Here is a 72,089-nt window from a genome sequence, read left to right on the forward strand (position 1 = left end):
TATGAGGGCTTATTGTCAAGAATATAGAGATGATGGGAAATAAGTTCCAACACTTAAACAAACTGTTTATAAAGCTCTTCTCTGACTGAATATTGTTCCCAACTTTAGAGAGTAAAGATAGGTGTCAAAAATGCAACTACTGAATTCCTAGGCTCCCTTACACCTTAAAAAGAGGCAACAAGCTTGACTATGGTGAAATCTTGGCTGTATTTCTTCTTCCAGAAACAACAGTCTTGTGTTTGCATATCTTTATGATTTTCACAGCATTTTCCCACACGTTATCTTGTTGGAATTTCACAACTCTATGAAGTAAGAAAGGCAGGTAGTTTTCTTTATTCTGTAGATTATGAAACTGCTTCTCCCTTGGGCCACATAGCAAGTAAATGGTTAAGCCAAAACTAAAATGTCCTTACTCTGTACTCTTTCCTATGATTCACACTGGTCCTTTGAATAGTAATTGAGTTACATGATAGTATGATAGTATAGTTATGCTGGGCAAGGATTGCATGTGATTCCACAGAAAGCAAGAACCTAAGGTGGCAGAGAGCTGCCCTTGGCACATCTCTGACTCCTCTTCATGGTCACATCTTTTTCTAAGTTCCTTGAGTTTTATGACTAGGTCTTCGGTTTCTGCTGTATCTCTTACCTTCTTGTGCCAAACAAACTGTTCTCTAAAAACAGCAGATGCTCAAGACCAGAAGTCCAACTGGAAGCAAAATAATTTTGATTTTGTTACCTAGGCAAAGACAAGGGAACTGTTCTGTTTAGAGTTTGAGTTACTTGCATCTAACAGCTTCTAACATCATTCTGGGTCAAGTAAATGCCTTGACAAGTGTAGAAATTTCTTTGAAGAACTCGACTTCACCAAAACCCCTCATTATCGACATGGAATCAGGTATAGCCACGCAAACAAATCTCAATTTTAAAATGCCCATGTTTGTTGCAACCTCAAAACCCTTGTGTTACCCATTCATTATCAATAGCAATGTTTGCATCTGGATGGTGGCAGGAGTTTGGGCCCATCCTCGTCACACCAATCTAATTCTGTGGCCACACTGTAGTCAGCCATTTTACATGCGAGCGCCAAGTAATCTTCAAACTCACTTGCTCTCATGTGCTAGCTAAAGAGATCCTGATGTTTGCCAGTGGTGTATTAGTACTATTCCTGCGTTTTAGGTTCATTATGCTCTCCTATTTCCATAGTGCTGTGACTGTTCTGAAGATCTACTCTGTAGAGGGCAGACTCGAGGCCTTTTCTACCTGTGGCTCCCGCTTGACTGTGGTCATCATTTACTATGGGACAACAATCTGCATGTACATGCATCCATACTCCCACTCTTCTCAAGATGAGGATAAGATCATTTCAGTGTTACATGGAGCAGTAACACCCATGCTGAACCCACTTATTTACACTCCAAGGAACAAGGATATAAAACATGCCCTAATGAAGGTGGTCAAAGGAAGCATACAGGTCTGATGAGCTTAGGTGTCTTGCTCAGCATTCTTTTCAATGAATCACCAATCCTTTCATGTCTTACAATTTTCCACAAAGTAGAGTTGAATCAAAGATGAACCTATCTCAGACCCCGTCAAATAGGGGTCTGTTGTTTTCAAAAGACTTTCTCCATGACAGCTTCATCTTTAAGGATACTCCAGGCATGGATCTTGAAAATAGTTCTCCAGTATACTATTTATTTAGGAATTTATTCCTCACTGATTGTAATAATAACCAAGGAGAAGCAGGTGCTAGATCTTGGGACAGAACTTACAGATAATAAAATGATTTGCAAATACACACACACACACAACACACACACAGACACACACAAACATTTTATACTCCTAGGCCTTTAATTCATTACCCTTTGAGGTATTCATACTCTACATAGTCCTAAAAGAGAAACAGAGATGAATGTCAGAGGAATAGACAGTCCAGCCTCTCTGATGCCACATAAAAAGGAATTGGTCACTTATACATAAACAGTATACCTCAACATACCTAGCTCCTGCTTATAAACTATCCCTTCTCCAAGAAGTTTAATGGGAATAGCACTGAATACATAAATTACTTTGGGCAGTATGGCCATTTTCATGACATTGATTCTTCCTATCCATGAGCATGGAATGTTTTTTCCATTTGTTTGTGTCCACGCTGATTTCCTTGAACAGTGGTTTGTAGTTCTCCTTGAAGAGGTCCTTCACATCTCTGATTAGCTGTATTTCTAGGTATTTTATTCTCTTTGTAGCAATTGTGAATGAAAGTTCATTCATGATTTGGCTCTCTGCTTGTCTGTTGTTGGTGTATAGGAAAGCTTGTGATTTTTGTACATTGATTTTGTATCCTGAGACTTTGCTGAAGTTGCTTATCTGCTTTAAAAGTTTTTGGGCTGAGACTGTGGGGTTTTCTGTGTATAGGATCATGCCAAATGCCCATCAGTGATAGACTGGATAAAGAAAATATAGTGTATATATACACTACAGAATACTATGCAACCATAACCATAAATGAGAATATGTCCTTTGCAGGGACGTGGATGGAGGTGGAAGCCATTATCCTCAGCAAAGTAACACAGGAACAGAAAACCAACACCACATGTTCTTGCTTATAAGTGGGAGCTGAACAATGAGAATACATGGACACAGGGAGGGGAATAACACACACTGGGGCCTGTTGGTGGGGGTGGCGGCAAGGGAAGAGAGGGCATCAGGAAAAATAGCTAATTAATGCTAGTTTTACTACCTAGTTGGTAGGTCACAGACAAGCTCTGAAGCAGCTAAATAGCCACAGTGTTTGCCTAATGAAAGAAGAAAGATATGGCAGGAAAGTTTACTCTCCACATCTTCCCCAATTTACCATTTATTCTTGCTATGTCTGCTGCAACAAGTTTCTAATTTCACATCCTAGAGCCAGATCAGAATGACTTTGGGTTATCGCTTTGTTTTGCCTACCTTAGCACCTCCCTATCTGCTTACAGAAATAAAGGTCCAGAAAGTAAAGGGAGAGCCTTTTGTCTTCCAGGAGCTTATACTCTGAAAAGGACCAGATGAGTCTTGAAAAACTAAGACTAGGAGAATAAGAGATTTAGTAAGTCTTACATGTGCATATGCCACCTAATCAAGGCAGCTTCTATGCTACTGCCAAATTAGCTTTCTCCAATGCCCTTCCCTCCTAGGCAGTTGGCCTTGCCTACCCACTGCTGGCTGAATTAAATAGGTAGGGGTGTGGCACTGGTTCCTAAGAAGGTAGAGCTATAATACATACAGTATATATTTCTATGTCAAAAGCAACAAGGACACCAAGTTGGTGAGTCAAAGCAACATCCACAAGGAAAAGTGGAATTTCAAACATATGGGAGAATACATATACATACAAAGACATGGCAAGTCCAGAGTACTAGAGACAGGGATTGATGTAAGGGTCTCCAAAGCAAAGTGGATCAGGTCACAGGAACAGAGGCTATGGAGTTAAGAAGTGTGAAGTGGGTTGACTTAAAAGGGCAGGTTGTTGTAGACTCCTGGATTTCAAACTTTATAAATCACTTAGGGAATCTTGATAAAATGCAGAATGTGATTAAAGAGGCTGGGTGGGGAAGCTGAGATTCTGCATTCCTAACATGTTCCCAGATGATTCCAGTGCTGCTAACATGTGGACCATGCTTTCGAATATCAAGAGTATGGGGAGTCCCATCTAGAAAACACTAATATGATAAGGTAAGCATGAAGACTTTATTCAACTAATAGTTTACCGGTGATAGGGGAGAGAAAGGCTTATGGACATAAAATCACATACAAGTACACATTTAGATATTTTATTTTATAAGTCAAATGCCTTTCTATAACACTGAGAATAAAGTTTTTCACAGAGGACACATTTCCACTGTGGACATTATTCAAGACCCTACAGTGTACATGACAATGACTCAGTGTTGCTTGTCTTTTTTTTTTTTTTTTTTTTTTTTTTTTTTTTTTTTTTTTTTTTTGAGACGGAGTTTCACTCTTGTTACCCAGGCTGGAGTGCAATGGTGCGATCTCGGCTCACCGCAACCTCCGCCTCCTGGGTTCAGGCAATTCTCCTGCCTCAACCTCCCAAGTAGCTGGGATTACAGGCATGCACCACCATGCCCAGCTAATGTTTTGTATTCTTAGTAGAGACAGGGTTTCACCATGTTGACCAGGATGGTCTCGATCTCTTGACCTCGTGATCCACCCACCTCGGCCTCCCAAAGTGCTGGGATTACAGGCTTGAGCCAATGCGCCCGGCGTGTTGCTTGTCTTAATCTTTAATGATGTTGTTTACTAAATGACATCTATACTGGGACTTCCCCAGAGGATAGTGAGGCATTTGCTACATGGACAGGGACTTGAAAGCCATATTTTTGGCATTAATCTAAAAAGGACAAAGCAGTGGCCCATTAACTTAACATCATAAATCTAGAAAAATGTACTCACTCTTGAAGCCAACATTACTATTTTTAAATCATATAAGAAGCTCTGTTTTCTTCAACTAAACACTCTTTCTTATAATAACAAATATTTGTATAAAACAGAAATTTACAAATTATTTTCACGTATGTTGTCATATTTCATATTTACAACAAACCTATCAGTTAGATAGGCCAAATATTAGCCTCATTTTCAGAAGAGAAAAAATGACTCAGAGATATCAAATGATTCACTAAAGAGCACAACTTACAGTTGGGTGTTATGATTAAATTGAGGATCATTTCCATCATACATCTAAGATTGTGTCTTAAATTGTTGTAAGGTAAACTCTTGATTGTCCTTCCTTTTGCTGGTGTGTTCAAGCATTCTCATCAAACAAGGAAAGAAATTCATGTTGGTCAAGGAGTTAAATACTATACCATAAAACCTAGGAGCTGTATGAGAAGTGTATTACTTGTTTGACTCCACCTACCACGTGGTCATCGAGTATGGGAATACTGCCTTTGTTGTTAATTTCTGTGTCATTTCCAGTCTTTGATCTTTGAAATACTTATCTCCCATGGCAGGAGTTACTTTGCCTACCTGTCTTCATACTAAACTCCACCTCAATTCCAGTCATGAACTTGGGAAAGGGGTATATAGAAAACTCTATGTACTTTTGTGATTTCAATTTCAGGACATTCAACTTCTATCCCATATTTGACCCTGTGTCCCAACTGACCTCCATTACCTTTTTTCCAATTAGTTCTTTGGTTCCTGGTCAACTGCCCAGTCCAGAACCTCTAGTACTCAGAAGCAACCTTACTCTTGCCAACAGCATTCTCACCATCTTTCCAGAGATTTGAATCCTACCTGACCTGTAGTAGAGCTTTCTGCTGTCAAAATTCCTGAATTATGACTGCCTGCCTGGACTGCTGAGTACTGCATCCCACACACACTGGATTTTTTATCACGATGCCCCGTCAATATGTCTGGATAAGCTTTCAATTTTACTGAATCCCCAATTCTGACTGCTGGTCTGCATCCTCTGTTTGTTTATTTTGATAATGTTTGCCTAAATTATGCCTTTTCTACCAGAGCTTATATCATAGTCTGGATTTAAGGCAGAGCAATTAAGTGCAGTTGTTGTGGTAAGAATGCAATTCCAGGGGGTAAGAATGAGGGACATGGGTAATAAATCAAGGCAATAGGGAAAGACAATTTGAGGATGCATTACTGAGCTGACCTCAGCTGAGACTGATTGCTTAATCCCATTGAATTTTTTAAAACGTTGGAGCAACTCAATTTCATTCATGAGTAGAAACAAGGAGGATGAATTTATCTGCCATCACTTATCTCCCAATGGACAAAGTTTCATGCATTCACCCAGTGCTTCATGATTCCAGGTTGTACATCTATAGGCATTGTAGCAGCATTAAGTGTAGTCCTACAGTTAAATTCACCAGCAATCCTATCCTGAGACGCATACAACGAGGGCATAAGGTGAGGTATTATCAGGGTACACTTACATAAAGTATGTTGAAACCCACACAGCCAATTGCTATAATGACCATTGAAAATAGCACATAGGTAAAGCTGAGATTTGCAAACAGGTACCTAAGACATCCCAGCACCTGAAGATGGTCTTTTGTCCTTCTGCCAGATCCACCCAAATGCCTAAGTATTCTAAATCTTTTCCTTTTGTTGCCTCTATCTGACATCTTTAATGAGCCCATGTCTAGACATATCAAATATCCGTATGTCATGGGGATGGCTGGTTAAAATGACAATAAGAAAAACCATTTGGAAAAATATTTCAACAGAGGGGAAAAGCACTATGAGAAAAGAAAGTTGGAACCAGAACTCAGGCTCTGCCTACTGAGGTAGACTCACCTATTTGGACGGATACCACTTTTTTATCAAGCAGGTACCTGGCCCATTTTATAAGCCTGGATGACTACCAGGACATGGAGAACTGTAGAAAACAGTTTTGCAATGACAATTATATAACCTGGTGCTAGTAAAGTTTTTACTAGCTCATGTTGAAATGAAAAGAAAAGAAGTTGAAGTAATGAATTGTTCATAGTTTAATTCAATCATAAAGAGTATTCTAAGGTAATTCAATGAAGCACTATTTGCAGTATCAAAAGGTTGGAAATAATGGAGATGTCTATTAATAAGTGACTGTTTAAACAAATTTGATATATCCATAAATAAACTACTATACAGCTGTAAAAAGAATTAGAAAGCTCTTAATGCACTAACATGAAATGCTTTTCAAGATACCCTTTTTAGAAAAAAAAAATGTGAACAGAATGCCACACACATACATACACCCTTCCACACAAATAGACTTATTTGCATGTTTATACATAGAATATGTCTGGAATAATGCCCAAGGAACAAATAACTGGCTGCCTATAGAAAGGGAAACTGGATGATGAAGGGGCAGGATAAGAGGGAGCCTTTTTATTGTTGTTTTTTTTAAATTGATACATAATATTTGTATGTATTTATGGAGTACATGTGATATTTTGGACATGTATAGAATGTGTAAGGATCAAGTCAAGGTCTTTAGGGTATCCATTACTTCTAGTATTTATCATGACTATGTGTTGGGAATATTTCAAGTCCTCTCTTATTATTGTTTTGTACATTTTCAATTTTGATTAGGGATTGTTCTTTGCTTCTAATTTGTTGCCTAATTTTTGCCTTAAAATAGTATTTTAAATGAAATCATAGGGTTAATACATTGTAGATAGTTGATTATTTCATTTTTAATTCTGTATATATTTACATAGCAAAATAAAAAGTTGGTGTATTAGTCTTTTCTCACACTGCTGATAAAGACATACCAAATACTGGGTAATAAATAAAGGAAAGAGGTTTAATTGACTCAAAGTTCCATGTGGCTGGGGAGACCTCACAATCATGGCAGAAGATGAAGGAGGAGCAAAGGCATGTTTTACATGGTGGCAGGCAAAGAGAGCATGTGCAGGGAACTTCCCTTCATAAAAGAGTTAGATCTCATGAGAACAGCATGGGAAAGACCCACCCCATGATTCAACTACCTCCCACTGGATCCCTCCCACAACACATGGAAATCATGGGAGCTATAATTCAAGATGAGATTTAGATAGGGACACAGCTGAACTATATCAGTTTTAAACTCATTTAAAAAAAAAAGTACACATATGTAAAATCCAAAATGTTGGAACCACTGCTTTAAGGTTCCTTCTGTGGAATTGTCTGTCTATTTACTGTTACCCTCTGACCTTGTGTCCCAGTTCTAAACCAGTGTCTCTGCCTTAGACACCTGCTTAGTAGCCCACTCTCTCAAGGAATCAGACCTCGCTATGCTTTTGTCACTCAATGTTCTTCACCGTCACCACCACCTATGGATTAGCACCCTATCCCTGAAACGAGAAACTGTCACTGGGGCCATTCTACCTGCTGCTGGACCTCCCTACTGGACACAACTTGATTTATTTGCTGGAGTGGAATGCTAAGAGCAGATTGTGTCCCTGCCAAATTCATGTTAAAACCCTAATTTCCAATGGGATGGTATTTGGAGATGGAGCCTTGGAAGGTAATTAGGTTTAGGTGGGGTCATGTGGTGACGTCTCTGTGATGGGATTAATGACCTTATACAAAGAGAAAGAGACATGAGATTTCTGTGTGTGTGTGTGTGTGTGTGTGTGTGTGTGTGTGTATCCACCAAGGAATGGCCAAGAGAAGACACAATCAGGAATAAGGCCTTTACCAGAACACAACCATGATGGCACTTATATCTTGAACTTCCAGGTTCCAGCACTACAAGAAATAAATTTCTGTTGTTTAAGACACCCAGTCAAGAATATGTTTTATAACAGCCTGAGTTAAGATGGTTTACTTGCTTTTTATTTTTAAGGAAGTAGGACTTTCTTTTTTTGTATGTCTTTTCCTACCCAGGTTTATTGAGGTATAACTGACAAATAAAAATGTACATATTAGGGTGTACAAGATGACGTTTTGATATACAGCTAGTGCTCGACTTACGACCACGATTGGTTCCGACAGACTGGTCGTAACACGATTTGGTTGTAAGTTGAGTAGGCTATATGTACAGTACTGTGAAATGATGTTATAAAAATCTTTGTCATATTTTATCATAATTTTCATTATTGTTATATATCATAATTTTCTTTGTTCATTTTATGCCATTTGTATCATCTCTACACCATTTTGTTTCTTATTTTTACATTCGTCAGGTTTAAGTAAAACACTGCATTACCAGTACAACTGGTTTAATATTTGCAAAACATACAAAATTACAAAATACAGGTGCATACAAAAATACAAAATACAGGTGTAAAAAATACCATAGGAAACATTTTCCCAATTGCAAAACATATCAAAATATATAAACATGTACGAAACATTTTATTGGCCGCTGGTGCTTGGCTGCGGATCGTTGATGTCGTCATCTGAGGCAGCAGTTGGGGTTACTGGAGTTGGTTTTTTCATAAACATGGTGAGCTTTGTCTGAATTATATGTTTCTTTTTTTCTTCATAAATTTCATGATATGGACAAAACACATCGTGCGCCATCCGTTCAATCCTTGCAAATCGTTCGATGTTTGGGTCCATTGCTTCGAAATGTATAAGAAGTTTATTGGCAGGGGTTTGATGAAAAACATCCAAGACACAAAACACAAATTGCTGTACCGAGTCTGGGATAACAGTTGAAATGGTGCATGCGGAGATGGTAGTGCTGCCGGAAGCTGGTCCACACTGTTGTACGCCCAGCTGGGCAATGTTTGCACTGCTAGACGTGGAGCAGTCGTGTCTAGTGATTGTGGTCATAAAGTCAAATGGTCATAAGTTGCATAGGTCGTAAGTCGATCAATACCTGTATATGTATACTGTGAGATGTTACCACATCAAGCTAATTAACATATCCATCACTTTCTATGGTTACTTTTTTTGTGGTGAGAGTGCTTGAAATCTACTCCCTTGGCAAAATTTAAGTATGCAATACAATGTTATTAACTATAGTTACCATGATGTACATTAGACCCCCCAAAATTATTCATTTCACAACTGAAGGTTTGTACCCTTTGACCAACAACTCCTCTTTTCCCCCACGCCTTAGCTCCTGGTAACCACCATTCTACCCTCCATTTCTATCACTTCAACTATTTTCTAGATTACACATATAAGTGAGATCATTCAGTATTTGCCTTTCTGTGTCTGGCTTAGTTCACTTAGCATAATGTTCTTCAGGTTCATCCATGTTGTCACAAATGGCAGGATTTCCTTCTTTTTGAAGGCTGAATAATACTCATAATACTCCATTATGTAAAGCTATATATACATATAAATACAGATATATAACTGTGTGTATGTGTATATATATATATATATATATGCATATATATGTGTATATATAGATACACACAAACATCACATTTTTGTTTTCCATTAGTCTGTCGATGGACACTTAGGTTGTTTCTATATCTTGACTACTGTGAATAATGCTGCAATATGCATGGGAATGCAAATAATTCTTCAGATAATAATTTTATTTCCTTTGGATATATACTGAGTAGTGGAATTGCTGGATCATATAGTATTTATATTTTGAGTTTTTATAGGAACTCCATCCTATTTTCCATAATGGCTGTGCCAACTTACATACTCACTAATTGTGTACAAGAGTTCCCTTTTCTCCACATCCTTGCCAATATTTCTTATCTTTTGGCTTTTAGGTAATAGCTATTCTAGCAGGTGTCAGGTGATATCTCATTGTTATTTTGAATTGTATTTCTTTGATAATTAGTGATTTTGAGCACCTTTTCATATACCTCTTGTCTATTTGTTATCTTCTTTGGAAAACTTTCTATTCAGACCTTTTGCCCATTTTTAAATTGGGTTGTTTCCTTGCTATTGATTTGTATGAGTTCCTTACATAGTTTGAATACTAACCCTTTTGGATATATGTCTTACTAATATTTTCTCCAATTCTGTAGGATGCTTCTTTATTTTATTCATCAACAAAATTTTTTCTTTTACAACTTTTATTTTAGATTCGGAGGTACATGTGCAGATTTGTTACAAAGGTATATTGCATGATGCTGAGGTTTGGGGTTTAACTGAACCCATCACCCAGGTAGGGAGCATAGTTCCCAACAGGTATTTTTTTCAACCCTTGCCTCCCCTCTTTTCTCCCACCTCTAATAGCTCCCTGTGTCTGTTGTTCCCATCTTTATGTCCATGTGTATCCAATGTTTAGCTCCCACTTCTAAATGAGAACATGCAGAATCTGGTTTTTTGTTTCTGTGTCAATTCACTTAGAATAATCGCCTCCAGTTGCATCTATGTTGCTGTAAAGAACATGATTTCATGTTTTCTATGGCTATATAGTATTCCATTGTGTATATGTACTACATTTTCTTTATCCAACCTATCATTGATGAATGCCTTGGTTCTTTGTCTTTACTGTTGTAAATAGTGCTGTGATAAGCATATGGGTGCATATGTCCTTTTGATAGAACATTTTATTTTCCTTTGGGTATATATTAGTCTATTTTCACTTCACTATAAGGAACTACCTGAGGCTAGGTAATTTATAAAGGAAAGAGGTTTAATTAACTCACAGTTATACGTGGCTGGGGAATCCTCTGGAAACTTACAATCATGGTGGAAGGTGAAGGAGAAACAAGCACCTTCTTCACAAGGTGGCAGAAGAGAGAGTGTGCAGGGGAAACTGCCACTTGTAAACCAACAGATCTCATGAGAACTCCCTCACTATCATGAGAACAGATGGGGGAAACTGCCCCCATGATCCAGTCACCTCCCACCGGGTCCCTCCGTCGACATGCAGGAATTTCACTTTGAGATGAGGTTTGGGTGTGGTCACAGGACCAAACCATATCAGGGTATATACCCAGTACCATTACTGGGTGCTGGTAATGGGATTGCTTGGTCAAATGATAGTTCACCACTTAGTTCTTTGATAAATCTCCACACTGCTCTCCACAGTGGCTGAACTAGTTTACATTTCCACCAACAGTGTATAAGTGCCCCCTTTTCTCCAAAGCCTTGCCAACATGTTATTTTTTTTACTTTTAAATAGTAACCATTCTAACTGGCATGAGTTGGTATCTCATTATGGTTTTGATGTGAATTTCACTGATGATCAGTGATGATGAGCATTTTTCCATACATTTGATAGCGATTTATATTTCTTCTTTTGAGAAGTACCTATTCACATCCTTTACCCACTTTGTAATGGGGTTATTTGTTTTTTGTTCATTGATTTAGGTTTCCTATAGAGTCTGGATATTAGACCTTTGTCAGATACAGAATTTGTAAATATTTTCTTTCATTCTACAGGTTGTCGATTTATTCCTTTGATAGTTTTTCTTGCTGTGCAGAAAGTCTTTCATTTAATTAGGTCCCACTTATCAATTTTTGTTTTTGTTGCAATTCCAATTGCTTTTGAGGACTTAGTCATAAATTCTTTCCCAAGGCTGGTGTCCAGAATGCTATTTCCTAGGTTTTTTTCTAGGATTCTTATAGTTTGAGGTTTACATTTAAGTTATTAATCCATCTCAATTTAATTTTTGTTTATGGTGTTAGGTAGGGGTCCAGGTTCATTCTTCAGCATATGGATAACCAGTTATCCCAGCACCCTTTATTGAATAGGAATCATCGCCCCATTGCTTATTTTTGTCAACTTTGTCAAAGATCAGATGGTTATGGATATATGGCTTTATTTCTGGGTTCTCTATTCTGTTCCATTGGTCTATGTGTCTGTTTTTGCACCAGTATCACGCTGTTTTGGTTACTGTAGCCTTGTCATATAGTTTGAAGTTTGGAAATAGCTATGTGGGGTCTTTGGTGTTACATAAAATTTAGCATTTTTGCATTTCTATGAAAAATTCCATTGGAATCTTGATGAGGATTGCATTGAACCTCTAAATCACTTTGAGCAGCATGTATATTTTAGCAATATTAATTTTTTCAATCTGTGAACACAGGATAGGTTTCTATTTATTTGGATCTTCTACAATTTCTTTAATCTAGTTTTTTTAGTTTTCAGTGTACAGATCTTCAACTCCATGGTTACATTTATTCCTAAGTATTTTATTCTTCTTGATGCTATTGTAAGTGGGATCATTTTTTGATAGTTCGTTGTTAGTGTATAGAAACACAATTGATTGTTGCATGTCAACAAAATTCAACATCCTTTCATGATAAAAAATATAAAATAAAATAAAACTCTTAACAAAGTGAGTATAAAAGGAATGTACCTCAGTATAATAAGGGCCATCTATGACAAGCCTGCAGCTAACATACTGAATGGTAAAAAGCTAAAAGCTTTTCTTCTGAGAATAGAAGCAAAACAAGGATGCCCATTGTTACCCTATCTGTTAAACACAGCACTAGAAGTCCTAGACAGAACAACTAGGTAAAATAAAACAAATAAAAGGCATATAAACCATAAATGAATAAGTGAAATTGGCACTGTAGCCAGGGTGACCTTGTCTCTAAAAAAGAGAGAGACCTTGTCTCTAAAAAAATTTTTAGTAAAGTTGTACAAGCATCTCCATTATTTTAAAAAATGAAGTGAAATTGTCTCTGTTTGCAGGTAACATAATCTTACGTATAGAAGACTCTAAACTACCCCAAAACTAATACATTTAGTAAAGTTATGGAGTACAAAATTAACATATTTTCTTTCTTCCAGCTTTATTTAAGTATAACTGGTAAACAAAAACTGCATATGAGTGTATACAACTGAGTGTATATATATATATATATATATATATATATATATTCATGTTATCATCACTATAATCAAGGCAATAAACATATCTTCACCTCCAAAAGTTTTCTTCTGTGCCCTTTTTGTTATTTATTTGTTTTTGGCAAGAATATTCCATATGACTATTTTAGATGTCTTACATAAGAGAAATCTTGCAGTATTTGTCCTTCTGTGACTGACTCATTTTACTTAGCATAATGTCTTCCAGGTTTATCTACGTTTTTGGAAATGGTAGGATTTCCTTCATTTTTATGGTTAATAGTGTTTTACTATACACACACCCACACACACACACACATACATATACACACTACATATATACACACACATATATATAACATTTTCTTTACATGTAGTATATATTTAGATAAAGAATATATAATACAATATTATACTACATTAAAAAAATTTACATTAAGTTCTGGGATGCATGTGCTGAATATGCAGGTTTGTAGGTATACATGTGCCATGATGGTTTGCTACCCCTATCAACCTGTCATCTAGGTCTTAAGCCATGCATACATTAGGTATTTGTCCCGATGCTCTCCCTCCCCTTTCCCTCCACTCCCCGACAGGCCTCGTGTGTAATGTTCCCCTCCCTGTGTCCATGCGTTCTCATTCTTCACCAGTATTCTACATACATTTTCTTTATCTAATTATCTGTTGAGGAACATTTGGGCTGTTTCCATATCTTGGCTACTGTGAATAATACTGCAATAGATATGGGAATGTAGATATCTCTTTGTGATCCTGTTATCAGTTCTTTTAAATATCTACCCAGAAGTGGGATTCCTGGATCGTAAATATAGTAGCTCTATTATTAATTTCTTGAGGAACTTCTATACTGCTTTCCATAACACCTATACCATTTTACATTCCTACCAACAGTGTGAAAGGCTTCACTTTTCTTCATATCCTCACCAACCCTTATTATCTTTTGTTTTCTTTTCTAATAGCCATTCTAACAGATATGAGATGATATTGTGATATTGATTTGCTTTTTCCTGATGATTAGCAATGTTAAGCATCTTTTCATATACTCTCAGTCAGGTACTGGCACAAAAATAGGCATACAGACCAATGAAACAGAATAGAGAGCCTGGAAATAAACCCACACATATAAGGACAACTAATCTTTGACAAGAGTGCTAAGTAGATGCAATAGTGAAAATGTGTGTCTTTTCAAAAAATGGTGTTGGGAAAAGCAGCTATCCCATCCCAAATAAAACTGGTTCCTTATACCATGAAAAAAAATTAGCGCAAAATGGATTAAAGACTTAAGTGTAAGATTTGAAACTCTAAAACAGTTAGACAGAAACATAGAGAAAAAGTTTCTTGACATTGGTCTTGGCTATAGTTTCTTAGATATGATACCAAAGCACAGACAACAAAGGCAAAAATAGACACGTGGAACTATATCAAACTAAAATGCTTCTTTAATGGAAAGAAAACAATAAACAGAAAGAAAGGCAACCTTTGGTATGGAAGAAATATTTACAAGCCACATATCTGATAAGGGTTTAATTTCCAAAATACGTAAGGAACTTCTACAACTCAATAGCTAATAAACCAAAATAACTGGACTTTAAAAATGTCTGAGAGACTTGAACAGACATTACTCCAAAGAGAGTTTACTTTCTAAAGTTTACTTATTCCTGCATTTTTCTTTACTTTTCTGTAACTGCCTGTCTGCCTGTGAAGCTTTCCTTGCCAACTCGTACTTATTTGGTCTCTATGATGTCCAGGCTTTGCCTTAGAAGCGCCCCCCACTTAAAATATCATGTTTGCTTGCCAGATGGGAAGTTGTCCCAAGGATCTTCTAGATGATTTTTCTTTTCAGCTCTTCTTTATACCAAATGGCCCGTATTGAGATTACGTTCTGCGGCAGAGATTATTTGTTATCTACCCCATTATCCATTCTCTCCATCTTCTTTGGTAACAAATCACTGAATTTTATTCAGGTGGTAACATATCTACCTGAAAGAATATGGTTTACAGCCTCTCTTGAGGCTAGGTGTGTTCAGTGACTAGTAGTAATAAAATATAAGTCAAAATATTATGAGAAATTTTTATAATGTCCTAAAAAGAAGCAAGTGAGTCCCCCACCCCTTATTTTCCTCTTTCTCTATCCTGACGCCTAGAATGCAAACGTGATATCTGGAACTCTACCAGCCTTCTTGTTCGATAAGGGCAGAATAGCTGAATAGTTAACTGGAAGGAATGCGAGTCCGTGAATGTCAGAGAATTATCACAGCTGTTGTACACTTCTCATATTTGGTTATCTGTTATGTGATGTACAAAAACCATCCATCTTGTTTAATACACAACTATACTAGGTTTTCTGTCCCTTACATCTGAAATTGATTCTAACTGATATATTTTACCTGTCATGTTTCCATGTTCCATTGAAGGTGACTAAGCCATGCCCCACAGTGTTTCAACACCGAACGTGCCTGAGTAATAACACCTCCCTACATACGTAGGAGACATCAGTATTAATAGGATTTTAAACCCTACTCCTACTGTTGATTCTTTTGCTGCCTACATACCAATCTATTGATATTACTTTGCATACTTGGTGATTATTAATTTATAGTTGATTTAATTATCTATCCAAACCATGAGGGGAGAGGAAGTCCCATGGCATGGGTGAAACATGCTTCTCTAAGAAAGCCAAAAGAGAAGATGTTGGACATGCCAAGATCAAACTCATGAATACTGTCAAATATTTAGAGTAATGACAGCCAAAGTTCTATCTACAGCTTAGACATCTCTTCTGACTGCCAGTTACATGTGTTCATGTAAAAAGCACATGTATCTATCTGAAATGTTCATAGAAAACACAGATTGAGATATTCCAAAACAGAAAGCTTCATCTTCATCCTAAAATCTCCACTTTCTCGTGTTTATTGCATCAAATGGAGCCACCATCCACCTTGAAGACATCCCCTAATCCTCTTGTTCCCTCACTGCAACTTCCAATCACCCTCCAGTATTCGCCTATCCTATTTCTGTGATAAATCTCATCCATCCCTAGACTCTCATCCCACTGCCTCTCCCTTAACTCGGACCCTCATCATTTCTTGCTCTTACCACTGCAGTGACTTGAGATCTGGTCTCCTTAGCAACACAGTCTAACGCAGGCTTCACATTACAATGCAATTCATCTGTCTGAGACATGTCAGAGTATGTCACTCCCTTGTTTAAAAGTTCTTAATGATGTCCAGTCATGAGGACAAAAAGTTTAACTCTTCAATGTGACATTTAAGACCTTCCAAAATCTGGACCTAGCCCATGTGGTTGTTCCGACTCTTGCTGATTCAGCAATATAAACTTATTAACATCTCATTCATTTCCAGTTCTGAGCATAGGATTGATGTGATATCTACAAAATGCATCTGGTTCTCAACTAGTGAATCCAACCCAGGAAACCCAGCAAGATAATTCTCCTAATATGAGCTTCCTTCCACCACATTTTATCTCTGGACTGAAAGAGTAAGTCCCTTCTATATCAATGTCCCCCTGCACAAGTTTATTTGTGCCTCCTTTGTATATCCATTATACTTCGTACATGGCTATACAATGTAATATTTCCATGCAGTTAAACATCTTAGAAAGGAAGTGAGAGTGGCATCCATCTGGAACAGCACTAAGGCATATCCATGCTGCTGTGTGAACTTCCTCACATGTTCACCTCGCATTCAGAGATCAACAGAACCACTGTCATCAAAAAGAATTCAACCTTTATGCTCATACTCCTTTTGTCCTATTAACTTCAGGGATGTTCTACCTCCCAAAAATCCTGGCAGCCCCTTTGCCTCCTCCTCACACCTGGTATCACCCAAGCTTGGCACCTAGACTTACTAGCGGGACCCAGGATATTCTTTCTGGAAGTCCCTCTAAACCAGCGACTTTGTCTCCGAAGATATAAAATGAGTTTGAGCAGCCAGGCCCCTAAACATTACTGATCCTTCCCAACCGCTAAGGACACTCTGTCCACCTTTGCTTGGCCTGAATACTCTCATGTATCTAGAACCTACTCAGTGTCACTAAATTCAAGATATGAAAGGAAATATTATCTGGAACTTATTGTCTTTTTTTTCTTTTAGAAAATACAATATCTCTGTCTGGTAGCCCTGCCTTCCCTCAAAGCTTAGAGTGAAGTGAAATAAATGCAGGGAAGTGGTCCTGTATTCTGTACAGTTAAGAAATGGGAAATTCAATATTTGTTTACAATAACGGCAAAGCTAAAATAGCTCATGCTACATTGCCAAATGAAGAACAGCAGAGACATAAACACTGTCCCTAAAAAGATTCTTTTAGAAGAAAAGTATGAATCGAATCATTTACTGAAGTACTGTTTGAACAGATGGTGTGATTAACAGCTAACATGTAAGCCATCTTGGGAGTTTATGGAAAAGTAAACAAGTGCAGCTAAAAAGAAATCACTTTATTCCCCAAAAGATTCTTTCATTCATTTTACTAAGTAAATTGGAAAGCCTGGGTTTTGAAGGCTGCATTTCCTTGGGGGATGGTAGGAGGGAGCAGAGGAGAGTCTCTTCAGAGCAAGACCATGTCGATGTAGGGTCCAGCTCCGAACTCACCTCCTGAGAAATGAGATGGTCTGAGGAGCTGGGCCCCTCCCCTCAGCTGGTCCTTGCCAACCACTGAGGATGCTCTGTTCAGCTTGCTTATCCCCAGTGGCCTCACATGCCTGGGAGGAGGGGAAAGGAGTTAAGGTTTGGGAATCAGTTGTTCCTGGCCCTCTCTGGACCCTTTGCATGGACTGTTTCCTCTAAGGCTAACACATCTCTGGGTCACATGTTATAAGGCCAACTTACCCAATTGGAAAAATGGGGTTTAAAAATGGAGGAAGTGGCCTGCCACGGCTGTATAGATACTTCCTTCTTGGAGCTGCCATTGAAACCCTGTCTGTTGAGTTGCAGTGCTCTTAGGAGAGGCAGTGGATTATCGAGGAAAGAGCATGGAGCAGGATATCTGGAGACATGGGTATGAAAGTCTGCTCTGCTAGCATGTGCCTTGGGGACAACCGCCGTTCCCTTATGTACCACAGCTTCTACATCTTTAACATGTGGGTGCCATATTGGATGCCCTTGAAGGTCTCCACTTGGATATGGAAGTGGCATCAGGATATCAGGTTGTCTTCCAGCCCCATTCCTGACCATCCTCAACTCACATAAGGAGTACATCCTTGGACACTGCTGTAGCTGAAGCTATGGTGCCACCCACTTAGGCAAACCTCTGAGGGATTGACGGATCCTTGCAAGAGCTCTCTTGCCACTGCCTGCACCAGAGCACACCCCACTTGGTGATGGCTCACTCCAAATTACCCTGATGTTCATTTATTCACCTAATATTTATTGAGTGTGCACTAACACTCCAGGCAAGGAAGTGTGAAAACATGGTGAGCAAGAGGAATTTGCTGTCTCTCCTTCCAAAATTAGACCCAGAGGGAAGACACGGAAGTGAACAGATAATTGAAATATAGAGGGATGAATATGAGTATAAGAATAGGGAACTTGAGCTCTACCTGCGAAATCAAAGGTATGCTACTTGATGGTAGTGATGCTGACACCAAACTAACTAGTTCTGTGATGGGCTTTTTCTTTTCTTCTTCCTTTTCTTAGATCTACCTCATTTGTCATATACCAAGCTAAATAATTTTTATCAAACATCCAGATATTTAGAATGGTCCAGTTGACTGTTATAGATTTGCTTGCCTTTCATTCTGATATTGATACTGCTTAGATGCCCAGGTTGGTTTACCAGGCCATTTAGAGCCAACAGTTGCCAGGAATGCAACAAAATTGTTTATGTTTCCAACGATCTAGAGGCTTAATTAAAGATGAAAGCAATTTTTATGTTAATAATCTAGAAATAAACTCCTTCTCTTGGACACGTCCCTGTAAATGCTTCTGAGCTCCGTCATGTGTAGGGCCTTCTAATGGCCTCTCTAGGACTTAGTCCTGGAAACTTTGAAAGGGTTTCCCTTTGCAATATTAGAACCATTGATACTGTGTCCCCTAGCAGATGTGATTCCACTTCCTTTTGTATGCATGTGTGTTATTATTATTTTTTTTTACAAAATAAACTTTGAGGATATTCTCCCCATTTAGTAAAAGGAATACACCTTTTGAGTTACATTTGAATTTCACTGCAGGTCTCTTCTAAATGGAATGAAAAAGCCTGCTGTGCATTCTGTGCTGATATATGACAGTCTTCAGAGAAAGGACTCCTTTCTTAGATGGCATGACCCATTAAACATTGCTCCAGGTCAATAGAAGGAAATTTTCGTACCACCTCAGATTCCCATCTGCTATATCCCTTTGCCCTTTCCACCTCACTTTACAGCCACTTGAGTCCAAGTGTCATCCTCACCACTCCTATCCTACTGTATGTTCCTGCAGGCAACAATAGTGTCTTGGGCTTCCTGAGAAGACAGTTGCCTAAAGCCAATGCCTTATATGTAGTAGGTGCTCATTCTATATTTGGCCAATGTCAAAACTTTCAACGTTGTTTTATTGAATTCTCAATACTGTTTTATTGGCATGTAAAGCCTGTCATAATTTATCTTCAAAGGCAGGAATCTTCATTCCTTTCCACATGACACTAATGTCATTTCATTAATTTACCAGGTGGTGAAAACGTATACTCTAAACCATTTATTCTGAGGATCTTTTAGATTTTTAAATCTTTATATTGGTTTATCTCCAGTAATTTGTCATGAAAGCTAACTTCTGGCCTTACAGACCATATGCTCTCCTAGGGGAGAGAGAAATGGCAAAATCAGCCCTTCAATTCACCATGCTGGACTTTTCTTTGGACAATAATCTAATAAAAGAACAACAAATGTCAATAAAAAATTGCAATATTTTTTCTAAGTCTATAATTACTTGCACAGTTGTTATATTTCATCTTCACTAAAAGCTTTATCTTAAGTTGTTTATTCGTTAAAAAAAATAACGAATAACTCGCTCACCATGAGTTTTGATAGTCTGTATATTGACCATGGGAAATCAAACATACTTGAAATCATAGAGCTTAGAAGAGTCATTAAAGATTTTCTGTTGCCATGGAAAAATGCTTGAGTGGGAAAGCAGGTCACAGCATTCTCTGTAAAGTGACATAATGACTGTGGAAATAAGCATAAGAATGGGGAAAGAATCCAAATATTGTTTATGCTCATGGCTAACCAGCAAGAGTCTGTTTGATTTCTGTTCCATTACTAACAGTTTTCTGTGGCTTCCGCATTTTACTTTTGATTGTAAAAAACACATACATTTTAAATAGTAATTGTCTAATGAGATTCGTTTGCTTTACAGATAAGAAAACAAAAGTCTGGAGTATGTGGAAAAATGAGGACCAGAAATCCTGCCTCAGAACTTTAAGACTAACTTGTACTTTGAATTCTGATTTAGGGGAGACATTGATTTATAATTTCATTTGTCAATTCATCCAAAAGTTTGGGTACAATAAGAATCCTATGCATTTTTAAACCTGGCACACGTTCTAAAGTGGGAAACTATGGTTGTACATGAGCAAGGAATATGTTGACTAAGTTTCTTCTTTCTTTAAGACGGAGTATCCATTTGGAGTCATCATCTCATGGAAATGCCCCTTGCCTACTCCCTAGTGCTTCCTCTCAGTCATCTCCTCTTCCCAAGTGCACATTGCCAATAGTAGCTTCAGTCATCCAGCGATGCTCATAACCTTTGGTGCAAAAGAAAATTAGATTGCTCTGGCAAATGGCTGTCACTGTGTCTGAGTATGAGTTGTTTTCACTAAATGAAACCCGAACTTTTGGGTGCTAATTCCTGCTAATTACTGACACCTCATAATTAAATTGGCAGAAATTTCACTCTGGGGTCATGGAATATAAAAACTGGCAGGCTTCTTTAAAGACAGCTCTCTCAAAGGACTCTGAGACCGGAGACTGTGGGATCAACAGAATGTTTCCAAGGCTTTGCTCTATGAAGAATTCAATGGGCACAGAAGGCCACAAGGGAATGCTGTTTAAGGTAGGACATAAGACTTGTGGATACCTAAGGAACTAGTGTTCATAGTGGCCAGTAGGGCATGGGTGGTCTCCAATTAGTATAATGCAAAATGCAAATGCAAAGTGGTGTTCAGGCTAGGGAATATGATTTAAAGAACAATCACCATCCCTTCTAGATCAGCCATTTGACAAACTACAATATGAAGGCCAAATCCAGCCCCCAACTGCCCATTTCTACAGATAAAGTTTTATTAGAATGCAGCCATGCCCATTCATTTATATGATCTTTACGGCTGTTTTTGTACTACAGCAGCAGAGTTCAGTAGTTGCAACAAAACTCAATGGCCAGCAAAAGCAAAAATATTCCTGAATACCGAGAAACTTAGCTTACCCCTGTCCTAGATCATAAAAGAGAAAAGTTAGAAGAAATAATCCTAAAAGGAAACAAGTATGAAAGAAGAGTTAAAGAGATTCCCAATCTATAGTGTGGAAGCTTAATAATGAAACAGCTTGAAATAGAGACGAACAGATGGGAGAAAACTCTATTCCTGGAATAAAATATGCATGTATGTAGACAGTTCTTTAAGGGTGATTATGAATCAACTTAAGCTGGTGTTGGCAAACTACAACCTCCCGGTCAAAACTGGCCCACCATGTGTTTTTATAATTGACATTTTATGGGAATACAATCACACCCATTTGTTTATGTATTTTCTATGGCTGTACCATTACTATAAAAGCCTTTAATAACAGAATGAGCTATTTAACTCTTATGGCTTCAACTGCCCTCCTCTTCTGGTCTTCTCCAACTTGCAAGACCTCTGAATCAGTTTTGCAGGCTCTTTTTCTTTCTCTAAAATTTGCTTATTGTTCTCCACCTGTTCCGGCCACATTTCCAGTCTTATTACCCATTATCTGGAAGAGCAAATGGGAGAAACTTTATCTGGAGGCAGTATTTTTGACCTCATGATTACATGCCATATCCTAAGTCATGGGTAAAACAATAAGCTTGGAATTTTAAAACGTGGAATCTGCTTAAATAAATTTCACCTAACATATTGATTAATGAATCAATGTTATGTTGGAAGAATGTCTCCAGTGACATAACCAGGGCTCTGTTCTAACATTTTTATCAAATGACTTAGATAAAAAGCCAGAAGGCAAATATATCAAATTTTTGTTAACACAGAGAAGGCAAGAAGCAATAACTAAAGTTTTGGATACCAGAATTGACATTCAAAAAGACCTCAATGGACTGTAACTCTAAGTCAAACTAAATGAGATGAAGCATTGCTTGACAAATGGTAAAGCTGAGCCTTGAGGTTAAAAGAAAATCAATTGTACACTTAGAGGAAGTGAACTAAATGGTTTGAGAGTAGTTTGTGTGCAAAACTCAGTATCAGTGGCCTTACTTCCCTGCTAAGTATAATACTATTTAAAATAGCTGATTATCCTAAATGACTTAGTACAGGAATACCACCACAATCTGTCTCAGGAGCAGAACTGGGTTTGTCACTCAGATATCTTGGAACTATATCATCAAAAATGAGGTGGAAACACTATAGCATTCTTAGCATAGAGAAAGATGCTCTGACTCCGAGGTTAATTTTATTAACAAGTTTCAGTGGTAATCCCAAATCCCACACAAGGATTGCAGGGTTTCCTCATAAACATGACTTACGGTGCTAAAACTAGGAAAATCCTGTACAAACCAGGACAGTTGGTCACGCTACATTATATTTCAGACACACTTAACTCCTATCTATTCAGCAAACAGTTTCAACTTGTTCTTGCCTTGGGGTCTGAACACTTGCTGTTCCCTCTGCCTGGGAGTATCTTTCCCTAGATTTTCACATGGCTGCTGGGACATTTTGGTCCCAATTGAAATATCACCTCCCTTGAAACACCACATTTATAATAACAATTTTGTTTCACCACTTTCTTTCAAATTGCCCTGTTTTATTTTCTTCATAACAGTTCTATCTGAAGTTATTTTGTTACTTGTTATTAACTTTCTCACCATATTAGATTAACAATATAGGTTAATCTAAATTGTTACACAATATAGATTAATATCTAAACAGCATAGGTTAATATCGTTCTCACCACATTAACAATATAGGTTAAAAGGAGAAGTCTTAACTCTTTTGCTAATTGCTCTGCCATCAGAACTAAACCAGAACTGAACACATAATAAGAACTCAATAGATATTTGTTGATTGGATAAATGAAAGTGAACGATTCTACATGGTATATATTCTGCAGGTGACATAAGGAATAAATTCTTGGACATTGCTGTAGCTGAAACTATGGTGCCACCCATTTAGGTAAATCTCTGAGGGATTGACTGGTCCTTGGAAGAGCTCTATTGCCACTGCCTGCACCAGAGCACACCCCACTTGGTGATGGCTCACCCCAAATTGCCCTAATGTTCATTTATTCACCTAATATTTATTGAGTGAGCACTAACACTCTAGGCAAGGAAGTGTGGAGCAAGTGCTCACATGGTGAGCAAGAGGAATTTGGGCACTTTGCATTGACTGTTTCCTCTAAGGCTAACATCCCTGGGGTCACATGTTATATATAAGAACATATACCATCCAGAAGCAAATCCAGATAACGGGCAAACTTTCAGATGAGGTCACACAGGTCAGCATGCTATGGGGATCGGTCTAGTATATTTTGATTACAAGCTGGGAAAGCTGATGTCAATTGGGACTTATGAGATTGCTATATAAGTACTGTCTACACCCAGGAGAACAAAGTCTGTGCCGTTTGCATGCTCTGTGCTGTGCTTTTGAAGTGAAAAAGGACTATTTTCATCTTAAATTTCTTGAGACTCTCTAGCTCTGGTCAAACTATCATCAGAGGTTTAAAAAATTTCAAATTAAAACATTGAGAGAAAAATATCTATTGCCTCACAGCCAATTTTCCTTTTAGAAATATTGGCCATAGAGGCCGGGCGCGGTGGCTCAAGCCTGTAATCCCAGCACTTTGGGAGGCCGAGGCGGGTGGATCATGAGGTCAAGAGATCGAGACCATCCTGGTCAACATGGTGAAACCCCGTCTCTACTAAAAATACAAAAAATTAGCTGGGCATGGTGGTGCGTGCCTGTAATCCCAGCTACTCAGGAGGCTGAGGCAGGAGAATTGCCTGAACCCAGGAGGCGGAGGTTGCGGTGAGCCGAGATCGCGCCATTGCACTCCAGCCTGGGTAACTTGAGTGAAACTCCGTCTCAAAAAAAAAAAAAAAAAAAGAAATATTGGCCATAGAGTTTCTTTCTATTATGAACTGCCAGATGATGTGGTTATTTTCTCCCAACATTCCAGTCCATTCCATCATAATTAGGTCCATAGCATCATTTCCCCTCAATGCTTCTTTAACCTTCTGAGAAATGAAATTGTCAGCAAGGCAAATCCCAAATTTATCAGATGCTCTGCTTTTAACAGGATGAGACTTCCATCAGATGCCTGGACAGCTAAATCCTTCCATTCCTGCTGTAGCATGCCTCCATGCCAGTTCTGTAATCTTCATTCTGGAAGTATCAACCATGTCCTCTGTGAAATATTTCCTTGATTGCACTGCAATTTCTCCCAATTTGTATGCTCCTGCAAATGTTCACCATTTTATTCTCCTTTACATTTTGTGTGAATTTTCATGGAGGTTCAATATGTTTTTAACATACAGGATGAGATGGTCCCTAGGACAGAACCAGAAAGAAAGGGGAAATCTTCCTACCAACCCTCTATGGACAGGTAGAAAGAGTGACTCACAAAAGTCCAAAGTGAACTGACTATCTGGCTGAAAGTTCTCTTCTGCTGTCTTTCAACAGACCACTGCTCCATCAGTCAACAGTTTTTGTACTAAGAAACTGAAGATTAAAAACTTCAGAAAAAAAAAAGTTATTCAGAGTCTAACGGCCAAAAACAGGATAACTGTATGTAAGCATAAAAATACTTAAATGGAAGAATCCACTTAGTCAAAGTGACATCAAGAGGATTTATTTCAGCAAAACATTTTTCAAGAGTTACTTCTGTGCAAGGTAGAATATCAGGAAAAACAGATGACTCAGATTTGTTTGCAAAATTCTGGGGCTTACAGCCCCCAAAGTGTACACTCACCTTTAAGCTTAGTTATATGTGGTCTAAATCCCTCAAGTTAACATACAACTAAATAAAAATTAAGTGATGTTCAATCTCTGTTGGACTCACAATCATACTTGGGAGAGAACCTGACAGATCAAGATAGCATATCATTCAGAGGACCCAGCAGACACAAAATTTGCTACACAGTCTTACTATGATATATACCTTGGTCTTCAAAATTCCTAGTATTAAATCTTCTTAGTCCTACTTGTACATTTAACTTGTAAGAAGGAAAAAAAATGAAAGAATGAAGAGCTGTCCAGACAGAAGGCAGTTCTTTCTTTACTATAGCCATGTTTACTGACCAGAATCATTGCTATCAGGAACATTCACTGAAATTCTCACTAACCAATTTGGAAGAAAAATGAACTTTATTTTAATGAGCTAAACATAACAGATGTTCTCTCCTTCTTTGTTTTCTCTCTGTGTGTTTATATCGAGAGAGTTAATTGCAAAGCAGGGACATCCTATAAGTCCCCCAAGTGGAAACTTCTTCAAGACTGAGGTTATCAATTCTTAAACCACCACATGATTATCTACATTTCTGAAGCTTACTCTGGTATTTACATTCTGGCTTCTTTTAATGTTGCTTAAGTATTTCTGGTCTGGAAGTAGGCTATTCTTTGTCAAACACCAACATTTTTTAAAGATTTCAGTGTATTCAGAAAGGACATCTCCCCAATTTATTTTTCTGTAGTTGGGAACAAAGTAACAGAATTCAGGGAACTAGAAGAAGAAACATCATTTTGATATTTGTACAGGCAAAGAAAAACTGCATGTCATGAACTGGCATCTATATTATGTTTGCAAGAAAATGAATTTTTTATTGTTTCTTGGACACCAACCTTTCACGGTCGCCTTATTACATGCCACTTCTGTGTAAATAAAAGAAAGGGATATTTAAACAAGTAGAAATAATTGTGTATGATTCACCAGCACTGTTAACTTAAGATTTTCCAGCCTTATAACCACAACTGATAGGAAGATTTATTACCACAGCTGCTTGTATTAAACTTCTTTTCCTTGCAGTTGAAGGAATCAAATTTCTTCTTGGAGATTAGTCATTTGCGGGGGTGTCGCCAACTGCAAAATGCTTCTGTTATGAATGAGGTGTACTTCTCTGTTGCTGTCCTCCAGCCCTAAGTCAGTGAGTAATTTTCATCTCTTTATGTGTCTTTCCCGCCTACCATCAGGAACAAATTTTAATGACTTACACAGTTAAACTTTCTTTAGTTGTTGCTCAAAGCTAAAACTTCAAATTGTATTGTTTCTGATAGTATGATAACCACACAAGGAAAGGTATGACGGAATGACATTTTAGCACATGTTTATAAGATGAAATCCAAACTGTAGGGAAGGTCTGCATGGGGCGGGAAAGCAGGAAGGGAGTTAAGGTATCTTGGGTGGCTATAAATGTGCCAGGCATATTTATTCATTTATTTGTAGAAATTATCTCATCTAATTCTTGGAATAATCATGCAAGAGGCTGGGTGGTATTCCCATTTCACATATGAGAAAACTGACTTTCTCAAGACTGTGCTGTTTTTCAGCAGCTAAACCAAAAGTTAGGCTTAGATCCAGCTGGCTCCTTTGCTTTCTTTCTGTATTTTAACAGTTAAACTTGTGGTTATAAAGAATTACACAATTATATACAGCACTAATATAACTATACAGTATGGTGAGATTGAGGCTGTGTCTAAATATAAAAATTCTAAAGCCAACAGACATTTCAATTGGTCATATCTTCCACTCCCTACTAAAATCGTGTAAAACTGACAAGGCTCTCTCTTTTCTTTTTGAATAGTCCTAGAAACATGCATTCAAAATTTGCCTTGTCCCTTTTCACAGCTGCCGGTAACCGTTGTCCGCATGAAATCCTTTTATCTATTAAGATTTCCCCATCACCCTTTAAGCTCTTGTTCGAAAACATATGGAGATGGTAGGATCTGCACACAGTAAGCTTCTGTCAGTCGAAGATAGATGTCAGAACAATTGAACAAAGAGTGAGATTTCAGTAAATCCACCAATTGCTTGGTTTATTGCATGTCAATTTGTCTGCTGGTGTTTTTCCATTGAATTGACTAGATGGTTTAGCTACATATACACTTTCTAATTCACCATACATAGGTGGTTCTAATATGACATACAAGGGGAAAAAAAAGGATTGAAAAGTAAAGAAGTATTTCGAGCATTCGAAACTGTATCCTTGAATTTAAATTTAAAAATTATTTTTAAACTGGAGAATCAACTTAAAGCTGGAAAACATTTTGTTGGGCAGAGGTAGCTTATTTGCCCTTCTTTGGCCAAGGGTAAACTCAATCATCTATCTATACCCTTTATGAGAGTAATAATTCTATTTGACTCAATGTCAATGATTGTCTTACTTGATCAGGTGTAAGTACCTCTATTTGGGCTCTAAATCAGTCTATCTTAGGTCATGTAAGTTTCTATAAGACAGAAAAGCAAAGAGAACATATATTTCCACCAATGGATACCGAACAGTTGAACCTAACCCAGTAAAACAAATGGCACACCATAATTAATTAGCGCTCCAGAGCATGAACGATAGCAGGCTACTGAAATGCTCTTCCTCTTACTTCTTCATGTAGATGACATTGTTTTGTCTCTTTTCCCAACACCTGAGACAAGTAAGTGGGCGGTCTAAAAAGAGACAATGCCTCTGAGATGACCAAACTCATGCTTGTTGGATTTGCCCAGCACCCTCAAATCCAGACTGCCTTCTTGGAACTACTGTTTCTCTACCTGCTCACAATGTTTAAGAATAGCCTTATCATTGCTGTAGTGAGATGAGATTCTCAACATCATACTCCTATGTTTTAGTTTTCTTAGTTACTTATCCTCCCTTGAAATGTATTGCTCCACTAGCTGGGAGCTGTAAGTTTTGGCTCAATGCTTCAAGGACTTCCCCACCATCTCCTATAGTAGCTGTTCCGTTCAGATGATCACATCCCTCTTTCTGGGAATGACAGTGTCTCCTCCTTGCTGGCATGGCTTACAACAGGTCTGCTGCAATCTCTTATCTCCCACATTACACTATTATTATAAACAATCAGAGCTGTATACAGTTGGCCTTGGGAATCTGGACCTGTGACTTCTTAGTAGCAGTCACACTAATCATTGCAAGTCCTGGTAGTTATTACAGACACAATGTCATCAACCATTTTACCTTGAGATTCAGGCCCTGCTGAAGCTCATTTGCTCAGACACCATATCAGCCTGATTCTAGGTCTGGTTATCAGTGTGTTCAAACTGCCCCTGCCCTTCACTTTCATCCTCATCTCCTACTTTTGCATTGTTGTTGTCCTGTGGAGGCTAGACTTGAAACTTTCTCTACCTGTGGATCTCCTCTGACTGTAGTTGCCATATTTTACGGAGCAGTCATCTACATGTACTTGAAACCTCAATCAAAGGGAACCCAGTAAGAGGATAAAGTTGTATCAATGCTGTATGGAGCAGTTACTTCCATGTTAAATCCCCCAACTTACACTTGGAGAAATAAGGATGTAAAAGGTGCACTTAGAAAGTTAGCCAAAAGAAATGAAAAATCCTAACGGTTCTCTTTAAACTTCTCCAAAGTACAGTGAAAACTTGGCCCCTTATCTCAATTTATGTTTCTTTAAAACAAACAACAATAAAATCTTAGTGAGCATTCTTTCCATGGTCCGCTTTAGGCACTTATTAACAAGTTTACCATAAATATTAACATTTTTTCAAGCCGCATTAAGACCTAAAGCCATGAATATGCCTGAAGTAGTTCACAGAGAGAATAAGGGTAGTAGGTATGTGGAGGCAGGTGCAACAGCCATAGTAGTCTATCAGGGAGAGTCCTTTCTCTCAGGTATAAGCCACAAGACTTTCGTAACCAAACATCTTTGTGCTTGTCACACAAAGTCGGTAAAATCCATATACATGGCAGTGGTTACACAACCATATTACAGCATTTGCTTCTCATAACACATTTCACAGGTGTCTGCACCAGTTTGAACCTGATGGACTAATGGCCCCTCAATTATCCCATTTAGGGGATAACATCCCATGGCAAAAAGTATCTTTTGTATGTAAAGCACTTTATCTTTTAATAGGTGCTTTTAAATAAATTATATTTATAATTTCTTAAAGTATTTTACATATTATAAATATTAATAAATCTCTGTCAGCCAACATTGTTTCTACAAATATTAAATTTCCATCATATCAATTTCTTATAAAAATGTCTATACTGAAATTGTTATTCTTTTGCCTTCTCCTCTTTCTCTGTCTCGTCTTCCATGATATGCTTTAGCGACCCTCTGGCCATTTCAACTCCCACTTCTCATACACATTTATGAGCTTTAGAATTTCTGCTCTTCCCAAGAGTCTTCATGGCCCAAATTGTGATTATTTTTCTCCTTTTTCTCTATTTAATAAGATGCCATATGCACTTTCTATTGTAGGCAGCCAACATTTATTATATACTTTGTGTCTTAGTAACTTATTATTCTTTTTCTCATCTTAACTTTGACCAACTGACTCTAGAATTCTGCCATAGCACATTCAGAAAGTGGATATATATGTTTTACTTCTAAAACCTCCTTCCCTCCCATGACTTTTCTTGGGTAGATGGCTTTCTGGTCACGATATTTTCTATCCTTGGCTTTTTTATTTACCGTCTTTCTGAGGACTGATGCCTTCTGGATTCTTAAAAATACCTTACGAAATTGCTTCTTCCCATAAGTCTTCTGCCACTATCATGGGCAAATGGAGTGTGATGCCTACTCGTTGATTGCTATGATTTGCTGCCAGAGATCAAGAAGCAAATTCATTAGAAAGAACAACTCTCCATTGATCCTGCCTGACCCTCTTTCATTAGGGATTTTCTTGTGAATCAGTTCTTTTAGGTTTTAAGAGGGCCAGGAAAAAGTCCCTGTGTACTGTACTTTGTTATGGGGTACCATGTATATATAATCAGAATATACATGCTTGGATGGTGGGCAAAGGAATCAAAAAACTTGAGTTCAAATTTGAGCTCCACATTTATTAGCTGTTCTATTACAGCTTAGGCAAATTACTTAACTGCTCTGTGCATCACTTTCCTCATCCACAAAATAAAGGTAGTAATAGTATTCCTTTTGTAGTTGTTTAAAAGGATTAAACTTTTAGTTCATGTAAGGCACTTATAACAGCCCTTGGCACAGAGTAATCAAATGCTCCTGTTCTTTATTTTCTAAAGTCTATTTCCTTTATAAATCTTTTCCTCTGGACTTCACAATGAGGAGCTTCGCTAGCCCGTTCTCTAATTTTAGAAACACTGTAATATCATATTTCCCTTTGGCTCTCATTTTTATGGCTTTGCTCTTAATCTGGGTGACTCCTATTCCAGTTCCTCTGAGCTAGGCTTGACATATTTTAAGTAGAGACAGCCCCAAACTTAGGAATGAGTTATGTCCAAAAGCTAACTCATAAGTCATCAGCTTGGAACTCAGAGCACGTTTTCGCTACTGAGATAGGGTGGCTACATTCCAAGGGCAGCTCACAACACCTATTTAGGTCATCATTCTATCACTAATAAAACTAAAAGTCCTAGGACCACACTTTTTAAAGTATGTTTATTGAGTTCCCGTGTAGGATTCTAAAAACACTGACATTGTTAGATGGGATTACTGATCCCCCAAAAAATCTTCCATGAAGTCCTCTGCCACCATGCTCGTGTCCTAGTGGGTGTATGAGGAATTCTCACAGCAAGGTATAGGAGTGGGACTTAGAGAGCTTCTGTAAAGACTATGAAAATAATAACGTGCTTCTGTGTATAAGTCACTCACAAGTCAGAGGACTTCTGATCCTCTCTTCCTTTCTTTTTATGCTATTTATTAATAATTTGGGATGACTTGATAACAGTCTACCTAGGGCCAGCCATTCCACAAACATTTACTAAGTGTCTACTGTGTGTTAGGCATGAAAATCCAAATAAGACATTTTTTACCTTTGAGACGCTCACATTGGAGCTGGGGAGCAAATGTGCACCAGTGAAGAACTACAGATACTGTAATCCACAGTATTTATGAGGTAAAGGCACCAGCTATAACTGGGCCATTCAAGAAATATTTAATATTTTAGCAGTCTTGAGAGAGAGTTTGCCAGTTGGATAAGGGAGGACAATTTTAGCGGACATAATGTGAACAAGTACAGAGGTACAAAACCCAGCTTGGTGTACTTCCAGATACTGCCAACAATTCAACATTACTGCAGCAGAAGGTGTGGGAAGTGTTTTTGGCAATATGTACGACCTGAGAAAAATCAGTAAGCCAAATTAGGGGGAGACTTGTTATTCTCTGTTAAAGAGCTTTCACTTTCTTTATTCTAGAGAGCAACAAATTACAGCCTGAGGGACCAAATCCAGCCCTTGGCTTGTATAGCTCATGAGCCAAGAACCGTTTGCAAATTTTTAATGGATATAAAAAAGGCAAAGAAAAATGTTTTTACAAAGACTGTGTGTGTCCTGCAAAGCCAAAAATCTTTACTATCTGGCCCTTTACAGAAAAAAAAAAAATCTCAGCCTCATGCAATAAGTGGTGGGTAATCATTTAAGGTTTTGAGCAAGTCAGTAAAATGTTCAGAATTTTGCTTTAGAAAGATCACTTTCACAACAAATGCGAAGAAGTGACTGAAGAGATGTGAGACTGTACAGAAGGTAATATGATTTGAACAATAATCTGAGAGCTGATGTGGACCTGAACTGGGCTATAGCAATGGAAATTTGGAAAAGACCTGTATCAGAGAGTACCCCTTCCTTTTTTCATTTTTACATGCAATTTCATGCACATTCAAGAGACATTTTCTCAGAAGCAGCACAGATATAACAAGGGGCCTCAGGGATAAGACTATCTCATCCTCAACATCATTCATTTATTTCCTAAAACTCAACAAGCACAGAGAGATATGGAGAGGGATACGGTCTAAAGGCACATCGTTGTGTTTTATTCACATACTACAGCCCCTTTTCTATTCCAGAATAGCTTTGCATGAGTGATGAAATTGCATTTGGTTAAAACAGAATGTTTTTGTTGAAAGGTAATAAATATCCTCTGGCTTCTTACATAATCTCTGAAGTTCACTGATCACCTGTCACTCCTTAAGACACCGTTTAGATGTGTTTCATGCATCATGAATCATGCCACCATGAGTCTTTAATAGGAAGGTTTCTAAAAGCATTGTTCAGAAATGTCAGTGACTTTCGGTTTCTAAGTTTTTCTTTTCTCAAACATCATTCACTCTCCTTGTTTTATCACGTTGGTCATTTCCTTCTTATCCCATATACCAGAGAAACACACAGATAAATGTTTGCTCAGCCTACCCCAAAAAATCTTGGAATAATAATATCTAAATTTTGTTCAAGATATTTGCATAAATGTTATCTGATTTGAGCTTCATAAAAACGTGAAGTCCCTTTACAGATAAGAAACTTAGGAATCTGGAAGCTAAAAACATTTGTCCAGAGTCACATGGCTGGTTACATAGTAGAAGCAGGACTAAATGTCACCTCTGACCACAAAGCTGGTAGATTTATCACTGTGCTGTATCTATAAGGGTTGCAGATCCAGATTTTCTCATCAACACCTTGTTCATGATGTTCACTCCCATTTTGAGCTGTGAAGTCTGTTGCTGAGTCATTCTTTGATTTTCTGCTAGGTTTTGTGTACCCCAGTATTAGCCTACATCCTTTCCCATTTTATAGCCCCATAAAGAACTCACATAACTGATTTGAAGTCACCTTAACCTAACTGTCTATAATCTCTCAAGCCCATGACAACTTTCTTCTCTTTCTGAACATGAGAAAATGTCAGTAGCCATTCTTGCCTTTGCTGCTTCCCACTGTTAACCTGACTCTTTCAGTCTATGGCAGATATTTGTCATTTGCCCTTTGATTTTCCTTATTTCAGATTTAATTTCTTTATTCTTTTACTGTGCTCTCCATTAGTTTGTTCTGAAATTGAAAATATCTATTTTTCTCTTCAAAATATTTGGCTTCATTTCTTTCCTTGAGAGATTTCCTCAAATTATTTTCTCATCTGTACCAATCCTCTCTGACAGCTTGGAATGAAAACTGGGCTTTTCTCCTTGACCATTCCTCATCATTTTCAATGCCTTCTCTTAGTTATATGAATTTGCTCATCCTCCATTTACTTCTGCCAAATTTCCAAGCTCTTAAGAAATTAATTTCAGCTAGTACCATTGAGTGATCAGAAAAAGTGCTATCTTTCATTTCTTATGTCGGACCTCTACTCTCTCTTGCATATAAATCCTGTCAGCCCTCCTGGATCCCTTCTTTTCTTATATAAGCATATTGCAAACTGTTAGCATGCACTTCCAAATAATCTTCTTTCAAGTCTACATTTTTGCACACAATTTTCTAAGTGTTCAGGTTCACTGGTCAATTTCCAATTATCTCTGGCTCTATTCCCTTTTCTGAGATGTAATTGAAATGTCTCTACTCCAAAACCACTCTATTTTATGAAGAAAAAAGGACACCACATCCTTAATTTACAAATCTGAGCTTTTCTCCTCCCTAATTGTCATCCTTGACTCTGTCTTCCAATTGAGACCTCCTATCTATCGTCAGACCTTGCATGATAATGTTTCACCCAAAATCTTACCCCATTATACTCTCTTCATTTTTTTCTATGACAAGAAACTCAAACTTAGCCACTTCATTCAAATAACTGGCAAGTAGTATATGCAGGCAATGTATGTTATAAACATAGAGGAAACAGATAATTATTTGCAGGTAAGAAGAAATGTGGAATACTTTAAAATAGGAGAATTTGAACAAGGTTAATGGAATACCTCTTTTAAGAGAGAAGAACTTGAGCATAGGCAGGATTTTGATAATCAAAATTTACTGTGGGATATGATTCGAATCTAAGGGGCAGGAAAAAATGTGCACAAGTTTGGGGGCATACCATGGGGTGCATTTTCAGAATGGCTAGTTCCTGTTGGTTGAAAGCCTACAAGTAGTATACGTCAGGAAAGGTAAGCTGGGAGCATGTTGTAGAGCATATTGCTAAGCAGAGGAGTTTAGACTTTATTCTATAGGGAAGAAGAAGCCATTCCAGGTTTTAAAAACAAAAATAACATAGTAGACTCCAAAATCTTTGCTGAAAGAGTAGGTGGATGAGTCAAAGATAAATCAAAAATGTTCCATTTGAGTGACTAGGAAGAGAGCAACACTCTTAACAAAGGAAGGAAAGGAGGGGACTCGCTGGTTTTGGTCAAAAGAAAACAGGTTCACCTTTGGATATAACTGAACATAAGGTGTTAAAAGGCTGTTCAAGTTGAGATAGTAATCAAATACATGGATATGCAGGTCTGAGAATTTGGATACACAGATAAATTTTGAAAGTCAACCACATAGAAGGGATGAGAAATGTAGGGGTATGTGAAATCATCATGCCTGAAGTCAGAGAAAAGATCAGAAAGAGTGTCCATGGAGAAAACCTACGTTTACAGGGTAGGAAGGGAAAGGGGAAGGTTAAGGAGAAAAAGCAGTGGTATGGAAGTTAGGAGAAGGATCCAAAAACTGAGCCAAAGGAATAGAGAATTTAAAGAAGGAGGAGGGTGATTACCAATGTCAAATGTTTCCAATATATGGAGGAGGAAAAGTTCTGAAAAGCACTCAATTTGACAATTTAGAAAGTCATTAGAGACTGTCAAACAGGATGTTTGAGTAAACTGGAAGGTTCAAAAGCTAGAAAGTAGGCGTGAGAAAGCATAGGCAACAATGTAAACTACTTTTTGTGAAGTTTGGTGATAAAAGAAGGTGAGAAATGAGATAGCTCATGAATTTATCAGGATTGAGAAGTGCATGTTTTTAGAACTGAAGAATCTTCTGTATGATTGCAGGCATAAGGAAAGGAGCTTGGTACAAAGAAGGAAATATTTACACATATGTTTGTGTGTGTGTGTGTGTGTGTATTCATTAGAAAGGGAGGCAGGGAGGAAAGGAAGGGGAGGGGAGGGGAACGGAAGGGAAAGGGAAAGGGAAGGGAAATATAGGGTAAAATGTTTGTAGCATAGACAGCGAGGACAACTACTGAAGCAGGACCCTGAAAAAGCAAGAGGTGGAATTAGCTAACCATGCCCATGACATGGGTAGCTCTGGCAAGAAGGGAGGTGGGAGTTTCTTCCTCAGCAGCATAAGGAAAAAGTAAGTCCAGATACAGAAAAGAGTTAAAGTTGAAAGGAGAAAAAGGAGCAAATAGATCTTATTTCTCCTCTGATCAATCTAAATTTCTATTACGCACGTATCTATTCCTCCAACTTCTGTGACCGGTACTCCACCTTCAGGAAGCTTGCAGCATTTGTTTCCTTGTGTGTGTCTCTTTTATTCCTGTTCTGCAGATGTTTTATTTAGTAAACCCACATCACCATTTCTTTCAGTAACCCCTAGTATACCTCAGCTGTTTCTTGCTGCCCTCCCAGTTTTATTCTATTCCTTTACTCCTTTCTCTACCCCTACCTAACGTCTATGTTTATTCTTCTCCTTCATGTAAACCCCTCACCTACACATTTTACTTCTTGAATCTCTTAACTCCCTTTCATACAGACCTTTCCTGACTAGTAAAGACTATAGCTAGTGATGACTACATTTTTCAAGAGATTGAACTGTGATAGGAAATGACATCCAGAGAAGGGATAGCACAGTGTGGAGAAAAAACCTGGGAAGAGTTTACAGAATAAAGAAAAGGAGTCAGTAGGGAAAAAAAGGGAGATGTTAAAAACAAAATAAAGAAAATAATTTTATTCCAGAGCAGGAAGAAAGAAATGGAATGCAGAGCACAGGTAGAACGATCATCTTAGACACAGAGATACTTCTGCTGAGGTGGGAAGGAGGAAGCAATAATGGGTCAAATGCATACACACTTGTAGGAGAAGGGGACAGGAACTCTAAGAGTTCCAACCTGATGACTTCTGCTTCCTGGAGTAGTAGGGAGGCCAATTACTGAGAATTAAAGTGGAAATGATGGAGTAGTGATGGGAGGAGGCTCATGAAAGTTTCAACACGCTTTGTGGAAAACGGAGGAGAGAGCAGTCTAGAAAAACATGAGATTATCAGACAACATAGAGGATCCAAGCAAAATTGGAAACAATAAATATGTAGAGGCATAAATCCACATGGATGTGAGACTCTTACCTTAGTAATACTTAGCAGTCTACATGTAGGGAAACATGGCCCAAATAAGACCTACACATAGGAAAAGAGTTGAATTAATATAGGTGAAATTGAAATAGGAATGGATTCCAGTGTCCCAAGGGAGCATGCCGTGCTTGAAAAACCACAGCACTCTGCTATAGCTGGAAGCATAATATATAAGACTAAAAATATAAGAGCCCAACAAATGATGCTTTTATATGCTTTGGCAATGGAAGTCCATTGAAGGGTTTTGAACTAGGGAATGACTTGATCACATCTGTGTTTTGAAAGCATTACTAGAAAATATCTATGGAGGAGAATAGACAAATAGCAAAGAGGCCATTTAAGAGGTTATTTCAACAGTATAGATGGGAAGGATTGAACAAGGGCACAGAAATGGGCGTGAAAGGAAGAAATGGATTGGAGAGACCTACAGAGATCATTAGTTGAGGGTAACTTTGAGAAAACTTAGTGAGTAAATGGGATTTTACATTATTTTAATTGCATTTCTTCCTCACAGATTCTTCTTCCTTATTCCCCTCTGCAGATGATCCTTCCTTTGGAAGAAGCCAAAAAAAAACTAGTACTAATTACAGCTAGAACTCATAAAGTATTACTGAAAGTTGAACAGTATAATTGAAAGAGTATGGACTTTGGAGTCCCATGTTCTAAGCCCCAATCCACTACTTCATATCTTCATGATTTGGCACAGTTAACCTCACTGAGCTTCAGTTTCTTCCTCTGTGAAATGAGGATCATGTCTATTTTCCAGAGCTATTGTGAGGTTTAAGTGAAATACTGAAAATTTGTTTAGAAAGTGGTTTGTTTGCTTCCTGGTACATAATAGATGTTCAAATGGTACGTAGTTCTGTTTTCATTATTTTTGTTACTCTTAGTGTCTTTGTTATTATCTCAGTGTTCATGGAGTGCTTTTTCTGGGCCCCGCTGTCCCCTCCAAGGCTAGTTTCATCATGTTTCATCCTGCCCCTGCCTTCTGTTCACTGAAGTCATAACAAATCACATTGTAGATAGGTGACTCACTAAATATTGCTCAATAAAGCACATAGTGTGAGGGACTCTCCCTGACTGTAGTCCAATCATTGAGCCAGCTGGCCCTAGGTTCTCACCAGTGGCAGAGGCTGTCCTTCAAATCAGACCACTTTGGCTAGACAAGGAAACCAACCACACAAAGGTGGCCTCTCAGATCATTCATTTAACTATTGCCATGTATGTACACATAAACCTCTTATCATTGTGTGTGTCATAAATGAATATATTATATTCTCATATGTTATGTTATATGTTGTATTCTCCCATATGCCAACCAGGAGAAGCCCCTCAAATCTCAGCACTTAAGGAGTACAAAAAGCAAAATCTTAGCAGCCAAGGCCCCTCTAACTGAATCATGGCTAGCTGTCTTTAAAATAATACATGCCAATTTTATGACTGCCTACAGAAACTGCCCTTCAAATAACCTTGGGTAGGTGGTTGTGCCTCTGATTATACCTCGTAAATGACAGAAATCATGATACATCATGACTCTCCTCAAATTACAGAAAAACCTAATTAAAACAATTTCCTGTTGGCCAGGCGTGGTGGCTCATGCCTGTAATCCCAGCACATTGGGAGGCTGAGGCAGGCAGCCCACCTGAGGTCGGGAGTTTGAGACCAGCCTGTCAAACATGGAGGAATCCTGTCTCTACTAAAAATACAAAATTAGCCAGGCGTGGTGGCACATGCCTATAATCCCAGCTACTCGCAAGGCTGAGGCAGGAGAATTGCTTGAACCCAGGAGGCAGAGGTTGCAGTGAGCTGAGATCACACCACTGCACTCCCACCTGGGCAACAAGAGCGAAACTCCATCTCAAAAAATAATAAAATAAAATAAAATAAAATAAAACAGTTTCCTGTTTTCCTGTGAATAAGCCTAGTATGGTCCTTTTAACAGAAGCAGCACATTTGGGGTTCTCAACTCAAGAATCTAAGTTGTTGTTCAAAAGGATTATTTTCCCAGAACTCAGGATCAACTTTGAGTGATAACCTGACATGGAGTTACAAAACAATTCGTGCACAAAAGGAGACCAAAATGTCAGACGTTTTCCAGGATGTCCCTTTGCATGAGCCCCATGGTCTTCAACAGATAAGAGCTCCAGTAAGACCTTTTTGGGTGCTCTTTACGATGTTTTCAATCAATCAGATATCCTGGAATCTTCCCTTGCCCAAGCTAGAACTAGGGTCAGTGGTATTCTCACATGCTCCTGTTTTCCTAATTATGCTGTAGAGGCACTTCTAAGTTGCTAGAATTGGGACCACTTGGGATAGTGAGAAGAGGGGAGAAAAGGGGTTTATCTTAACCTCATCTCACCCTCCCAAAATCCACAAGGCTTCTCACATGGATAAAAATTTCACATAATGGGGACCTCCACAAAGTATGAGGAGTCTGCTTGGCTCTGATAGAAGAGAAGAGTTTTATGCAACAGATTAGGAATTTACATTTGGGTGAAAGCAAGTAGAACCTCTGTTGGCCAGAAGACTTCCAGGACATTGATGACAGCAGTACTCATGCATCTTACTATTTGAAAGGCAGCCGAATGTCTATGGAATGTGGTATTAAAGAAATTATTTAGTAATTTTAATACATCTCTGTAAACAAACAAAATTCTACAAGGCTACTCTCAGAGGCAAGGACAGGAAGCCGTAGCAAGGAATGTCTCTATTCTAGTTATAAAATTTGTGCTGCTTTCCCGTAGCCTCAAGTGTTTACCTGCTCTTGCAACAAATCAGGCCTAGACTACCACTGCCTAACAATTTTCTAGTATGCATCATTTTCATTTCAGCTCCTGCTAGTGTACCATGCAAAGCACCTGGGCATAGGAATTAATTTTAAGCATTTATGCATGCTAGTCAACAATTCTAGCATAACTTCGTGGTTGTGTTTCACTATTAAATGGGCTCTTTTGGTTTTACTGGAGTCCACATGTGTGTTTATGTATGCGTGTGTTTACATGTTTCTGTGTAAACAGTAAGTAATAAGCAAAAACAAGCCAGTATCCTACAGGAATGAGGGCAGTGAGTTTTTAACTATGTGCACCTGTTCACCCTCACTCCAGGCTGAATTGTGTGCTCCTGTGTGTTAAAGTTAAATATCCATTACTATCTAGGTAATCACATAGCACTTCCACTTCAGGACCATCAAACATCTGCTAGCATTTTCTTAATACACTCACTTTAGTAGCTGAATCCCAGGAATTCACCTATGAACACTGAAAGATTATTTCTGATGGCAGACATAGAATTATTTGCTCCAATTTTTTAACTAGATGGAACCAACTGGAATAGAATATAGGGTGAGTATTTACATGTGAGTTTGAGTGAATATGTCATTTGAACTTAATTTTTGTCTCATTTTCAGGCTGTTCTATAGAATGTCATTTAAGAAATACTGGAATAAAAAAAAAAGAAATACTGGAATGTAACTGAGACCTTGAAGAAACTAAAGCATATGACAGCATAATTGAAATGGCAAAGTCTGCTTTCATCTTTAGTTTCTCTAGTGAAAGAAGTGACTCGATGTCTCCCCTAATGCACAAATTGGAGAACAACTAGATCCCCAAGAGCTGGTCCAAAAAATTAGGGATAAAGAAGTGCCATTTGTCAGCCCTACATCACCATTATTCAATTTCTAGTGATCAAAGTGTACCCAGCATGGAATTTTGAAAGGCAGGCAGATGAACCTCCTCCGCAGCTCTTTGTTGGTCTACCTCTTGCCTTCTAAAGAACAGTGTGCTGGGAGAAGTAGCTACAAATGAAAAACATCGAACAAAGGATCACAAGTTACAACTGTATTAAAGACTTTAAGTCAGATAAGGCCAAGTACTAGCTGCAAAGTAAGAGACTGAAAACATGAATTTACCATGCCCTTCTACTTATACTCAGGGATAAGGTCTCTGTGACCAGCACTCACTGAAAATGGAGAGATGAAGACATAAACAATTGATAGTTCAGGGTGAAAAATGCTGTGAAAGGGGTAAATGCAGGGTTCTATAGGATTATATTGACACCTCCCACCAACTTAAAGAATAAGGGTAAGCAGGGAATGCTTCCTGTAAGATCTGAAACTCATCTGAAATGAGTTTCTAAAATGAATAGGATTTTTCCTGATGAAGCGGTCATGGCAGGCATTACACCTGGAGAGAAAATATTCTGTCCAAAGGCATGAAGGCATGAAAGAGGAGAGGCGTGTGCTAACTGACAGTAGCTCCGCTTGGCTGACCTGTAAGGTATGAAGTGGTAAGGAAGAGATGGAAAGATAGGGAGGAGAGTGAATAGGAAGGTAATAGGCTGCAGCAGTGAGCTGAAGCCAGATCATGAAAGGCCTTCTGTGACACTATACTGGAAGCCGCACATAGGCTATGACTCTATTAGCTGAGCTTTATGGGAACAGAAACTATGTGTATTTCATTCATGGGTTCATCCAATTTCTCTAACATGGTATATAGCACAAAATAGATGCCCCAATAGTAGCACGAATGAATTCTATGCCAAGGCATTTAAACATTATTCTGAAGACTAAGAAGATCCAGTCAATGGATTCAGGCAGGGAAGGAACATGGCTACATTTCAATTTTATATAGGCTCTGGTTGCTGGGTAGAGAATAAATGGGAGAGGTCAACACTAAATGTGAAAGGAGGTCTATAAGGCTATTGTAGTAATCCAGGTGAGAGAAGATGGTGGCCAGGGATGGGGAATTTGGAAAATAGGGAAAATTTAAGAGGCATTTAGGAAATTGCACCAACAGGACAAGGTAACTGGATGAGAAAGAAGATGGAAAGAAGAATGTGTCAAAGATGATTCTACCAGTTTGATGATTAGAACAACAAGGTGGTACTATTTACTGAAATTGGGAATATTGGGAAATGAGTGGGTCTGTGAGGCAGAGAAGGGGTAACATTGATGGGGCTATGGTATCAGATGGCGGTGCAGGAAAAGTGGAGGCAAGGAGAGTAAGGGAAATATCAGTTCCATTCTGGAAACATTGCGTTTAAGGCATCTGAAGGATATTCAGGTGACTGTATATTCAATACCCAGTTGACTACATATCTGAGGCTCAGAAGACAATTCTGGAAATATATAGATTTGGGAGTTGTATATAGATAACAGTTGAAAGTACATGTCTGTTTTGTTGGCTCCTTTTTTGTTGTTGTTGGTTTATTTTTGAGAAGGATTCTCACTCTGACACCCAGGCTGAAGTGCAGTGGCGCAATCTCAGTTCTCTGCATCCTCCACCTCCCAGGTTCAAGTGAGGCATGAGAATGCCTCAGCCCTGCAAGTAGCTGGGATTACAGGCATGTACCACCACACCAGGCTAATTTTTGTACTTTTAGTAGAGATGGGGTTTTGCCATGTTGACCAGGTTGGTCTCGAATTCCTGTCCTCAAGGGATCCGCTGTCTTCAGCCTCCCAAAGAGTGCTCGGATTACAGGGGTGAGTCACCACGCCTGGTCTGGTAGGCTCCCTTAATGACTCCTCTTATACCCTGGCCCAGTGAGCTCTGCCTAAAAGCTAATTAATTCACCACAACTTGAATTCCTAATGAGTATTTAATCTTCTTCCCAATGTCTTCTAACTCATCCCAGGCCCCAGCGGTATCATCTAATCCCTCAGAAGACTGAGCAAAAGGTTCGGCATCCTAAAGTTAGTGCTGCTCTTGGCCACAGCTCTCAGCTTCTAACAGCACAAGGCTGCCCTCTAGTGTTCCGTATGATGCATACAGGGGCACAGACAACTGAATTGAGAACCCTGCCTTTCAACCAGGATCACTCACTGTCCTGCCACCTTCACTTCCGGGGAAATTCACTAGCCACATGCAACCTCAGATATGAAGGGATTCTAAGTACTTCAGATTCATAGCAGGGCATAAGGAGAGTCAGGCAATCCATAGTCTCTTAAAGCAATCTGTTTTTTTTTTTTTTCAGTAGCCCATCACAGTTAGGGAGTAGCCTGCAGCGCCATCTCGAGTAGAATGGTCTAGGTTCTCAGTAAGCCTCAGCAGGGGAACTACAAGATAGACTGATCAGAGTTATACTATTATTTCAGAAATGATAAGCCTCGGAGTGTTAATATAGATATGTCTACAAAACTAGAGAAACACGGGGACCCATGTCACAGGACTCCTGGACGCACTAATCTCTGAATATATCCTAGAGCAGGTTAACCGCTTTGTCCACAGATGCCACTCCCATCACTAGAAACTCTTTTGTATACTAACCAGGGTGCCAGGGAGAGAATGGAAGGATCATCTTTTACTCTTACCTACAAAGGGCCATGGGAAAGGCATTTCATAAGGAATTCTAGGTGGTACACTCATCTTTACACTAATGAACAGATTTCCTTGTACATATATCAGATTAGGAGGACTAGAGATCCTCCTAAGGATTGGCGTGCTCATGAGATAACATGGACTAGGAACCAGTGTGCTCATGAGATGACATGCAACAAAACACCAGTATTACTAATATGTTACTGCTTCGACACAGCCCTCTACAGAGCGGAGATCCAAGTACCTACCTCACTATAGTCTAAGAAAACCTACTCTAAAAAAGACCAAAATCATGTCCTTTGCTGCAAATTGGATGCAGCTGGAGGCCATTATCCTAAGTGAATTAATGCAGGAACGAAAAACCAAATACTGCATGTTCTCACTTATAAGTGGGAACTAAGCATTGTGTATACATGGACACAAAGATAGCAGCAATAGACACTGAAGATTCCAAGGTGGGAGAAAGAGGGTCCAGGGCTGAAAAACAACCTCTTGGGTGCTATATTCATTACTTGGGTGACAGGATCATTAGAAGCCCAAACCTCAGCAGCACGCAATATACCCTTGTGACAAACCTGTACATGTACCCCCTGAATCTAAAGTAAAATGTTTTTTAGAAGGAAAAAAAAAAAAAGAAACCCAGTGCTTTTCATCTTATTTTGCAATTCTGCCTTAAGTTCTAATATGGCCCTCCACCATCTGTCATTCCTTACCTAGGATTCCAAACAAATATGTCAATTACCAGAAGGCATTTTCAGAAATGAAGGCAGAACTAAAAGTATGATTAGCCTGAGTACAATGTCAAGCACTTGAATTGTTTCACTAAGACTAAGGTCAAGTCCTTTCAACAATATGTAGATAATAACTGCAGCAAAAGTACATCATGTCTCAGTATTAGTCATGTTTATGAAAGGCCTGCCTATTCCAGTCATTACCTCAGCATCACAGCAATAAGCCTTTGCCCTTACCTATTGACTCAGGGCCTTCCAGACCATCTTGGCAAACCATAACTTTGTTTTTAATCATTTTTGGAGTTTGTTTACGTATAAAAAAATTCACCAATTTTGAGTGTACATTGTAACAAGCACTGACAAACTTATATACCCCCTGGAAATAACAACTGCTGTAATCAAAATACAAAACACTGTTATCACCCCCTCCCAAAATTCACTTCTAACCATCCCAGTCACCCGGAGCCCCACTGGGAGCCTAAGGCAAGCAGTATTTTTGGTTTTGTCACCTAGAACAGATTTGCCATTCCTGAAGCTTCATATAAACAGAAGCATGCATGATATCCTCTTTTGTGTCTATCTTAATTTAGCAAAATGTTCTTGAATTTCATGTTCAACTTATAGTTATATCTCACTGTGGTTTCAATTTGAATTTCCCATATGACTGATGATGTTGAGCATCTTTTCATGCGCTCATTGCACATTTCTGTATTGTTTTTCTTTAGGAAATTTTGAACCACTGTTTTTTATAAAATGGATTTATTTGTCTACAGCATGGCTGAGAGTGATATGTGGAAGACGGTAGCTCAGATGTGCCACAAGCAATTTATTTTTGCTATTTTTCTAATTAAGCACCGTATATATTTTCAGAAACAGATGAATTAAATCCTATATGACCTCCTCATCATCATGAGATCATGATATACCTTAATGGTATCCTTTTTTTTGAAAGGAGTTTCTTTCTTGTCACCCAGGCTGGAGTGCAACGGCACGATCTCCACTCACTGCAAACTCCACCTCCCGGGTTCAAGCAATTATCCTGTCTCAGCCCACCAAGTAGCTGATATTATAGGTGCCTGCCACCACACCTAGCTAGGTTTTGTATTTTTAGTAGAGACAGGGTTTCACCATGTTGGCCAGGCTAGTTTCAAACTCCTGAGCTCAGGTGATCCACCCACTTCAGCCTCCCAAAGTGCTGGGATTACAGGCTTGAGCCACTGCACCTGGCCAATGGCATCCTATTTTTTATTCCTGATAATGAAATTACAGAGCTTCCTGGCCACTTGATGTAGCACCACTTTTGGAATAGCCCTGCAAAAAGCCTTCTTAAAAGTTAAAAGTTATAACTATTGGACCATGTTCTTTATATTCTGTATGATGAAGACACATAATTGTCTATTATGCATCGATCACATTAAACTTAGGAACTCTTCAGGTAAATGAAGTTTGCCCTGAGATTTCTGGTTCTATCCGCAGTTCTACTCACAGTTCATTCCTTATGTTATTGTTCTAGTTAGCCCAATAACTGATTTCAAGAAAGGGAGAGTATTTGTTTCATTGGCAACTTTACTTACTGGGCTGTAGGTTTGTGAAATAGTGATCCTCTCAGCCTTAGAACGTCCATGAAGACTTATAGCATCCAGAGCATCCAGGGTGGGTTGCCTTCAACTGTGAATAATCTTGTCCATTTCCTTAGTACACCATATACATATCATTTTCTATCAGTGTTAAAACGTAAAATTTTGGGGAGCACTAGTTTAGTCCTCTATCACAGATGTAGCCATCCAGCAGATGAAGATACTATTTTCTATCCTAATTCTCTGTCCTAAATCCAATTCTCCTCCCCAGCCCTAACAACAGCCTATTCCAACCTGGCTAACTATCTATCTGTCTATCTATCTATTTATTTATTGGGGTTTATTTTTCATTATACTTTAAGTTCTGGGATACATGTGGAAAATGTGCAGGTTTGTTAAACATCGGTTTACACGTGCCATGTTGGCTTGCACCACCCATCAACCTGTCATCTACATTAGGTATTTCTCCTAATGCTACCCTCACCTGGTTCCCCCCCAACAAGCCCCAGTGTGTGATGTTCCCCTCCCTGTGTCCATGTGTTCTCATTGTTCAACTCCCACTTATGAGTGAGAACATGCGGTGTTTGGTTTTCTGTTCCTGTGTAAGTTTGCTGAGAATGATGGTTTCCAGATTCATCCATGTCCCTGCAAAGGACATGAACTCATCCTTTTTTATGGCTGCATAGTATTCCATGGTGTATATGTGCCACATTTTCTTTATCTAGTCTGTCACTGATGGGCATTTGGGTTGGTTCCATGTCTTTCCTATTGTGAATAGTGCTGTAATAAACATACAAGTGCATGTGTCTTTATAGTAGAATGATTCGTAATCCTTTGGGAATATACCCAGTAATGGGATTGCTGTGTCAAATGGAATTTCTAGTTCTAGATCCTTTAGGAATCGCCACACTGTCTTCCACAATGGTTGAACTAATTTATACTACCACCAACAGTGTAAAAGCGTTCCTATTTCTCACGTCATCTCTAGCATCTGTTGTTTCCTGACTTTTTAATGATCGCCATTCTAACTGGCGTGAGATGGTATCTCATTATGGTTTTGATTAGCATTTCTCTGATGACCAGTGATGATGAGCTTTTTTTCATGTTTGTTAGCCACATAAATGTTTTCGTTTTTTCATGTTAAAATTATTTTTATTCCCATAGAAATAAATATTTTTAATAACAATTGAAATACTATCTATTGACTTTTAATTCATAGTGTCTGTTTATATCCTTTACCCACTTTTTGATGAAGTTGTTTTTTTCTTGTAAATTTGTTTAAGTTCCTTATAGATTCTGGATATTAGCCCTTTGTCAGATGGATAGATTGCAAAAATTTTCTCCCATTCTGCAGGTTGCCTGGTCACGCTGATGATATTTTCTTTTACTGTCCAGAAGCTCTTTAGTTTAATTAAATATCATTTGTCAATTTTGACTTTTGTTGCCCTTGCTTTTGGTGATTTAGTCATGAAGTCTTTGCCCATGCCTATATCCTGAATGGTATTGCCTAGGTTTTCTTCTAGGATTATTATGGTTTTAGGTCTTATGTTTAAATCTTTAATTCATCTTGAGTTAATTTTTGTATAAGGTGTAAGGAAGGGGTCCAGTTTCAGTTTTCTGCATATGACTAGACAGTTTTCCCAACACCACTTTTTAAATAGGGAATCCTTTCCCTATTGCTTGTTTCTGTCAGGTTTGTCAAAGAGCAGATGCGAATCTGGCAAATTCTTATACTGTGATGAAAATGTCTCCAAGCACACAGTGATGAGCATTGTATCCTCAAAAAACCCCTGATTTGGGGAACATCCACCTCAACACCTAATTAAGAAGTTAGCTAGACACAAAGTCAGCCATATTTTATGGGAATTAGAATACTCACTACCAAGGCCTTCCTTGAGACTTAGAGGTGATACGTCACTCAGAGCTCCATAGCTAAGAACAGCTAAGGCAGACCCAGAAGCTCAGTTTGTACCAGCTATTCATTTCAGAAGTATTACTAAGTGCTTAGTGTGTATCAGGCACTGGTGCAATGCTTGATGGACCACATTCACAGAATTTTTTGGTCTTACTAGGCAGCCCAAATCACCAGGTCTAGAGGCCAGATTATCTGCCTTAGCAAGCCTGCACTGGCAGATTATCTGAACTACGAACTTTAAGGTCATCTATTTCCAACTATAATTAACCAGAATAATCTGGCAGAGGAAGTAGGCAAACACACAGGCATACTGATGCCAGACTGAAAGTCAAATATACCCAGAAACAATAATGCAAAGTACAGAATAACATCTTGACCCTTGTTTAAGGAGGCCTGTCCTTAAATACTGTGCCTATGCAAAGACATTTATGTCTGGTGATAATTCAAGATATCGATTAAACGCTACAGAGACTTTTGAAGGATCCATATTAATACTGCATCCTCCAATATAATAGTGTTTAGAAAACCTATAGTCAGAACAAGAAATACCTTTAGCAATTCAAATAAACAATACACCACCCACTGCCTTTATATGTGTCTCTAGTATTACACAACATTAAAATATATCTTTAACTTGCTCCATTTCCACTACCATAGCTTCAACCTAGTGATTATGTAATAAAAATGGCACATTTTATCCATATGCTGGTTCTTTATCCATTGACACTAACATAATACTATAACTTAAATTAGTGAGCTATTTTGTTTCCATGAACTCTGATGTTTTCAACTATGATACCCAGATTGAGGAATAATAATGAAGGCCTTTTGTAATTGCATCGACTATACATGGCTAAATGCAGCACCACCAGTTTTTTGAGGAATACTTCTTCTGTTCTACTTACAGACAACTAAATAGTTCAACCTGCTTCATAGAGTTTGCCTGCAACATAAAACATTCACATGAAACCCCTCCTTCAAAGAAACCATTATTATACTAGAAAAGAAAAAGAATCTCAGGAAAATAGAAATGGACAGGAGGTTCCTTAACTTGCTAAACAATATATTTGAAAATACAGCTCATATTATTCTTAATATTGAAAGACTGAATGCTTGTTCCTAAAAGTGAAATCAAGGGAAGGATAACTATTCTTGCCATACTTATTCAACATAGTATTGGAAGTTTTAGCTCGTGAAATAAAGCAAGGCTAGAAAATAAAATGTATGCATAGCAGGAAGAAAGAAATAAAACAGGCCTTGTTTGCAGATAATATGATTGTTTACATAGAAAATACCAAGGAATGCATAAAAATCTCCTAGAACTAATAAGTGCATTTAGTAAGTTGCAGGATACAAGATCGCCATACAAAAATCAATTGTATTTCTATATACTAGATAAGAACAGGTGGATACCAAAAATAAATAATATAATGCCATTTACAATTGCCCAGAAAGTGAAAGACTTAGGGGTAAATCTAACAAAACTTGAAATTACAAGCTAAAAGCTACACAATGCTGATGAAAACAATTTAAAAAATCTAAATGGATAAATGGAAAGACATAGTATGTTCGTGGACTCGAAGACTCAAAAGAGATGTCAACTCTACCCAAACTGATACACATATTTAATGTAATTCCTGTCAAAGTCCATGCAAAAATTTTTAGATATATAGGCAATATATAAATATATATCTACAACAGATATGTAAATATATGATAGAGATAGACAATATGCCTACAAAAAATGCCTAAATTTTGGTAGTCATAGTTGTAAATTTTATAAGAAAAGTCAAAAAACTCAAATAGCTAAAAACAGTTTTTTAAAAATACAAAGTGGGAAGAATCAGTGTACCCAATTTCAAGTTTTATTATATAACTACAGTAATCAAGACTGTGTGGTATTGACAGAGTGATAGACACATAGATCAATGGAGCAGCACACAAAACCCAGAAATAGACACATACAAATATGACCATTGATTTTTGGCAAAGGTGCAAAAGCAATTCAGTGGAGGAAAGACAGTATTTTCAACAAATGATATTAGAGCAATTGAAAATCCATAGGGTAAAAAGTGAACCTCAACCAAATACTCACAACCTATATAAAAATTAACTAAAAATATATTATGGACTTATATGTAACGTGTAAAATTACAGAGCTTTTGGGGGAAAACACAAGAAAAGCCTTGGCATACAGGGTTGGGCAAAGAGTTCATAGACTTTATACCAAAAGCACAATCCATAAAATAAATTAAATAATAATTTGGACTTCATCAATATTAAAAACTTTGGCTCCATGAAGAAGCCTGTTAAAAGGATAAAATACTGCTTATAGAGAGAAAATATTTGCAAATCACAAATCTGACAAAATATCTGATATCTACAGTATATAAGGAAAAAATAAGCAATCCAATTAGAAAATAAAGAAAAGACACAGACATTTTACAGACAAGGATACACAATGGTAAATAAGCACATAAACAGACGTAAAACATCATTAGTCATTAAGGAAATGCAAATTAAAACTACAATGAGATATCATTATACACTGATCAGAATAGATAAAACAAAAATAGTTACAACTTCAAAAGCTGGCAAGGATGTAGAGGAATTGGACCTCTTATACATACTTGATGGGGATATAAAACAGAGCCACTCTGAAATTGAATTTCAAAGTTTCTTAAAAATGAAACACAACCCAGCAATTGCCCTTCTGGGCATTTATCCTAGAAAATGAACTCTATTATGTACACACACACATGCACAGCTACTTGTACACAGATGTTTGCAGTAAATTTGTTCCTAAATTTTTTTAAAAAATTGAAAACAACCCAAATGTCCTTCAGTGGGTGAATCCAATGAGTCCATGCAATGGGTTATACAACTGTGGTATATCCATAACATGGGATATTTCTCAGCAATGAAAAGGAACAAACTGATAAGCACAACAAACTGATAGATTCGCCTATTGATAATTATGCTGAGTGAAATAACCATTCCCTAGAAGTCACATACTGTATCCCTCCATTTATACAACAATCTTGAAGTGACAAATTATGAAAATAGAAAACAGATTAGTGGTTTCCAGAAGTTAAGGAGTTGATGAGAGTAGCACAGAAACTAGTATGACTACAAAAAGACAACATGAAGGATCCTCGTGGCGATGGGAATGTTTCATACCTTCACTGTAGCAATGCCAATATCCTATTTCTGATATTATACTACAGTTTTACAGGTTGTTACCATTGGAGAAAATTAGGTAAAAGATGCATGAGATCTGTGTGTATTTTATTTTGCAACTGCATGTGAATCCAAAATTATTTCAATATAAGTGACTTAATTAAAAATAAAAATATCCATTAAATATCCATAAACTGGATACACCTTTAGCTAGACTGATCAAAAAGAGATAATTGACAAATCACCAATGTCAGGAATCAAAGAGAGACTATCTACCACAGATCCCACAGACATCAAAAAGATAATAAGAAATATTTTTGGTTGAGCTACTATAACAAATTACCATAGATTTGATGGCTGATGGCTTAAGCAACAAACATTTATTTCTCAGAATTCTGAAGGCTGTAAAGTCCAACAACAAGGTGCCAGCAGATCCAGTGTCTGCTGAGGGCCAGTTTCCTGGTTTACGAACGGCCACTTTCTGCATATACCCTCATGTCTTTTCTTAGAGGAACACTAATCTTATTGAGAAGGGCTCCACCCTTATATTTTAATTACTTCCCGAAAGCCCTACCTCCTAATACCAACACATTGGAAGTTAGGTTTCAATATACTAATTTGGGCAGGACACAAACATTTAGTCTATATTCTATTCCTGGCTTCAAAAAGTCATCCCTTTCTGACATGAAAAATGCATTCACTTCATCCCAACAACTCCAAAAGTCATAAGTCATTCTAGTGTCAACGCTAAAATCTAAGGTCCAGAATCGTGCCTAAATATCATCTAAATCAGGTATGGGTGAAACTTTAGGTAAGATTTATCCTGAGGCAGAATTATTCTCCAGGTGTAAACCTGTGACACCAAACAAGTTATGTGAATCACAAATACAATGGTAGGGCAGGCATATGATAGACACTGCTAAAATAGAAATTCGGTGGAGGACGAAGGAAATAAGAAAGAGGAAAGGAGTGATGGGCTCCAGGTAAGTCCAAAATCCAGCAAAGAAAACTCCTTAAGCAGGAAGCAGAGGAAAATGTCCAGAGAAACTAAGCTCTGTCACTTACTAATTATATCACATATAGCAAATCACTTCACTTATCTGAGGCTCTCATATTTTCTTCACAACTAAAGTAGGAATATGAATATAGGTACCCGTTTCCTGAAAAAACTTTTTGAGATTCAATGAATTAGCAAATATGAAGATGTTCAGCTTCACAGTATTGTCTGCTTTCACAGAGATCTGTAAGATGCTTCTCCTCGAGCAGGGGACCTGCTAGAGGACTCCCCTAAACGTCCCAAGGAGGCAGAAAACCCCGAAGGGAGAAGGAGGCAGTCACCTTGGAGGGTGAGAGCCCCCTTCCTGTGGAGGTGGAAAAGAATAGCACACCTCCTGAGCGAAGCTCTGGTCAGGGGCTCTTCAAGAGGAAGAAGAGAAGGAAGAGGAAGAGGCAGCCAAGGAAGGTGCTGAGGTCACATGTGTCAGAGATCATGAGAGCCTCTAACTACCAATGTTTCAAGAGGAGTCCCCACCCTGTTCCTGCTGCTATCTGGGTGCTACTGGGGAAATTGGTCATGCCCTGCAAACTGGGAACCCCTCTGCACCCCAATCTGCTCTCCTCTTCCACTTTACTTTTCCCACTCCAAGCCCACCCATGGAGATTGACCTGAATGAGGCAGGCCACCTGACCCTCCCCTCTAGGTCCCCATACCCCTATGATCTGAGTCAGAGCAATGTCTTCTGCTCCTTGGGATGAGATGAGGCTATTATCTTCCTTCCTCTTGGAGCCATTTTCCAGGCTTCTGCTGGAGCCTGAGCCAACTGTTGCCACCTCCTGACACCCTTCTCCCACTCTCCTAGGCGTTCTGGACCTCTGGGTTGGGATCAGGGGTAGGAATGGAAAAGACGCAACATAAACAGCAGGGTGGGCTTGTGGGGTCTGTGAAGGGCAATCCTCAAATGGGGGGTGGGGGCAGCACAGGAGGGTGGCATCTTCCTGAGTTCCTGTCCCCTGCTACACCTATTATCCCAGCTGCCTAGATTCAGGGAAAGTGGGACAGCCTGTAGTGGAGGGGATCCTTTCCATAAATCCTTGAAGATTGACAACACCCATTTTTCCCTTTGCCCACCCCAAGAGTTCTGGGAGTTGTAGTTAATAATCAAAAGATTTTGGGGCTTTCAAATTGTTTGGGCCAAGGACCTGAGACCTGAAGGGTTTACTTTACCCATTTGGGTGGGAATGTTGAGCATCTGTCCCCCTTTAGATCTCTGAAGCCAGAAATGGGATGCTTGGGAAGACCCCTAGCTGTCCTTTTCCCTCCACACAGTGCTCAAGGCCAGTTTATAGTCACATATATTGCCCAGACATAAAGGAAAAGACACATTTTTTAACGAAATGCTTTTAATAAAAGAAAACTACAAAAAAATTTAAAGACCCCTAACCCTTTGTGTGCTTGCTCCCCATTCTGCTTTTTCCTTTCCTGCCATTGCCCCCATTTCCAGGGTACACTGGGAGGCTACCCTTCTATCTGGGACTTGATTACTTATTTTTGTAGCTGAGTTTTGGTGTTCCTTCCAGTGTCATTTCTCATCCACATACCCTGACCTGGTCCCCTCAATGTTGTCACCAGATCCGATTTGTAATTCACTGAGAGGACAGAGGGAAATAAGTGCCCTCTCCCACCCTCTTCCTAGTGGTCTCCCTATGCCTGTCTTCAGTCTCGTCTCTTTTACCCTGGCACCTCTTCCTTGGGCTCTGATGAAAAATTGCCAACCGTAGCTTTGGAAGTTTAGCTCTGAGAACCAACCGTAAATGATTTCAGTTCTAGGAAAATAAACCTCATTCATTACAAAAAAAAAAAAAAAAAAGATGCTTCTCCCCAGCACATCAAATCACCCTGGGCCATCCATGAAAAGGCACACCTTTTCAGTTTGCATTCATAAAATTTTGTTCCTGAATGACTGCTGTCTTGTATTAACTTTTATTTACGTTTCAGGGGTACATGTGCAGGTTTGTTTTGTGTCCTGGAAGTTTGGTATATAGATCATTTTGTCATGCACGTACTAAGTATAGTCCCCCATAGTTATTTTTCCTGATTCTCTCCCTCCTGCCACCCTACTCCCTCAAGTAGGCCCCAGTGTCTGTTGTTCCCTTCTTTGTGTCCATTGGTTCTCATTATTTAGTTCCCACTTAATAAGTGAAAACATGCAGTATTTGGTTTTCTCTTCCAGAGTTCATTTGCTAAGAATAATAGCCTCCAGCTCCATCCATGTTTCTACAAGGGACATGATCTCATTCTCTTTCATGGTTGCATAGTACTCCGTGGTGTATATGTAGTACATTTTCTTTATCCAGTCTACCATTGATGGGCACTTAATTCCATGTCTTTGCTATTGTGAATAGTGCTGCAGTGATCATTTGCATGCATGTGTCTTTATGGTAGAATATAGAACTTTATATTCCTTTGAGTATATACCCAGTAATGGGATGGCTGGGTCTAATGGTAGTTCTGTCTTTAGTTCTTTGAGGAATCATCACACTGCTTTCCACAGTGGTTGAACTAATTTACCTTCCCACCAATCGTGTATAAGCATGCCAGCAACCATGCCAGCATCCTTTTCTACTTTTTATTAATAGTAATTCTGACTGGTGTGAGATAGCATCTCACTGTGATTTTGATTTGCATTTCCCTAATGATTAGTGCTATTGAGCATTTTTTCATGTGCCTGCTGGCCACATGTATATCTTCTTTTGAAAAGTTTCTGTTCATGTCCTTTGACTACTTTTTAATGGGAATGGGGTTTTTTGTAAATTTGTTCCTTACAGATTTTGGATATTAAACCTTTGTCAGATGCATAGTTTGCAAATATTTTCTCCCATTCTGTCGGTTGTCTGTTTGCTCATTTGATAATTTATTTTGCTATGCACAAACTCTTTAATTAGATTCAATTTGCCAATTTTTGCTTTTGTCACAATTGCTTTTGGTGTCTCTGTCATGAAATGTTTGCCTGGTCCTATTCCAGATGGTATTGCCTGGGTTGTCTTCCAGGGTTTTATAGTTTTGGGTTTTACAGTTAAGTCTTTATTTCATCCTGAGGTTTTTGTTTTGTTTTTGTGTTTGTTTTGAGACAGAGTCTCACTCTGTCACCCAGGCTGGAGTGCAGTGGCACAATCTCAGCTCACTGCAATCTCTGCCTCCTGGGTTCAAGCGATTCTCCCACCTCAGCCTCCCAAGTAGCTGGGTTTACAGGCACCCGCCACCATGCCTAGGTAATTTGTATGTGTGTTTGTGTATTTTTAATAGTGACGAGGTGTCATCATGTTGGCTGAGCTCATCTTGAACTCCTGACCTCAGGTGATCTGCCCACCTCGGCCTCCTAAAAAGGTGGGATTACAAGCGTGAGCCACCATGCCTAAGCCATCCTGAGTTGTTTTTTGTATGTGGTGCAAAGCAAGGGTCCAATTTCAACCTTCTGCATATGGCTAGCCAGTTATCCCAGCACCATTCATTGAATAGGGAGCCGTTTCCCCCTTGCTTGTTTTCATCAGCTTTGTCAAAGATCAGATGGTTGTAGGTGTGTGGTTTTATTTCTGGGCTCTCTATTCTGTTCCATTGGTCTATGTGCCTGTTTTTGTACCAGTACCATATTGTTTTGGTTACTGTGACCCTGTAGCATAGTTTGTAGTCAGGTAAGGTGATACCTCTAGCTTTGTTCTTTTTGCTTGGCTTGTTTGTCTCTTGCAGTAGCTTGGTCTCATGTCTATTAACTAATTGTTGTGGTGCTCTCATGAGGTTTTTTCTGCTCAATTGCCTCCTCCCAGGGTCAGGCTGCATTTCCTTCTTTGGTGAAAAATTCTAGGAATCTTGCCCTGCTTTCTCATTCTCTCTCTCTCTCTCTCTCTCAGCTTCTATCTTCTAATTTCATGCTTAGAATTCTACTGCCTTCCCTCCACGTGTGGCTATAGGTGTGTCAATTTCCCCCTTTCTTGAATACAGGATCTTATTACTTTAAATGTTTTATTGAAGATCAGTGCAGAAAAATAAAAGACATGAAGCATAATAACACTCAGGGAGTATCAGCGAATTACAGGCCACAGATTTCTTATCATCACTTCTCTATCATTCCAAACTCCCTTGTGGGTTGGGCCTTTTCTCCCAGTAGGTATAGTTTCAGAGGTGCTTCCATCTTGATTGACTGATTGTCACTTGAGGGTACATCCTATGATGCTTGACCTCCTCTTCTAATCTTGAATATGGAACCAATGCATGTTCCAGGAACAAGAAATCCTAAATTTCCCTTTCTCCAGTGGGCAGCAGGTATCTTTGACCTCAGAAATATCAGACAAGTAACCCATTGCTGACCACACCTATAAGTATTTTATTGCTCACACTACCACTCACAGCATGTGGCTTGTCTGCTGCCCAGTTTTTCCATTTTATAATAAAATTGTTCCTGCTTTCCAGCTTTCAATATTCCTGCTTTGTTTTTGTATTCTGATTAGTCTTCTTCAATTCAGAAGAGGCTTGGTCATTTCAAAGACCACGGCAAGCTCTTTGGCCTTTTCAATTCCTCTAGGTATTCTAGCACCAAAGAACAATACTGTATGCTCTCTCCTAAAAGGAAAGTAGAATTGGTCACAAACACAATTCTAATACATTCTCTGGGCACAGCCATGTACAAGACTTGAGCTGGCCTCACTGCAACCATCTCCATGGAAACCAGAAAAAAATGTGCATTTTGAGAAGCCGGAGGTCAAGTCCCTCTGGCACATATGTTTTCCACAATGAATGACACAGGTGAAAGTGACCCAAGCAAAAGTCATACAAGCTAAATCTTAGATGAGCTTGCTTCTCCCCAGCCTACCATCAAAGGTCACCCTGAGCATTTTCAACTTGCCACACTTCTACCAACTGACAGAGTGTTATCACAAGCTTCCTTAGCCTCACTGCCCAGCTATCTAACTTTTTAAGTTGAAATAACAGGTCTGGAGAATTAATGGACTTTTTTTCTCCATCATCCAACATAAAATTCTCTGACCCAAGGGTCTATTCATACTTTCACAACTGAAACAATATCATGCCAAAAGAATTCACAGAATTGTGCACTTGTTATGTTGTGCTTGCCCCTATCATATGTAAACATCCCTGGGATTGAGCTACGAAGTCCTACAGGAATATAGACTATCTGTAGGTACTACATTTGAAAATGTAATCAGAGATTCTTTTTTATATTTTATTTTTAATTGCTGTGGGTACATCGTAGCTGTATATGTTTATGGGGTGTGTGAGACGTTTTGATACAGGCTTGCAATGCATAATAATCACATCATGTAGATTCTGGTTATTAGCCCTTTGTCAGATGGGTTGATTACAAAATTCTCAGCAAACTGATGCAAGAAGAGAAAACCAAACACCGCATGTTCTCACTCATAAGCAGGTGTTGAACAATGAGAACACATGGACAGAGGGAGGGGAACATCACACACTGGGGCATGTCAGGGTTTGGGGGACTAGGGGTGGGATAGCAGGGAGTGGGGGGATTGGGGAGGGCTAATATTAGGAGAAATACCTAATGTAGATGACAGGGTGATGAATGCAGCAAATCACCATGGCATGTGTACACCTATGTAACAAACCTGCACGTTCTACACATGTACCCCAGAACTTAAAGTATAATTAAATAGTAATAATAATAATCACATCATGGCAAATGGGGTATCCATTCCCTCAAGCATTTATCCTTTCTATTACAAACAATCCAATTACACTCTTTTAGTTGTATTTAAATATACAATTAAGTTGACTAGTCACCCTGTTGTTCTATTGAATAGTAGATCTTATTCATTGTTTCTATTTTTTGTATCCATTAATCATTCCCACATCCCCCCGTCCCAGCCCCCTATTGCCCCTCCCAGCCTCTGATGACCATCCTTCTACTCTCTATGAACATGAGACAAATTTTTATTTTTAGATTCCACAAGTAAGTGAGAAGATGTGATGTTTGCCTTTCTATGCCTGGCATATTTCACTTAACAAAATTATCTCTAGTTCTATCCATATTGTTGCAAATGACAGGATCTAATTCTTTTTTAATTGCTAAATAGTACTCTACTGTGTATAGGTACCATATTTTCTTTATCCAGTCATCTGCTGATGGAAACTTAGTTGTTTCCAAATCTTAGGTATTGTGAACAGAGCTGCAATGAATACAGAAATGCAGGTATCTCTTTGATATACTGATTTCCGTTCCTTTGCGTACATATTCAGTAGTGAGACTGTTGAATCATATAGTAGCTCTACTTTTAGTGATTTGAGAAACCTCCAAATGGATCTCCATAGTAGTTGTACTAATTTACATTCCCACCAACAGTGTTTGAGGGTTCCCTTTTCTCTACATTCTCACCAGCATTTGCTATTGCCTGTCTTTTGGATTTAAGCCATTTTAACTGGAGTGAGATAATATCTCATTGTAGTTTTGATTTGCATTTCTCTTAGGATCAATTATGTTGAGCACCTTTTCATATAACTGTTTGCTTATTCTATGCTTTCTTTTGAGAAATGTCTATTCGAATCTTTTGCCCATTTTTTTGAAGGAATTATTAGATTTATTCCTATAGAGCTGTTTGAGCTCCTTATATATTTTAGTTGATAATCCCTTGTCAGATGGGTAGTTTGCAAATATTTTCTCCCATGTTGTGGGTTGTCTCTTCACATTGTTGATTGTTCCCATTGCTGTGCAGAAGCTTTTTAACTTGATGTGATCTCATTTGTCCATTTCTGGTTTGGTTGCCTGTGTTTGTGAGGTGTTGCTCAAGAAATTGTTGCCTAGACCAATGTCCTGGGAAGTTTCACCAGTGTTTTCTTGTAGTAGCTTCATAGTTTGAGGTCTTAAATAAGTCTTCAATCCATTTTGATTTGATTTTTGTATATGGTGAGAGATAGGGGTCTAGTTTTCTTTTTTTGCATGAAGATATCCAGTTTTCTTAGCATTACTGTATTGAAGAGATTGTTTCTTCCCTAGTGCATATTTTTGGAAGCTTTGTTGAAAATGAGTTCACTGTGGTTGTGTGGATCTGTTTACAGGTTCTCCACTTTGTTCCATTGGTCTATGTGTCTGTTTTTATACCAATACTATGCTGTTTTGGTTACTAGAGCTCTGTAGTATAATTTGAAGTCAGGTAATGTGATTCCTCCAGTTTTTGTTTTATTTGCTCAGGATAGTTTTGGTGATTCTGGGTTGTGGTTCCATATAAATTTTAGGATAGTTTATTATATTTTTGTGAAGAACACCATTGGTATTTTGATAGGGATTGCATCGAATCTATAGATTGCTTTTGGTAGTATGGACATTTTAACAATATTGATTCTTCCTATCCATGACCATAAAATATCTTTTCATTTTTTGGTGTCCTCTTCAATTTCTTTCATCAGTGTTTTACAATTTTAACTATAGAGATCTTCTACTTATTTGTTCAATTCCTGGATATTTGATTTTATGTGTGGCTATACTAAATGAGATTACTTTTTTTATTTCTTTCTCAGGTTGTCCACTGTTGGCATATACAAACCCTACTGATTTTTGTATGTTGATTTTGTATCCTACAACTTTACTGAATTTGTTTATCAGTTCTAATTGGGTTTTTTGTGTGTGCGGAGTCTTTAGGTTTTTCCAAATATAAGATCATATCATCTGCAAACAAGGATAATTGAACCTCTTCCATTCCAATTTGGATGCCCTTTATTTATTTCTCTTATCTGGTTGCTCTAGCTAGGACTTCCAGTACTATGCTGAATAACAGTGGTGAAAGTGGGTATCCTTGTCATGTTCCAGATCTTTAAGGAAAGGCTTTCAGTTTTTCCCCAGTCTGTATGTTACTAGCTGTGACTCTGTTGTATATGGCTTTTATTATGCACAGAAATTCTGAGTGGTCTGCATCTAGTGCAATACATTCAAGTATGTAGAAATTTATTATGCACACACCAGGAGGGTAAAAAAATATATATCTGTTGAGAACCAAAGATGTAGTATACCCTATTATGATCCCCAAGGGTTCCTGCATGATAGTTTCACTGGACTTTCTATTTTAATTCAGTCCAGGGCTATATTCCACTTTTTCATGACAGATACACTGGGAAAGACTATGCTTTGCCTTGGTGCCTTGGTGGCTTGGTTTATTAGCCAGGATCCTTGAGGAACACAGATATCACATATAGACCGGATAATTTTATGACAGCTTAATAAAAAGACTTTTAAGGTAATTAATAAAAGTATGGGAAGAATTTCTAATTAAGTACTCTATTACTGACAACAGGAAAGAGCCATTACAATGCCAAGATTGGAAGGGTTGGGTGGTGGTCACTGGAATCCAGAGACGATAGCAAAAATGTAGGTGACATAACAGGAGCCATGACAGTTACCAGGCAAAATAAAGTCAACAGTGATGACTCTTCAGGGAAGAAGATAGGAGAATACATACTCTGACTTTAATTTTTCCCCACCTACCAATACTTTCCCCATGCCTTCCATTGGCCAAACCCAACCAGGGACAGAAAGCCAACGAGGAAACATTGGGCTTAAACTGTATTTTAGACAAAATAGACCTAATAGACTGTTAGGGTTTCAAAGACCCCTCCAAAACTCATGCTGAAATTTAGTTGCCATTGTAACAGTATTGAGAGTAGGGGTTTTTAAGATGTGATTAGGCCATGAAAACTCCACCCTCAAGAGTGGGTTTAACGCCTTTAAAAGGAGAGCTTTGAGAGTGAGTTCTTAACTCCCTTGTTCTTCTGCCTTCCACAATGTGATGATGCAATAAGGCCCTCACCAGATCTGAGCCCCTCAAACTTGAATTTCTCAGCCTCCAGAACTATAAGAAGTAACTCTGTTTTTTGTTGTTGTTGTTGTTTGTATGTTTGTTTTGCTTTTCCCTTTTTTTATTATTATTATACTTTAAGTTCTGGGGTATAGGTGCAGAATGTGCAGGTTTGTTACATAGGTATACACATGCCATGGTGGTTTGCTGCACTTATCAACCCATCATCTACATTAGGTGTTTCTCCTAATGCTATTCCTCCCCTCCCCACGCCCTCTTCCAGGTACATACATGTTCTGCACATGTATCCCAGAACTTAAAGTATAATAAAAAAAAAAGAAAAAAAATTGACAATATGGCCATAGTAAGTACTGACCTACCAACAATTACCTTGAATATGAATGAATTAAATTATCCAATCAAAAACATAGAATAGATGAACAGATTAAAAGAAAAAGATCCAACTATATTCTACCTACAAGAGATTCACTCCACCTTTAATTAAAAACAAAAGTTTGGGAAATGATATTTGTTGCAAATAGAACCCAAAAGGTAGCAGAAGTAGCTACATGTATATCAGATAAAACAGACTTTAAGTCAAAAACTGTAATACACAACAGAGTACTCAAATTCATAGAAACAAACAAAAAAAAATGATGATTACCAGGGGCTGAGGGAAAGGGAAATTAGGAAGTATTTTAAAGGTATAGAGTTTCAGGATAAAAAAGTTCTGGAGATCTGTTTTATAACAATGTGAATATAATTAACCCTACTGAACTATACATTTAAATATGGTTAAGATGATATTATGTTAAGTGCTTTTATAACAATTATAAATTGTTTTAATTATAAATTGTTTTAATTATATTGAGGATTTGATATGCATCAATCTATTGTTGAGGATCATATTCTTCTAGTTTGATAAAACCAAATTTCAATTTATTCTCTTCAGGAAATGCAGAAAAATGTATTTATAAATAATAATACTTCATTATTACTCATGAACTATTAACCTCAGTATTAGTAACTATTGTATTCAGACTATCACAAGTAAATCCAAATACAGAAAAGTAGCATAAAGAGTTGCCAGATATGATGGGATCTTAAAAACTGTAATGAAGTTTACTCATCAAAATCCTAAGTGACAAACTTGCAAGGACCAGAAAATCACTGAGGACTAGTTTCCTATCTGCTATACTTTGGATGTTTGTTTTTCTAAACCTCATGTTGAAATTTGATCCTTAATGTTGGAGATGGGGTCTAATTGGAGACGTTTGGGTCCTAAAGGCAGATCCCTCATAAATAGATTAATCCCCTCACTGGGCAGGGGAGTAACTGAGTTCTCACTCTTATAAAATTCCCATGAGATCTGGTTGTTAAAAAGAGCCTGGGCTGGGTGGGGTGACTCATGCCTGCAATCCCAGCACTTTGAGAGGCCTGGAGTGGTGCATTGCCTGAGCTCAGGAGTTCAAGACCAGCCTGGGCAACATGGTGAAATCCCATCTCTACTAAAAATACAAAATTATTAGCCAGGCATGGTGGTGCATGCCTGTAATCCCAGCTACTTGGGAAGCTGAGGCAGAAGAATCACTTGAACCTGGGAGGCGGAGGTTGCAGTGAGCCAAGATTGCACCACTGCACTCTGGCCTGGGTAACAAAGCAAAACCCTGCCTCCAAAAAAAAAAAAGAAAACCTCCTGCCTCGCCGGACCTTGCTTACTTTCTCATCATGTGATCTCTACACACATCAGATCCCCTTCACCTTCCACCATGAGGGGAAGCATTCTTAGTTTCCTCGCCTGTTATAGATGTTGGTGCATCATGTATAGCCTAAAGAACTATAAGCCAAATAAACCTATTTTCTTTATAAATTACTCAGCTTTATGTCCATGTGTAGTCAATGTTTAACTCCCACTTTAAAGTGAGAACATGCTGTATTTGGTCTTCTGTTCCTTAGTTCACTTAGGATAATGGCCTCCAGATGCATCCATATTGCTGCAAAGGATGAGAACAATCAACACTGGAGACTACTAGAGAGGGAAGGGAAGTGGGGAGCATGGGTTGAAAACTACCTATTGGGTAACATGGTAAGATGTTCACTATCTAAGTGATGGGATACATTCCCCAAACTTCAGCATCATGCAATATACTCATGTAACAAACTTGCATGTGTACTCAATCTAAACTAAAAGTTGAAATGATTAAAAAAAAAAAAAAATCACCCAGCCTCCAGTATTCATTTATAACAACACAAATGGAATAAGATACTACCCAGTTCACTGCAATCATGTAATGCCCCCCAAGTGTAAATGCAATCTCGGCAGAAAGGAGAAGAAACCCAAAAGTAACTGAAATTATCTTTCTGCCCTCGGTCAAAATGAAGAATTGAAATATAAACAAGTTGAAATTAAATATAGATACACACACACATACACATATTCTTTTCTTTTTTGAGACGGAGTCTCGTTTTGCACCCAGGCTGGACTGCAGTGGCACAATCTCGGCTCATTGCAACCTCTGCCTCCCAGGTTCAACCGATTCTCCTAGTTCAGCCTCCTGAGGCAGGATTACAGGTGCCTGCCACCTCGCCTGGCTAATTTTTGTATTTTTAGTAGATACGGGGTTTTGCCATGTTGGCCAGGCTGGTCTCAAACTCCTGACCTCAGGTGATCCACTGGCCTTGACCTCTCAAAGTGCTGGGATTTCAGGCATAAGCCACCATGCCCAGCCCATAAATAAATATATTTTAGCAAGGTGTAGGTTGAAATGCCTATTAAGATGTAAAATTGCAGTATGGCACAATTCATACCCCAGACAAAAGCCTTAGTTCTTTCTCCAGTGGGTCTTGAAGGAGGCAAGAAACATGTACTATGAAATAAATACTACAGTTCAGTGTCTCTGATTATTCAGAGGGAATGTAAATGTGTGGAAAATTGATGGGCTTGGAGAAAAATGATTATAAGAAGTTGGCAGTATATAGATATAGTATGCACCTAAAGTAAAATAAATAAATTTGGAAAAAAAAAAAAAAAAAGAAAGAAAGAAATGAAGGGCTGGGCATGGTGGCTCACACCTGTAATCCTAGCACTTTGGAAGGCCGACGTGGGCGGATCATGAGGTCAGGAGTTCAAGAACAGCCTGAACAGCATGGTAAAACCCCATCTCTACTAAAAATATAAAAAAACTAGGCAGGCGTGGTGGCTCATGCCTGTAATCCCAGCTACTCAGGAGGCTGAGGGCAGGAGAACTGCTTGAACCCAGGAAGCAGAGGTTGCAGTGAGCCACGATCGTGCCATTGCAGTCCAGCATGGGCAACAGAGCAAGACTCTGTCTAAGAAAGAAGGAAGGAAGGAAGGAAGGGAGGGAAGGGGAGGGGAGGGAGGGAGGGAGGGAGGAAGGAAGGAAGGAAGGAAGGAAGGAAGGAAGGAAGGAAGGAAGGAAGGAAGAGCTGGACATTGGATGTAATAGGTTTTGTAACTTGTCTCACTTAGAATGGATGTAGAGTTTAGAGCTTTCAGAGGGGCTAGTTTTAATGAATGTGTCAGAAAAACCAGCGTGCATCTTGTACTCCATGATTTATACTGGTTAGCAGTACTAACCAGAAAGAACCAGGGACCAGAAAATTCAACTCAAGGTCCTCCTGAAGATTATATATGTTCATCCTCATATAGACCAATGCCTGATGTCAAAATGGCACTGGCTGGTATAGATAATGCTGGGTTGAAACTCATAATGACTCTGAAAAAGGAGACCCTATATAGACACATGAATGAAAATTTATAAGCTCTTTGAGTACTATATTTAATTCACACACTTCCTCTGGAAATTGGTTTGAGGGTTTGAGGTCATGGATATTTAGGTTTTAATTTGTAGGACTTAAAAGTGAATCCCTCAAGCCAGAATAATTTCCATGTGATTCAACCTAATGTAAACCCGATTCAGAAAGCAATACACTAAATATCTAAGAATTATAATATCTACTGATTATGTACGAGCAGAAACCAGGACAGTATGAGTGAGAGTGAAGTGTGTTAAAATCAGGAGATGACAGCATGTAGGTCCAGATAGAAGAGTTCATTGCCATTGGGGAATTTACCTGGGAACAGGAATATTTTTTAACTTTTACTCTGACATAATTTCACCCTTAACATGAATTGGAAAATGGTACAGAGAATCTCCAGAGTCCCAATATGTTATAAAGTTAATGTTTTTATCACATTGCTTTATCATTTACCTTCTCTCTTCCTCTCTCATTTTCTCTCTTCTTCCTTCCCTCCCTCTTTCTTTCATTATGCACACACACGCATATTAATTTTTCTTAACTGCCTGAGATTAAGTTGGAGACATAATACCGTTTAACCCTAAATACTTCAGTGTGTATTTCCTAAAATCAAAATCATTCTCTTACACAATTATAGCACAATTAACAAAATGATAATATTAACATTAATACAATGTTTTTAGTGAATCTATTCACATTAACCAGAGCTCACCAGTTATCCTAATAATCGATTACTCCTTTACAGGAAAAGCAAATCATGAATCATAGTTTGCATAAAGCTATCACATTCATTTCGCATACTTAACTGAAATTTAATGTTCTGGCAACGCTACCTAGAGCCAGTGCTAATATTTGCTTGGTATGGCTCTGTGAAGGCTGCTCATGTTGATAGCCTACAGTAACCCAGGTAAAGATACCTGAATTGTCCCGATATAGAATTTAAAAAGTAAGTTCAAGGGATCAGCGTTGAATTACAGTGCAAGATTTGAAAACTCATCGACTACATCCATGTATACAAGGAGCAATGGAAGACACTGTTAAGCAATGTGCTAGTGATGGAAACACTAGTATCTTTGAGAAGCTCAACAATGGCTGCTGACTGTAGATTGGGGTCAATGCTCTATTTTGCTATGGAACTGGGCTGTATAATAGTAATGTGAATGATGAGATTCTGGAATGCCACAGGCCACATGGCAACACTGAGCCATTAACCATAATTAATATGATGTGCAGCAAGGCTGGAATGAAAATCGCAATGTCTTACTGTCCAGGAATCTATGGCAATTGAAAATAGGCCATGGTGTTCTTAGGGGTAAAATAGATAGGTAGTCAACTAGCTATTGTTCAATTTTATTATGATAAAAACTAGCTGTTGGTGATCAGCAAGCTGATGTCAGATGCCATGCGCAAAATTGCTCTTCCTCATGCAGTTTCTAGATCTGAGTCAGTCCACAGATCCAAAATCCATTGATTCAAGTTGATCCTAGGTCACTTCAGGTATAAACAGTGAATTTTTTTTTTTTTTATGTTTCCCCCAATGGGGCTTCAGCCATTTTCCAAGGTAACTATGTGGTGTGAAAAAGGGAATATTCAGACTTCTCTAGAAATATGTCTACATTTTTTTTTTGAGACAGGATCTAGCTCCATTGCCCAGGCTGGAATGCAGTGGCACTATCTCAGCTCACTGCAGCCTCTGCCTCCCAAGATCAAATGATCCTCCTGCCTCAGCCTCAAGTAGCTGGGACTACAGGTGCATGCCACTATGCCTAGCTAATTTTTGTATTTTTTGTAGAGACGAGGTTTCACCATGTTGCCCAGGCTGGTCTCAAACCCCTGAGCTCAAGCAATCCACCCATCTCAGCCTCTCAAATTGCTGGGATTATAGGAGTGAGCCAATGCACTCAGCCTAGAAATATTATATACAAGATTTGAACTGACACTGATCACAGGGAATCTGAGATACATTTTCCTTTGATTAGTCTGGAGGATCATGGAATCCAAGTAAGAAATGGAGTTTTGGCTCAAGCTCATCTCATAAGGGGTCAAATGGATCCACACATCCGCACTGTGGCTGTTTCTCTGGTCTCTGAGTGTATACTTGAAATGCATATTCTCAAATGCTGGAAGTCTTCTCCCATTACTTTCTTGACTGTGAATTAAGGATTATTATAATAGGAAGAACCATGTGAAAGACCCCCAAATATTCAGAAATCTAAATCAAGAGAAATGTCACATTGCTAGAGGCACTGCAGAACTTCGTGTCACAATCAAAAATGTAAAAGATGTAGGACTAGTGGACCTGATTACGTCTTTCAGAGTGCCCCAGTTTGGCCTCTACAAAATCAAGTAGTTCATGCCTCATGACAGTGGACTAATGTAACCTTAACAAACTGAAGTCCTGATTGCAGTTGCTATTGTGGATGTGGTATTTTTATGAAAGACGAAAGCAGTTCAACAAAACCATAGGCACTTAATATAATGCTATTGATTTGGCAGAATACTTTCTTCTTGATGCACATCAGCAGGATCACTGAAAGCCATTCATTTTTACATGTCAGAGATAGCCGAGTATATACATTCTCTTGCCTGAATGCTCTGTTAACTCTTCGTTATTTGACATAATATCATCCATCAGGACATTGAATATGTTGAAATTCCTTATAATATCATTCTGATTCACTTCATGTTAATTGAACCTGTTGAGCTAGAAGTGACAAATATCCTAGATTCCTAAGTGAGATATATGTGTGCTGAAAGATGGGAGACAAATTCTATATTTGTGGATCTGCTGTATTTTTGAAATTTTTAGGGATTCACTTGTATGTCAAAAAGGAGGTAAATAAACCTTATAAAGATCCATGGGCCTGTCATATTGCTGAAGTTTGCAAGGATGGTTTTGGATGATACTGCGACATTTTTCTAAAGTAAGGAATAAGTTGTTTCTTCTTGTCACTCTCACTACCAACAGAGAAGAACATTTATTAGACCTCAAAAGGAAAGTCACAAGACAGACCTCTAGGAGTCTGTAGAAACAACATGCCCTCCTTAGAAAGGAATTATTCCGTTTGCAGACATTTTCTGTTTATTAATATATCCTAGTCCTAGCTACTTGGGAGGCTGGCAGGAGAATCACTTGAACCTTGGAGGTGGAGGTTGCATGCAGTGATCTGAGGTCACACCACTGCATTCCAGCCTGGACGACAGAGCAAGCCTCTGTCTAAAAAAAAAAAAAAAAAAATATATATATATATATATATATATATACATACACACACACACACACACACACACACACACACACACGTGTGTATGTGTGTGTGGTGTATCCTAGTCAAGATTAGACACTTGACCATAAGATACCAAGGGACTTTACAAACTAAGATGCCCATCATGCCATCATGGCCTGGGGTTTATCAAATCTATCATGTCATAAGTTTGGCAGTCATAGCATCTATAATTTAACCCACTGTACAATTAAGTAATACATTTGGAGGCCGGGCGCAGTGGCTCATGCCTATAATCCCAGCACTTTGGGAGGCCAAGGCGGGTGGATCACGAGGTCAAGAGATCGAGACCATCCTGGTCAACAAGGTGAAACCCCGTCTCTACTAAAAATACAAAAATTAACTGGGCATGGTGGCGTGTGCCTGTAGTCCCCGCTACTTGGGAGGCTGAGGCAGGAGAATTGCTTGAACCCAGGAGGCAGAGGTTGCGGTGAGCCAAGATCGAGCCATTGCACTCCAGCCTAGGTAACAACAGCGAAACTCCATCTAAGAAAAAAAAAAAAAAAGTAATACATTTGGGACTGGGCTCAGGAAGGCCCAGGAGATATGAATCAACTACATAAACAGGTGGTCCAGATGCCTACATCACTTTTGTTGCATTAACCCCTATTCTTCAACTCACACTAATAGCCTCATGAGATGAATTGGGAGAGATTTCTATAACCAACTGACAGAGGAAGAAGTCACATGGGCTTGACTTAGAGACAGATCAGTGCAGTATGTTGACACTGGCCAGAAATGGACTGCTCTGGCACATTACAACCCTATTCAACTGGCCAAAACTGAAAGACTAGGTATAAGAAAGAGATACATGGATGGACTATGGGAATGGACACAAAATCCACAGATATTTATGTCTCAAGTGAATACCCAGCAGATAACATTCATTGCAGAGACACACACCTTAACAATGAGGTGGAAAGGAGACTCATTCAGTGGATCTCAGCAAGTGTCTTTGCTCAGCTTCCCTAGCACTTGCACAATGTGCTCTTGCAAAAAAGGATCCCAACTGTGTCTGACCCCAACAACATGAATTCTTTTTCAGTAAGGTTAATTATTCTGCAACTATTGAATGTCTCAATCCTCCAGTAGTGGAGACAGACAATAAATCTCCAATATGGAACCGTTACTCGCCAGACACCTGGTCGAATTTCAATTACATCAGAGTCCTTTCAATTTTGGAAGAGCAGCAACTCATCTTTATCTGAATTGATACATCCTAAGATATGTGTTTGTCTTCTTTGTCTGCAAAACCCACATATCCTGACAATACAAGGGCTTAGAAAATGCCTGATCTTATTGACATTAAATTGTACACAATAATTCACTGTACCAAAAGGCCTATTATGTCATAAAGAAGGCGCAGCAATGGGCTCATGAACATGAGAATTCCTGGACTTATCATATCACTCAGAATCAGGAAGCTTAAAAGAATGGTGGGATGATGTATTGAAGGTTTAGGTAAGGTATCAGCTCAGTCACAATATCCTGTGACATAGTATAATCACCAAAACTGTAGCCAATATATGCTGTTTTTCCTGCATAGAACCCCAATGACTCTCACTGAAGTGACCCACTTGTGGAATTTGAGCTTCCTTATTCCTGCAAACATAGGCTATGCTGGATTTGAGATAGTGGTTCTAAGAGTGGGAGGTCTGGACAGGGAGCAGTGGCTCACACCTGTAATCCCAGCACTTTGGGCAGCTGAAGATGGTGAAGCACCTGAGGTCAGGAGTTCAAGACCAGCCCAGCCAACATGGCAAAACCCCATCTCTACTAAAAGTACAAAAACTAGCTGGGTGTGGTGGTATGCACCTGTAATCCTACCTACTCGGAGGCTACAGCAGAAGAATCACTTGAACTCAGGAGGCGGAGGTTGCCATGAACTGAGATCATGCCACTGCACTGCAGCATGGGCAACAGAGCAAGACTTTATGTCAAACAAACAAACAAAGAGTGGGAGTTCCACTTCCTCCTGATGACACAGTAAATGCTTCAATGAACCAGAAGCCTCTACCACTACCTTGCAACTATGAGCTCCTGATGCCAGTGGAATAACAAGCAAATAAAAATTCCTATACTTACAGAGGTACTCCCCCTGATTTCTGTCAGCAGTTAAAGTTGCTGCTACACACAGAGATAGGGAGGATTATGTCTGAAACTCAGGGGATCCACTGAAGCATTTCTTAGTGCATCTATTTCCAGTGAAAACTGTGAACATCCAATTGCACCAACCGTGGCCCAAAGAGACAAAGGCAACTGAATGCTTAAACTCTTCTGGGATGACCCCACTAGACAAGTAACATAAATTTGACAAGGTATTAGCTAATTGTGAGGAAAGCATAAAAACGGTGCTTGTAGAGGGAGATGAGTAATGTAAACTATGGTTCTGCAATGAGAACACAGGGACGCAGGGAGGGGAACATCACACACCGAGGCCTGTCGGGGAGCGGGGGGAAAGGGGAGGGAGGGCATTAGGACAAATACCTAATGTATGCGGGGCTTAAAACCTAGATGACGGCTTGATGGGTGCAGCAAACCACTATGGCACATGTATACCTATGTAACAAATCTGCACGTTCTGCACACGTATCCCAGAACCTAAAGGAAATTTTAAAAAATAAAAATATATATAAATATAAACAAAAAACTATGGTTCTGGGACACGCTACAGCAACAGGAACTTTATCTTGGCATAACAACCCTCATTTAATAAGCCTTTGCAGGAGAGTGTAAATGGCCACCAATTTGAAGGATTCCTTCTTCATCCAAGAAAAAAAAATGAGGACATGTTGTTCCCATAAAATGATGGCTCCAAATTATAGTATCGAGGGGTAGGCTGCATCAGCCTGAATTTATACCCCTATTCCGTTTACACAAGAGGAGTCCTTGGCCTGCCAGATCCTTGGCTGCTTGCTCAAAAGAGATGTCTTGTTGTCACCACTATCACTTTGTCTCCAAATATCAACAACGCTGATGACATCTCCTGGGCTGCGATCCAAACTCCAGTAGATTTTTCTTTATACAGCTTCAGCCCAAGGTCTGGTTTTTCCACTTCTTCCAGCCTCAAGTGAAGTGCCATTCCATAGGCTGCAGGATGCTACTTTCTGTGGATTACTGGAAAGGGTGAGGTGAAACAATCTGGAAGTTCAAGGGAGTTTATCAGCTGAACCAAGCTATGGTGGTTTCACGGTGTTTATCTAGACATAACCAAGGAGAATGAGCACCAACTATGTTTTCTCATGAAGCTGTAGAAATCTCCATAATGTGCTACTTTATATGTGCTATCTCTTATCCCTTGCCACATAGCCTTTTTCTGTCCACTCTAACTCCTCTGTAATTGCAGCCTTCAATCTCTGTTTTCCAAAGAAGTCGGGCAAAGACACACTATGTCTCTTGATCAACACCATACTACAGTTCCATAAGCCACAAGCCTGAAGATTGTTCCTGGACATCTCCCCTCCCTTTCACTTTCATATCTACCTCCATCACCTACCAAGCAAAGTTTAAGCACTGAAATATGATGAACGATGGCCTCTGTGATGCAGCTCCTTCCATCACCTACAACCATTCCTCCTTATATGGTTCTCTCCAGCCACAGTGATCTACTTGCAGGATGTGCATGCCTCCTTCTATACATCTTCTCATTATACCAAATTCATCCATCTCTGCTCACAGCATCCTCCATGTTCCCTGTGTTCACTTGGTTAAAAAAATATATATGACCAGGCTTGGTGGCACACACCTGTAATCTCAGCACTTTGGGAGGCCAAAGCAGGCCAATTACCTGAGGTCAGGAGTTCAAGACCAGCCTGACCAACATGGTAAAACCCCATCTCTACTAAAAATACAAAATTAGCCAGGTGTGGTAGCATGCACCTGTAATCCTAGCTACTCAGGAGGCTGAGGCAGGAGAATCACTTGAACCCAGGAGGCAGAGGTTGCAGTGAGCCAAGATTGCACCATTGCACTCCAGCCTGGGCAACAAGAGCGAACGTCCATCAAAAAAAAAAAAAAAAAAAAAAAACTACACATCGCTCAAAATGGAGTTCATGGGTAGTATCCTCTGTGAAGGTGTACCCAACACTGCTGCTAAATATATAAAATATGAAAAAAAAATACAGCTAACACTTATACAGTAGTCCTTATTCTGTGCCAGGTACTGTCCTGAGGGTTTTGCATGTAATGTGTTTACTTAGCTGTCACCACAACCCCATAAACTTGGTACCATTGCTATCTGCATTTCACAGGTAAGGAAACTGAGGTGCAGAGGACTTCAATCACATAGGTATTCTGGTGCAGATGCTCCTGGGCTTACCATTATAAGTTGAAAATATCAAAAATCAAAATGCATTGAATACATGTGACCTACCAAACTCCATAGCATGCTCAGAGCATTGACATTAACCTAGCATTGGGCAAAATCATCTAACATGAAGCCTGCTTTATAATAAAATGTTAAATATCAGCCGGGTGCGGTGGCTCACGCCTGCAATTCCAGCACTTTGGGAGGAAGAGGTGGGCGGATCACAAGGTCAGGAGATTGAGACGATCCTGGCCAGCATGGTGAAACACCATCTCTACCTAAACACAAAAAATTAGCCAGGCATGGTGGCACGTGCCTGTAGTCCCAGCTACTCAGGAGGCTGAGGCAGGGGGATCGCTTAAACCCGGGAGGCAGAGTTGCAGTGAACAGAGATAGTGCCACTGTACTCCAGCCTGGAGACAGAGCGAGACTCCGTCTCAAAAAACAAAACAAAACAAAACTTAAATATCTCATGTAGGGGTGTGAGTTATATACCCTCATGATCACATGGCTGCCTGCAGCCGCAGCTTGCTGCTCTCCCCAGCAGGGCAAGAATCTGGTACTACATATCACTAGCTCAGGCAAGGGTAAAAATTCA

Source organism: Sapajus apella, unplaced genomic scaffold, assembly GCF_009761245.1.
Source record: "Sapajus apella isolate SASKATOON/1434 unplaced genomic scaffold, GSC_monkey_1.0 scaffold115, whole genome shotgun sequence".
NCBI classification, from domain to species: domain Eukaryota; kingdom Metazoa; phylum Chordata; class Mammalia; order Primates; family Cebidae; genus Sapajus; species Sapajus apella.